Here is a 72,089-nt window from a genome sequence, read left to right on the forward strand (position 1 = left end):
CATGTTTCCCAGAAACAGACCTTCTCAACAGTCTCCGGCTGGATATGCTGAGAAATGGCAAGAGTCAATGAGAGAAGCTTATAGCATTGCTCAGGAAAACATGAGAAAGGCATGTGAGCATGGACAAAGACAATACAATCAAAAAGTGTGGGGCTCTGTGCTAGAACCAGGAGACCATGTACTGGTCAGGAACCTCACGGAAAGAGGAGGACCAGGAAAGATACGGGCTCACTGGGAGGACAAAATATATGCAGTAAAAGACAGAAGAGGAACTGAGGGTCCGGTGTATGTGGTGAGACAGCTGGACGGAGGAGGAAGAGACAGGATTCTACACAGGAATTTACTGTTACCATGCCCCTATCTTGTGGAGAAAAAGAACATCTCAGACATGAAAGACAGAAAACAGGATCATATGAGAATCAGGAAAAGTACTCAAAACTCAAGGACAAAGGCTCCGGTTGTCCTAAACCACACTGAGAGTTCCAGTGAAGAGGAGTATGAAATATGGGTGCCTCAGCAGAGGGAGGATGATCAACACACCACAGATGCTCGAGTTGCCAAACCTGCACTCTGCCCATCTCCAAAAGAAAAGAGTCAGCCACTGGATGAAGAGGATGATTCCCTCCACCATCATCAGATGGGAGAGCTCGTACCTCAAGAGGAGGGACAGGAGATGTGTCAGAGTGATGACTCAGATTCTGAGGCTCAGACGCTAAAATCCCAAGTTACAGAAGAGGATGCGGCATCATCAGAGGATGACCAGGATGTGGGACATGTTAGAAAATCTACAAGGACTTGTCAGCCAAAAAGTATCCTTACCTATGATGAACTGGGAAAGCCTAGTGTAAAATCATTAAGATGGTAGTTAAAATAGTTATTATTGTTAACAGATGTCAGCTATTGTTGATGGGCTGTTGTTTCTGAGAGGCTAGAGCAATTAAGGTAACAAGTCATTTATTAGACAATAATTTGTTGGACTTGAAACTACACACAGAAAAAACTTTATTTTAAGAGAGTGTTTTGGTAAAAAGTGATAGTGTGACTGAAGTTAATCTTTATGTGAGGAGGCTACATGTCAAGGCACGAGTGTTGTAAGACACGGAGTAAGTTGGAATGGTAGCTATAGCCATATGTGACTCAATGGACTTGGGAGGCCTACCAATGTACCGCTATATTGTTAATACAACAAAGCAGGAAAGAGAATAGTTTTCTACCAATCCTGTGGTCAAGGTATTGTAGTCATCAGCAGTGGAGTCGATGACAAGTTGTTATTTAAAGACAGAAAATTGCTCAAACGGGTCTCATATGTTCTAAGGGTCGATTTATGTTAACAGATAATACAAAAAGGAAATGTTGGATCAACATTTTATTTTTTTTAGTGGGGGAGGGTGTAGCACACTGGAATATGTTCCATATGTTGTGTTTATTTCATTAAGGGTTGAACAATTTAGGTCTCAGGATATATATATATATATATATATATATATATATATATATATATATATATATATATATAATATAATATATATATATATATATATATATTATATATATATATATTATATATATATTAGTTAATCTATAATGTTACCAGTTAGAATGTTATCCATAATGCTTACTGGTGTTAAACAGAAAAGAAAATGTTGTACTAGTCCTTTAAGAGAAGAAAAAGAAAGGTTGGACAAGGCTTTTAAAAAAAAATGGATGCTTGAGTTCTGAACCAGGGGCATTTTTCCTGTTAATAAAAGTTGCAAAAGTACGAAGAAGAACGTGTCGTCTGGCAGTTCGTTCAAAGGGGGCAACATAAGGGCTTAATTTCTCTACCCAAAGGCATGGATCTCTGGAAATGACATTTAGGTAAGAAATTCCATAACAGGTAATTTCATCTGAATTGCTTAATTTTAAAAGTATGAAGTCCTCTGATTACTGAACATTACTTAAGAGAACATGTATAGCATTAAGCATTGTCAAACAGGCTGTGCTGCAGAGAATATGATGCTGCATGGTGATGTGGTAGTTTGCACTTTTGCTTTACAGTATTTTTTTTAGTTCAAATCATATTTGGAGCCTTTTATCTGTGTGCTTTCTGTACCTGTGTGGGTCTCCTGCAAATAATCCTTCTTCTTGCACCACTAAATAAAGCATCTGATGTTACCTGGGGATTTTAAGTATGAGAAGTGACATTAAATGAATTAATAAAGAAAAGTGCCAACTTACAAAAATACAGGAAATATTAAGATACTCAGAATATAATAGAATGCCACTTTATTGTCCTTCAGTAGGGAGATTTTGGTCCCACAGCCGCTATTTCATTCAATACAGGAGCAAAAATTACAGTAAAAGAAGAAAAAGAAAGTAAAAAAAGTGTGGATTGAAAAAAAAAACATTGCCCAGTATTTACAGGGAATGTAAAACATGAATGGAAAATCTTCAAATGCAGAGTGTGTGTGCAGGTAGAATAAAGGAAAAATGTGCAAATCACAAAAGCAGCAGGGATGAAGGGATGCAAATGAGAATATTTACTGAGTTTGTTGGGAGCAGTGGAGGTTGTACATCCTAACAGCTGCTGGGAGCGAGGACCTTTTCTAATGTTCCTTTGTGCAGGATGCAGCAGTCCATAAGTGAAGGAACAGCTTCATGCATAGGGTGAGAGACTATTTCTAACAGTGAAGTTATTGTTTTTTTCTAGAGTCTTTCAGTCTCCCACCTCCTGCACTGGATCAAGGGGGCATCCTAGGACAGAGCTGGCTTTCCTAATGAGCTTATCTATCTCTGTCTCTCAGCCACGGGTAAGCTGCTGCTTCAATAAACCACACCATAAAAGATGGCTGATGCTCCTTCACTCCAAAGAGTCTTCGTATCCTGGGGAGGCTGAATCTGATTTGACTCTTCCTATCTGTACTCTGGCTCATCCTTACCTGCAATGAGCCCAACTATAGCAGAGTTATCATTGAACACCTCTCTGTAGGTGGTTGCCTGGGGAATTGATGGAGAAGTTTGCAGTGTAGAGGGTGCAGAGGAATGGTGCTGGCATAGTTCCCTGCAGTGCCTCCTTACTTCAGCAACAACCCTGTAATCTAAAAAACTTGCAGGTGTTCTGTGAGGTAGTTCAGTATCCACTGTGACATATGGTGGGCCACTCATGCCATTTTCAGCTCGTCCTTCAGGATTCCAGGTTGGATGGTGTTAAAACAGCACTTCCAGGCTTCTCCAGGGGAGTTGTAGAGCTTGGTGAAGGAGTTTGATGATGGCATCAACCACTACTGATGCCAGGCTCATAGGCAGACAGAAGCAAACCCAATAAAGTCATCTCCAGGGGACAAATATGGTTGGAAACCAATATCTTGAAGGTCTTCATCAGATGTGAGATGCCAGACCCCCTCCCACCATGAGGAAGTGCACCCATCAGAGCCATTCCTCAGTTGTAATGGAAAAACAACCCACGCCGTGTATAGTTGAGCCAAGTACAGTAAGAAAAACGACAACTGACTGTTGGATACCAACCCCATGTAGCCATGATAAAAGTTCAAACATGCATAGTAAACACCCACGCCCAGATTTTTTTCCCTCTACCATATCTTTTCTTTTTTTTTATTGAGCGTTGTCCTTCCTAAACGCTTCCTCCCACGTTAAAGATAACATAAAAGACCTTACCTTTATCATCACCCCCTCAGTCTTCATGTCCTCTTCCATCTTCCTTCCTGTTTCTTTGCCAGGCATGTCAGCAAAATGTAAGTTGTTTATTGGTGCTTTTCTGTTCTCTACTCCCACACTTCACCCATGCCCTGCACTTGTCCATCTCCCTAACATGCAGATATGTTGCTCCTAAAGTACAGAATTTATTGATCTTTAATGTCCTCTGCATCTGTTCTCTTTCTCCATTCTTCTTCTTTCGCTTTCCCTCCACCTTCCATTTATGTCTGATCAGCTCTGCTGATTCAGAAGCCATGAGGCATTATAGCCTTTTAAGATTTTCTATGTAACATTATTAGTAACTACAAAAACAGAAATGTAGATAAAAAGGTAGAGCACATTAGCGAAAAACTAAAAATGTTTTGTTGCATTTCTTCCTGCAAGAAGTGTATTAAGGGACACTGACATAAGGTGAGTGTGAGTGTGTGTGTGCGTGTGCATGCTTTAAATTAGGTGAATGACTGGTTGTTACGGAGAGGTTCTGCTAACACACAGGCCCTCTCTTTGACTTCACTTAATCAGTATGCAGCTCCTCTGTCCTTGTGCCATAAAACCATATACTTAATCATGCACGTACACACACAGGCAAATAAACATAACATTCATTACAGTGCTGTTCCTGGCTTCACCACTACCCTTGTGATGTACATTTCATAAATATAAAGACCAGAAAATCAAAACATGGACTTAATCCAGAGTCCACACAACGTAATTGTTGTGTAAATGCATGCACAAGCACACAAGCTTCTCTTTTTCACAGATCTACCGACGCACAGACACTCCTTTCAGGAAGTGTAATTCCATACTCTATAATGTGTGATCAGTCAGAGGTGACTAAGTCCTGAGCTGGTTTCACCAATAAAACATACTTCACCACTTTTAAGGGCCTTTTGTACTTTCATGAAGAGGAACAGGGTGTCCTATGGCTTCCTCCCACGTTAAAGATATAAAGTTTTTCATAAAGTTGTCCTAAAGGCTTTGGGTTTGACAACTTTTTCCTGAATGAACAAAAGTTAAAGACAGATTAATAATCTTGGAAATTTAGCACAGTAAAAATTCCTTCCAGTAAGGGTCACAAAAATCATGCTTTGTGAAAGATGAGCTAATTGTGAATTAATGATTTCTAAATGTGAACTAGTGACCTTTATTCAGAGCTGTATTGATAGGAATTACCTATCTGATTAAAATGCGATTGAGTCTTTGCCATCAGTTGTTCATTATTAACTTTTACTTCAATATTTAACCATGAGTCCATAATTAGCTAACCATTAGTCTTTCGTTAAAGGGGCAATAAGCAAGAACTCTACAGTGAAATGATCCTAAAATAGTCCAATGTCTCGATCATGATGGAAAGAAGGTTACTTTTAAACAGATTTCATTCTCAGCTTGCTGAGAAGTTGTCAGGCTTTCTCCTTTCCAAAAACCTAAAGAGGTACATAGTTACTCCTTATAATCTGTGAACCGCTAGATTGAAATGTCTGTGCCAAGCAGAAGTTGCAGCACTAGCATTTGTAATTCAACACCCACCAGCAAAAAGCTCCAGTGTTGTTGAAAGAATGGAAGCCAATAAACAGGAGCCACCCAGAGGTTATTTCTAGTACCCCAAAGAAGCCACGGCATCTTTGTTTTACTCATTTATTAGCTGAAGCAGCATCTTGACTAATGTTGATCTAACAATGCTAAAATTGAATTAAAAGCAAATAGTTGGCTCTAAAATAGATCTAGTTACTTTTCCAATCACCAACAACTTGACATTACAGTAAAATGTATGCATGAAGTGAATGAGTCAATTGTGGCATTTTGCTTCCTTCAATGAGTCGTTCAGAACTATAACAGCACGCTAAAAGCAAGCTGGCAGCAAACAACCACGCTTCCTTTAATGCTGGAGTCATACTACTGCAACAACTGTTGTAACTGTTCCTACAGCTAAACACCCATTAGTCTAACACCAGAAATGACAATATATTTATCTAATATCAACTTTCTCTGTGTGACTCCTCTACATCATCTAGAGTCTTCTGGCGCGGATCTGTAACCATGAAAATCGTTTAACAGTAGTGAGATAGGGACCTTTGGTTTAGATGAAGGAACTTTAGAACCACATTTGATCACATGTACATTTTAGGAAATCCTCAGTTCTCAGGTGTCAGACATCAGACCATGGAGAAAGAAGCAACAGGTTGTTTTTCAAAACCCATCAGACTAAATAGAGTGAAAACGGTTGGGTGAAAAAAGCCATGTGACATAAGGGACTTGGGGGAAAAAGCTTCAGGACAAAAAAATGTCAAACCAAAAACCATCAGGAAAAGAGTTGTTGAAACAAGTCTTCTGGGAAAAAGTTGTCAAACCAAAAGTCTTCAGGAAAAAAATTGTGAAACCAAAGTCATCAGGATAAAAGTTGTCAAGACAAAACTCTTCAGAAAAAAAGTTGTCAGACAAACCACTCTCAGATAGAAAGGACTTTTATTTTCATAACGTTGTCCTAAAGGCTTTGGGTTGGAAAACTTTTTCCTGAAGCCTTTGTTTCAACAGTTTGTTTCCTGATCCTGTTTTTCCTGATTCCTTTTTGTCTGGTCGCTTTTTTTCTCAGACTTTTTTGTCTGACACAAATTAGTCACCTCTTAGTGCCTTACCCCGGGTTTCCACGGGAGCCGTCAGCAGCACGTTACTGCAGCAGCACGTCTTGCTCGCGCGAGCTGCTGCTTGGCCCTTCCCACGAGACGCGAAGCAGCAGGGGAGCAGCTGTCACCGACCGAGCACGAAGTCACACGAGTGACTTCATCAGTAAACACAACAACAAGCAGGAGAAAATTGCAACATGGTTTGTGTTTTATGTTCTGTCCGTTTTATAATCGCCAATATGGACCTGAAAAACAAAGGAGACCGCTAGCTAGGTGATAACTTCTCACGGGGACGCACAGTTAGTAACCTTTTTTAAAAGTAAAGCAACCGGAAGGCAGTACGTTCTTTATTCTGAAAATCTCGGTAGCTTCTCTCCATTTCCGCGTCCAATTTCCTGTCTTTTCTTCCCCAAAAATGTCGAACTTGACCCGTTTCAGAGGCGTCGCGCGTAGAAAATAGAACCGGCGCGTAAAGGCCGCGACATGCTGCTCCTGAGACGCGGCCGACTCGCGCTGCTGACGGCTGCTGACGGCTCCAGTGGAAAAGGTTCTGTTGACCACAGCAGCTCCTATCAGCAGCTATGACGTGCTGCTGACGGCTCCCGTGGAAAGCCGGGGTTAGAGATGGGGTGAAAAGCTCAGTCATCCGGGAGGGGCTCGGAGTAGACCCCCTGCTCCTCCACATCAAGAGGAGTCAGTTAAGGTGGCTTGGACAACAGGTAAGGATGCCTCCTGGACGTCTCCCTGGTGAGGTTTTCCGGGAACATCCATCCAGCAGGGAACCAGTACAAGCTGGAAGAACTGTGTCTCGGCTGGCCATGGAACACCTTGGGATTCTCCCAGAGGAGCTGGCCAGAGTGGCTGGGCACAGGGAAGTCTGAGCCTTTCTGCATTGGCCACCCAACTCCACATAAGCACCAGAAAATGGATGGATGGATGGACTATTTAATCAAAAGTCTGATGGGTTTTTGACTGAAACCCGAGGCTTTCTTCTCTTTGGTCTGATGTCTGACACATGCGACCTGTGGATGCCCTACCATTCACTAAATGTCATTATTTATTCTTTAATATTTCACCTTTACCTACCTACAAGTCAGATTTGTTTTGGCCTTAATAAAGGGATTTTTTTCATCTTCATTAGATCATTATTAATTTGCTACTAATTACCATGAGTGCAGGATTTCGTGGTCCCTACAGAGAATTTAATCTATATCAATAGCTCATTAACTAGTTAATTTACTTGTAAACCTAATAAGTATAAACTGATGGTGAAAAAAAAACTGAAATACTTTACCATTAAACATTTCAACGTTGACTGGTTATTTTTAAAATTAATTGAGTTTTGAGTTCACTATTTAATCATTCATGTTTAGTTAACCTTTATTTAGCATTCTAATATTTATGTTTGAGTAGTTCATTAATGATAATTTTTTTATAGATCACGTTTATTAGATTAGTGAATTAATGTTTAACTAGTCCACAATTAATTATTAAATGGCTAGTTCACCTATGCTTTCAAGAGTGTTTCACCACTTGTTAGTTCACCATTAGTCCATATGAGTTTGCCAACACCAAGGCATTTTTTATGACTTGTTTCAGCATAAACATAATTGGTTTACATAATATCAGCTGATTCTTTTTGAAGTTTACTGTTTTCACACAGTGAGTTTGTTTACAACACTCCAACTTCTCCCCACGATCCAAAAACGTGGATTCGCTTAGAACTAAATGTAAAATTTGCCACACGTGGTTATCTCTCCTGTTTCATATATTTTCACTACAACAAACTGGTAACCAGTGATGAGTGGATGGATAAAGTTAAAACAAAGAAAAAAAAAGTTAATTTGACACTTCAGTGACCCAAAGTAACTATATTATCTAGAATGTGTATTTTCTGCATTCAAATGATTCTGAATTTACCCTGGGTCATTCCTTATTGTGTTTTTATCAACATAGTTATTTATATTGTATGTTTTCTGTCTTTTGTGTTTTGCATTCATTTAAAACCTATAGTGATAATAAAGTATTTCTGCTTAAAACAAAGCCGCCTATGGCCATAAATAGCATCCATCTGATGGTCTTTCCCTATTGTCAGTAGAATCACTCGTGTGCCAACCTTTGTTCATCCTCTTTGCACATGACTGAATTAAGTGGCAGCTACACAACAATACATAGCAGAGCAGGGGAAGATAGGAAATGAAAAATGCAGAGTCAAGTTTAGAATGGGGCTTTGTTGTTGTTTTTTAATGGACACACCTTAAACAGGAGCACCACAGAGAAACTAGACATTAAGTATTAATCCCATCACACTTGTATTGACTCAGAGCTGGTACCAATGCTGGTATTGAAATGATCGATATTTGGATCGATCTCCCCATCCCTACTTTAGAGTAATAGATAAAGCAGTGTGAGCTCAGCAGTAGCTATCTGCCATGTCAGGATTTACTGATGTCTACTTCAATCCATGGGAGTGTTTCAATCAAGTCTCAAAAGCAATCTAATCTCAGAACACACACACACACACACACACACACACACACACACACACACACACACACACACACACACACACACACACACACACACACACACACACACACACACCTTAAATACAGAGAAAATGTTACTTTTAAAAATCACAAAACTCGTTAAATATACAAATTTTCTACAGAACAGCAACCGAATTGTGCTTATGAGCTACTTGGTGATGATTAAACACATAACTCTCACCTATGTAACATTTCAAGATCAGAGTAGAAAAACTTTAGTTTTGTTTTTAAACAAAACTTCTTGAAGTTTGAAACAAAGTGGCAGTTTTATAGCTAATGAGTTTTTGTTTCTTAACACACAGCCCAATACCAAAGTACTGTGTGGAACTTTGGCTCATCATTTTGTTATTAGATCTTAAAGCGAGCCCTGTTTTTAGCAATCTTTCTCACAAACTACTGGATTGATTTTAATCAAACTCGCCTAAAATCTTCACTGGATGATCATCTAAATCTTAACGTTTTGAGCCAACCCCATTCAAGATGGCTACCATGGATAATTGACTTCGTGAAGTATAAAAATCAATCAATTTTACTAATAACAACAATTTGGTGACTGAGAATCATTCTCACTACTTGCACACAAACTTCCATAGTTAAAGGGATACTATGCAACTTTTTAACATCTTTAAATAATTTTATTAAGCTAGTAGGTGCTAAAATGACCCATTACATGGCTAATGAAATGTTACTCAGACCCCACCGCCCCCTGTGGCCAGAATAACACACTTGCAACTTCAGAGTTGACGGGTGGCTCTCTGCTGGTGGAGAGACCTGTGCAGTTGAGTAGAGCTGGGGTCTGCTTCCACCACATTTCCTGCATGAGGTAGAAATGTTGCAAGAGGCAACTCTTTCTGTCATTTTCTGTCTGGTTTTGTTAGAAGGGATCTCATATTCATTTTATAGGTCTAAACTGTGAACACAGCTGATATGTTCGATTTTGTGGTTACTCGCTCCTCTAGAAACTGATGAAAGCTGGGGAGACATTTTAGATTGAGGTGTTAGAAAGACAAACAGCGAGGAGATAGGTGTCATTTTTGGTTTAACCACAGATAATTCATAACAGACTCTAGGAGGTTCTAAAAGCAAGCACAACTCTCTAGTATCCCTTTAAGGGATTGTGAATTTTATATATATATATATATATATATATATATATATATATATTTTTTTTTTGGGAAGACCATGACTATAAACCCGCAACATAAATTTAGTTGATGTGCAATATGCATTCCCTCTGTCTTCAAAATATTGTGAATTAACAGTAAAACAGCACAAATAAATGAATTTCAGAATAAATTTTGAAAACCTTTTTCATTATCTGAAACGCATGACACTTAATACCTCACATCCTGACCTAACAAAAACAATTTAAATTAAAATGTAATGTAATGTGAAAAATTAGGATGTATTTAAACTATCTGGATGCTTTTTTTTTACCACCTGTGCACAACCTTGGGTAAGACTCGGTGAAGTAACGATAGAAGCTTGGGAGTATAGTTTAAGATGAATGATTCTGATAAAGTCAAAACTTGAGATGTTACTTGTACACTTTTAAACCCCCATCAGTATTTTTTGTAAAATATTCTACTTCATTTTGTCCTCCATGACATTACATGGCTTAACTGGTTAATTATCGGAAACCAGTAGCTCAAGGAAATCAATAGACTTTGAAATAATATTCTTTAAGGTAAAGCAACATAATGTGATTAGGTGAACAGCATTGAAATGAAGGCAAATTGGTATCACATGACTGTAGTGGTGGTGGTGGGGAGCATCTTCATAATATGATACATGGTGATACGTAATAATGACACTGTAGCTTCAAGCGAACTACACAATTAAACAGATTAAACTGGTCTGCTTTCAGACTCTGAGCATTCAGTGTATAGTACATATTTTTTTTTATTATTCATTATTACAGTCCATCTGTAATTACTGAGTCAGGAATGTGTTTCTCATTTAAATTCTAAATCTGTATTTCATGCACAAAGCTTTACATTTACCAGTAATGGCCGTGACAACACTTTGGTAGCCTTAAAGTGGCAGTGTGTAGTTTCCTGCCGCTACGGGGCAGTGCATACATACATTTCAGGCTAGTTTAAAAGCATTGCGGTAAAATTTGTTACCTGTGGAACAGAAAGCATGCTACCTCATCCTCAGACTTTGATGGTCATTCAGTCAATTCCATCAAGAGAATGCAATCCCAACTGTAGTTTTCTGGTGCTGTAGTTTTCGCATGTGCTCGGGGTCCTGTGCCTGCTGATAATGTCATCATACTACAGCAATACCACTTGGCCAAAATGCATTGCATCTCTTTTTCTGGTCTGTTCCTTCAAATGTGTTTTAAAAGAGTTCAGCAGTTTGTTATTAAATTAGTGTTTCTCACTGCCTAAATGTTTTTGGACATGGCAACGTACCTTCTGTAAGTCATACATCCAGTCAATCATCTAGTGTGATGTCATTGACAGGCACAGGACCCCGAGCTGGCCAGAAGAAAATATAGCATCTAATATGGCGTACCCCAAAGACACTAGACGCACACACTATGTACTATAGACTCGATTTCTATGGTTACATGTTACAAAGCCGCCAATAATTTTTGAACTGTACATCATTTTATTCATTTTCAACAATGTTTCGAAGGATATTTCCAGAGGTTAATAGTAAAAACTACACATTGTCTCTTAAACAGGGACTGCACACCATTAGAAAAACTCCACCCCTTGTCAAAATTTGAAAATTGCTATGAAAGTGGGCGTTGCCAGGAGGCATGGATGGGCATGGGGAATTTCTCTGGAGTGTCATTTGGAATCTTAGAATGTCCAAGGAAGATCCCGCTATTCTCGACTCTGATTGGCTTGAAGGACTCTACTGTGATTGGCTATTTCATGTAGCAGTAAACCGTCTTCGCTCGCTAAGTGCAGACCGTTCTCCTGCCACCAACAGAAAGCTGTTTTGGGGAGTTTTGTAAAGAAAATGTGAATTTAGTGCTACAATAACCATTCTGTCCTGTTTTGCAATGTATTTTTTAAATGTATCATTACTGTAATAAATTTTAATTATTGGAATAAAAAAAAAACATATCTGTGTGCCATCTGAGTTGGAATCTCATATTTCCCAGCCTGGATTCAAACCCAGATCCTCAGCATGGAAGGCAGATGCCTGGAGTTGAGAATCAGTTGAGCTATTTCTTTAACATGTACAGGATGTTACCTAGTAGATATAAACTTACAACTGATTCACAACATGCTATATGTTAATTTGCCATAGAAAATTTTCAAAATAATATAACCCCAGTTAACTATAGATGTGTTCAAATGTATCTGAATGGAATTTTTAAGAAATGTTCAATTGCATATTTTTTACCCATTTCAGCCACCCTACCGCGACCATTGTTGGCCATTGGCACCACGTTGCTGTCATGACAGTGTTTGACTGGGAATGGTTATTCAGAGTGATTTGTTCACATTTTCTTCAAAAAACACCTCAAGATCTGGCTGTAAACATAAATACCCTGCAGTGAGGGAAAACAGTCTCCTACATGAGCCCTTCCAGCCAATCAGAGGCATCAGAGGATCTTCCTTGGACATCCTACGATCCCAAATGACGTTTTCCGGGAGGGAAACTGTACCGATGACGTGAAATTGTACCAGCCCCAGTCAATCACAAATTTAAAATTCAATTTAGACCTGGACAAGTTTACACAAACATGTCAAAAAATGCACAAAAACAGTAAAATTGCATTTGTAAAGACCCAATTATACAGTATGTAATCACAACAATTTATTTTGAGGTTTAGTTACACTTTAAGGTCTATGCTGCTCATGAGCTTCCCAGTAAAATCACGAGGAGATGGATGATAAGGAAAACCCCAAATAAATCAAAGCATCAGCAAGTGGTTAAGGTTTAACATTTATAGGAAATTGGGTTAAAGTGAATGAATAAACCTAGAGAAAACAATTTTTCTTTTAGAAAGACACAAATACTTTCTTTCTCTCTGTTCCTTACGTCAACATGCCTGCTAACCTAGCAGACATCGCCAATCCATCAAATGCTATGACTGCTCTGTAGAGAGAGAGAGAGGGAGATACTAAATTAGATTCTGTGGCCAAAAAGGGACACCACTTTCCTCGCAGCGTTTCAGGAACAACAGCCTGGCTAAGGGTCAAAATAAGGTTTCTCCTCTCAAACAATCCTGAGGTGGAAGTTTCTGCAGCTACATTTGCAATTCTGTCTCTTATCATTACCATTCCCTCCTCTTCTATCCTCTACCCAGCTACTAATCTGCCTCCATTTCTACGTCCACATCTAGAACTGATACTAAAAAACACTAAACGTTCCAATTAAATGAAGTCATAGTCTGGCTGTCTTTTCTCTCTTCTCTATTTTAAAGCAACATAATTTTACATGTATGGACAGGATATTAGGATAAATTGCCCATGCCTTTTAACATCAGTGTCAGTTCAAACTGCCTTGAAAAAAGTTTGCAGCTCTACAGTTCTTCTTCCCCACTGCCTGTCCATCACCTTCTCCTCCTTCTCTCGTCACCACTCAGTTGTTCGTGAAACCAAATGATTGATTTTATCTTTAAAGATGTCTCATCTGAAGCAATTATGTGTGCTCATGCATCAGCCATTAAAAAGAGCTTCCTGCTCTTCAGAGTGCCTCCTTTAGCAAATGCCCCCTGCAGCCTGGTGTCCATAATTACACTTGTCTGCAATGACAACGCTGTTTATCTGCCATCCTCTCGCCTCTTCTACTTGCCTTTTTCATCTTATCACCCCCCCCCCCCCCTTCCCCTTCCGTCTCCCTCTCTCTCTTCTCCCCCTGGCTTCTTATCACACTCTGCCCTCTCTTTTCCAGGGCAAATGGAGAGGAGGAAAAAACTGACCACAGTGGAAGAGGAGATAGTGAGAGGGAGAGTGACAGCAGCTTACAGAGGGGAAGTTTATCTTTTTTAGAGGCTCTCTTTCTGTTTCACCTTCCAGCTTTCTCCATTCACCCATTAACACATGCTCACATGAGGCAACTCTTTCTGTCCTTCTGTGTCTGGTTTTGTTAGAAGGGCTCTAGTATTCATTTTACAGATCTAAACTGGGAGTACACTCACACTAGAAACAGTTGACAGTGGTGCACTTTTAATAAATTGCTACCGTGGATTTAGTAGCGTATCTCACTGGATTTAAAACAATGACTGTGGATTAAGCTGAGCATGTATCCCCTGTAGTCATATACAGCAACAGCCGTACCACAGGAGTACAACCACATGCATAAAAATGGGTCCTTGTTTCATTTAAATACATATCTCAGCTATTTGTTTTTCTATTTGTTTGTTTACATGGATGTAGTGGGAGACACAACATATACTGCAACCTGCCACCCCATGGCATTTGTTTCACTAACTTTTGAATGGTGTTCCTACGTATAGTTTTTTTTCTCTTGCAGATAGGGAAGTCACTTAACCCAAGGGGTCAAGAGTGAGCCCATACAATGTTTGCTTCATGTAGTCCAACATTTTTGCCTGCGTATTTAGAATTTGCACTAAATAGCTACAACTATTAAAATGTTTTACTGTTGTTTGTTTTGTTCTGTGCTTGTTGCATTATGCTTTAAGGCCAATTGAGGTTTATCAAAAATACTAGATTGCTTCAATTTACAATAAAACTGAGATGTTTCACCCATACTCTCTGCAGTCTTTGGTTTAAAACTAAAATACTCCAGTAACGACCTTGGATCTGCAATCCGAACTGGAGTACATAATTAGGCAAATGCACTAATGCATGCTCAATGGAATGAATATATTTAATTCATACATGTAATTACAGAACTATAAGCCTATTAGGGTGCACAAAAATTTAAAAAATAAAACAAACATGCTTTACTCCATTCTACTGGTGCAACTAAGACTGGTTTGCAGAAACACCCCCCCCCCCCCCCCCCCCACACACACACACACACACACACACATGCAAGCATTTGGTTCTTGTCCATGATCATGAATCAGCAACCTGCATGAGTTATGGAGCTGCATTATGGATTCTTTCCACAACCTGCTTACTCTCCAGGCATGGGATACACACAAAGAAGGAATGCACGTGAGCAAAAAGCAGCAGCAGTTAACAGACCAAAAGAAAAGTAGTGAACATTAAAGTGCTTACTTAAATTGTCCTTTCTGTTGGAAGGGCTGTTTTTGCAGCAGCACAGAAATGATGTTTTCACTTAGCTGTGACAAAAGAAACTAGTCTTATTTATTTACACCTTCCAACAGCTTTAGAAAATAATACATGACGCTAAACCTTTTGGGTTATAAAGAAATAAAAAAAAATTGTGTATTATAATGGTTTTCTTTCCAGCTGTGCTGTAACCCAAACATCGGGGGGTTTCTGATCTTCCTGATGTTGCGTTTCTTTCTTGTTGCTGCAGTTTGGGCCTTAAGGAACAAAAGCACAGATGAGATAATGTATGCAAGATCTCATTTTATGTTTTAGAATCATTCAGCCAAGCAACAATTCAGTTTCACATGCTAACTGCATGTCCGGTTGTGAATGTGCAGCGCTTTAGTCATTGAATAATGCAATTAAAAATAATTAACCTTCTAAGTACTAATGTTTAGCTTGAAAAGCTTTCAAGAGCTGTGAACCACACAATCAAGACACTTATGTGGAAATCTTTAATCGTGTGGGTGCATGGAAGTGTGGGAGACTGCTGAGCCCTCCAAAAGCTGTCAGGCCTTAATTAAGCTAACTCCTGTAATGCTGAGCTAAGGCTAGCAATGCAAGCGATCCCTCCTCATTAGGAACAATGTTCGGCAAATCGCTCCTTCTCTACCGGATGCTTTCAGAGACACATATCAGCTTCACATTCTCAGAGAATCAGCCGGGAAGCACGTACGCAGGCGCGCACACACAAGCACATGCATGCAATGCATTAGCGTCATTACATTCACTAACCAGGCAGAAAGGTGTGGCCAACATGAGAGCAGTGAAAAAGAAAATATAACCCATCTGTCCAAGTAGGCTCCAGGCAGAGAAACTATCTGTGTGTGTGTGTGTGTGTGTGTGGGGGGGGGAGATCCACATTTTAGCTAAAGCACCAATTTACACAAGTGTAGCCACAGCTTTTTAAAAACTTGCCTCTTCCTGTTTCTCTGTTGCATTAAAGTCAAATTCTGAAAATCTCAAAATATGAACTAGAAATGTTAACCTTCTAAAGGGCGACTAGGCATTTTTGTCTTGCTTTTAGCACCCCCTAGTGTAGTAGAACTTTCAATTCAGTTCAATTCAATTCAAAAATACGTTATTAATCCCAGAGGGTAATTGATTCTGAAAACTGAAAGCAAAATGTCCTCGCTGCATATTTATCTTTTAACACGTTAGTCTGAAAGCTGAAATGTCTCCCCAGCCTCCATTAGTGTCTACAGAAGTGGTTCTTCATTATATGAAACAAATCAGCTGTGTTCATGATATAAAACATGCTGGAAGCAGACTGCAGCACCTGGTATGTCAGCTCCATTTTTTTTCCAACAGATCAAACCGGCACTCTGAAAATGCAAATGCACCCCACTAACCTCTGGCCACAGAGGGTGGTGGGGTCTAAGTGACATTTCATTAACCCTGTAAATGGTGATTTTAGCCCATACTGGCTCAAGAAAAGGATTTAAAAAGATGAAAAAGTTGCAAAGTATCCCTTCAATTCAAAAGTGAATTGGTTAACCATGTATCAGAATAGCTTTTTGCCAAAGAATGAATTGAAAAACTTAATATGAACTAACACTTGAGCCAAAAAAAAAAAACATTATATATCTGAGCTGTAGGGGTTGCTAGTTCTACCCCTGACCTTTGGGCATGCAGTTGGCATGCTTTCCCTGCTTGAATTGCTTTTCTCTGATTCCAGATTTTGTTTATATTTTATTTCCTACCACAGTCCAAAATCAGTTGCTGGGTTTTTTGGTGATTCTAAGTTTCCTGTAGATGTGACTTTGTGGGTTTACATTTTTCTACTTTATGTGTCACCCTGCAAGGCAGATTGAACACCACCTTCACCCAGTGACTGCTGGAGATTTGACACCCGATCTCCACAACCTTGCATAAAATCAAAAAAGGTCGGCAAAAGGAATGACAGGATGTTAAAGCTGTCTTTGCTTATTCCACTTCAATATATCCTAAATATATTTTCACAAGGACATTGCATGCGTAACTTGGGCTACATGGAGGTACTGTTTTGGAGTTTGCATATTCTCCCTAGGTATACATTGGATTAATGTGTCAGCTACATGCATAAACATTTACATAAATTAAGGTTTTTTACAAAACAGGAACTGAAAGCAAGATACATTTGATTCCATGGAAACGTCACAGTTTGTTTAGTTCAGTTAGATGCAACATTTACCTAATATTCATACCGTTTGCTTCATATGATATGACATCATTCTTTACTTGACCTTATAAATTCAGCTTTGCATAATTGTGACCCTACTGAAAACATGAATAATTTATAATATATGCATATTTGATTTAGCCCCTGGTACATTTTGAAAGCTTGCACGTGGGATGTTCTATTACACCCACAGAAAGTGTCTAAACAGCCAATGTGTGCTTTACAGACCTCACGGACGATAAGCACACAAAGATCCAGTCACCTCCCTTCTTTGCAGCTTTTTCTCTTTTATTTGTAACTGTTTGTCGGTCATCAGCTCTGCTTCCCTCATACTTCCCCTATTCATTCACAATTCTGGTGTTACTGAAATTGAAGTGTGCTGGCAGGGCTATCTGTACTACATTATTCCAGGCTTGTTTTACTGGCATAAATTTCACACACGCTTTGATGCTTTTGTTTATTTAATTGAGGAACGATATCTCGCTTTCACTAAATCTCTGGCATTCCAAAATCTGCGGCGGCTATGAAATGCCTGAAGGATGTTTTTAGCAAGAGAAAGATTATGTACTCTAAACAAGCAGGCGTGTCAGCTGTACAACCAGTCAGTACGGGGGCTGGGCCATGTTAACAACTCAAATCTGAGTAGGGAAGCTGCACATTAAAATGCATGTACCCACAATGCACTGTCCAGACAAAGGAAAATGAGAAAAAAACTACACTTGTTTCTGTGAAATGAAAATCCAAAGCTATATATGTATATATATATATATATATATATATATATATATATATATAGCTAACCCTAACCCCCCCCCCCCCCCCCCCACACACACACACACACACACACACACACAGACACACACACACACATTCACTTTTCTTTCCATATTGGGGCTTTGTATTGACTTCCATTCATCCTAATAACTGCATTTATGCCTAACCCAAACCCCTACCCAAACCATAACCGGTGTATTTCTAAAGCTCAGCCTTCAGAAGATAAGTGAATATGATGGTTTTGGTCCTAAGTAGGATAGTTTAACAAGTACACACAGACACACACAGACACACACACACACACACACACACACACACACACACACACACACACACACACACACACACACACACACACACACACACACACACACACACACGTATACTGCAATATAATTCCAAGAAAACTGAAATATCTATATCACACCACAGGGTGGTAAAAGTCATCAAACTGATGGCAAAGCAAATCACAAATGAATGACATTCTTTTATAAAATTGTATTCCTTGTCTCCCAGAATTGACAAAGCTCCTAAGAAAATAAGAAGCGAAACATCTTCAAGGAACCCAAAAAGTCCAGTTGCTTGTGTTCGAATACTTTTGGATTACCATGACCTGCATGACTGAGAACTTTCACTAGCAAACCTGTCTACAGTTTTCCTCCCACTTATGTGTTTATGTGCACATTTAAGTCAAACTAGGTTGATGTAAAGTAAGAAAGTGGGATCCTTTATCCTAGTTGACATGTACTTTAGAAAGCTCTGGTAGGATAAGTGGCGACAGGCCCCGTGTCAGCATTCTACCAGTTAGCTTATAGCTACATAAATAAGGAGCCTAAGTCAAGCCCATCTACTTCTGGACCATGGGTCCCTGTTAGAATAAAAAAACGAATGCAAGTCAATGAGGCTAAAAACACTAGTTTCTAAATCTGCTTGTTTGCAGATTGCCCGTGAATTTTAAAGACGCATTTTGATGCCAAGAACACGCTTATTTTTGAACGGGGGGAAACGTTATTTTAGGTTTTGTGTGAAAATATGTCCAGGACTTCAGATGGGCATCACCATCGAACCAGACATGGAGAAAAACAGGAAAAATGGTTGTAAATTCAGCAAACTTCAAATCCTTCCTTCAGGAGGAAAAAGCCACCATAAATCTGGCCATGTGGTAAGTAGCAGCTACGCTAGGGGAGAGGAGTTTCTGTGGTGATGATATGCAACGTACTGATGTCTGATTTGTAGCTAGTTACGACCTTTTACAAGCTGATAAATCTCAAAGTACATGGCTGGCATGGTTGAAACACCCATCATTACTTTTCATTGAAATAGAGGTATAACATATCTGTGAGGGCGTAAGGCAAAGCGGATAGCTCTGTCAGCCCCGTTAACTTGGATTTTTTTTTTTTTTTTGTTGTTGTTGTTCTTCCGGACCCATGAGCCGACCGGGAGGGAGGAGACTTATGCTCCCTTTAGTAAACAAATACTGGCAGGAGTGAAGCAGACAAAGATAAAACCAGATAGGCACAACGGCCAAAGGAATGTACAACAGCAACATTTCAGCACAGCTTATTTGATTCATACTGTACTACTGGATGGTTACACTTGTTGCTTTGTGGCAATGATAACATCAGAAGACCGCTTCTGTGGTCTCATCACTTCCAGATGTTACCTGTATCAGTTGGACTGAGCTGTTTCCATGCAGATGCAGTCAGTTCCTCCCTCTTTATCTGGGAGCTTCAGTACAATTAAAACCAGATTGCCTTCAGCCAGACTAACACGTTTGCATTTAAAAAGAGCCGACATCAGTCTTTTTAGCACAATAGTTCAGTTTTATGATGTGCATATAAATGCACTGACTTATTATTATTATTATTATTATTATTATTATGTTAGAGCAAAGTCAAAGTACGACGACGTGTCAATCAAGAAACAGTGAGAATGTTATATTTGCTGCAAAAACATAACCCCAAAATTTTAAATCACAATCAGAAATAAGCAACTTGTAAGAGCATTTCTTTAAAGAGTTAAGCACATACACATTTAAAAAGAATTTGTGGACCATATCCATAGCGGATGGATAGGAACAAAGTTAGTTAGGATTTTGACTGTCTACCCAACATTCCCTACATGGTGGACTACTTCCTCTCAATTTGGCATCTGCAGATCGTATGAGAACACTTGGCCGGTTCATTTGTGCTTTATTATGAAACATCTTATACCTTAGCTAAAAGATCTGTACTTTTAAATAAAAACAACTAACCACAGTCGCCAGTTAAACTACACCTAAACAAGCTCCTGCATCTATCTATTAAATCTGGTGATTTAGTTATAGCTTTTGATCATTAAAATGTAACTTGGCTTGTTTCATTTAGGAATACATCTGTGACAGAAACTAACCTGACATGAGGAGATCAGAGCACAGGCATAATTGTGCGATCACATACATTATTCTTGACAACCACCAATTTCAACTTCACCTGATAATCCCCTATTATCCACCTGGTAATTTTGCACTATTCCCTTCATTCATCGTGATGAAGGCCATTGAATAGCAACGGCTTTCTCACTTTTTGTTGTTGTTGTTGTTTGCAGCCAGCAACAGCACTGAAATGTGTCATTGTTGGTCAATGACAGAACTATCGCATCACACAGATTTGTTACAGTTCAGTGTGTTCTGTGACAAACTGACTGGTAGGCGGCTTCATCGTGCTTTTTCCGAAACACATTCCTTCATTCCACAAAATATTATTAATAAACCTCCACTTTGGAATGTTTTTTTTTTCACCCAAAAGCTTTTGTACAACAAGAGCAAACACAGCAGAAATTCCTAAGGCTCAACAATACTTGGATCTGAAAAAGTAAAAATAAATGAATAAATAAAAACTGTTAGTCTTAAAAATATGGTTTACTTTTTTGTTTTGATTTATTTTTTACTGCAGCAATATTTTTTCCATTATATGTACCACCGCCTGATAACTGAAGGGGTTGATATCAAGAAATCCTACCAATGGCTAAAAAGAGCTGGTCTGAAGGACAGCACAGAGGCACTCATCATGGCTGCACAGGAACAGGCCCTGAACACCAGAGCAACGGAGGCCAAGATCCACCACACCAGACAAGACCCAAGGTGTAGGATATGCAGAAGCCCCTGAGACAATCCACCACATACCTGCAGGGTGTAAGATGCTGGCAGGGAAAGCTTACATGGAACGCCACAACCAAGTGGCTGGCATCATGTACAGCAGGGGTATTCAATCTCGATCCTGGAAGGGGTAATATCCAGCACGTTTTAGTGGTTCCTCTGCTTCAACAGGCTTAATTCAGTGGTTGAATCACCTGCAGCAGTTCATCAGGCTCCTCAGAAGCCTGTGAATTACCAGCTGACTGAAATCAGGTGTGCTGAAGCAGGGTTAAAACTAAAACGTACTGGATACTGGCCCTCCAGGCCTGGAATTGAATAATCCTGGTGTACAGGAACATCTGTGCAGAGTATGGACAGGAAGTCCCAAGGTCAAAGTGGGTAACACCCCCCAAGGTGGTAGATATCGAGAGAGCCAAGCTCCTATGGGACTTCCAGATCCAGACTGACAAAATGCTGATGGTGACAAGAGCACCTGGCTGCAGACCTCCACTCTCAGGACGGGACATGCACGGGATACATTACAAAATAAAACGGCAAACATACTTACGCTTGTAATTAATAGGTTTCAATATAAAATATTACGTAAAATCTATCAATTATTTCTCTATTGTTCATATGTATTTGTCATTTAACATACTTACGGTTGTAATATTTCTAAATTAATTAACGAATGGCCAGGATAGGTTTCAACATAAAACGCTGACATACGCTAACATACTTCCAGTCGTCATATTTCTAAATAAAATCCCGAATGCTGTTTCGGTTTAATCGCCCTCCTCACAAACACATTTATTTTTTAATATTACGTAAAACCTATCAATTATTTCTCTGTAGTTCATATATAGTTGTCATTTATTTAGTAAACCTTAGTGTTGTTTGTCATTTTTGTTGTGTGTTTTCCTTTACTGTTGCACAACGTGGTCATTATGATATATTCTGTCATGATCTAAGACGTAATATTAAAAAATGAATGCGTTTCTGAGGAGGGCGATTAAACCGAAACAGCATTTGGGATTTTATTTAGAAATATGATGACTGGAAGTATGTTAGCGTATGTTAATGTTTTTATGTTCAAACCTACCCCGGCCACTCGTTAATTCATTTGGAAAAATTACAACCGTAAGTATGTTAAATGACAACTACATAGGAACTATAGATGAATAATTGATAGATTTTACATAATATTTTTATATTGAAACCTATCAATTACAAAATAAGTATGTTTGCCATTTTATTTTGTAATGTATCCTGTGCATTTCCCGCCCTGACAGTGGAGGTCTGCAGCCAGGTGCCTCTCGATGGTGAACCAACCGCACATTGTGGTGGTGGTGGACAAACAACAGAGGACAGCCGTTGTGGTTGATGTGGCAATGTGAAGGCAACATCAGGAAAAAGGAACCTGAGAAACTAGAGAAGTACCAGGGCCTCAAAGAAGAACATGAGAAAGCCTGGAGAGTGAAGACATTGGTGGTGCCCATGGTCATCAGGGCACTTGGAGCAGTAAGCCCCAGAATGGAAGGCATCTGGCAGATCCCAGGAAAAACATCAGACATCTCAGGCCAGAAAAGTGCAGTTCTAGGAACAGCTAAGATACTGCTCAGAACCCTCAAGCTTCCAGAACTTTGGTGGGGAACCGAAGCTTGGATGGATGAGACCACACGCAGAAGGTGAGATGGGCATATTTTATTTTATTATATTAGAGGACCAAAAACACAGTATTTTTCAACACATTTGCAGTGATCTCTAGTAAAAAAAAGAATGTACTGTGGGTGTGCTCCTGTTTCAGGAACTAGAAGCTAGTGAGAGGAGCGGGGAGCTGAAGGCAGCAGAATTTAGAGTCTTACTTCCTGATATTTAGACACCTCATCTCTGATTGGCAGAGACCACTGACTTTGCTTTGCAACGCTGATGTTTTATCGCCATAAATAACACAAGCCTGGAGGAGTCCTGCCATGTGGTGGGGTTGCTAATGCTAACTTTCAGCATTTACTAGCCAAGATGCACTCTTTGCTCTCCTGGGCACTAAATCAATAACAGCTTTTCATGGTCATGAGCCAAGAGGGATGAGTCTGTGGATACTAACTTTCAATGTGAGGCAGATCTGACAGTCGTCTCTAATCAGAGCATTTCCCCATTCATTCTCTGTCAACGGCTAATGCAGGAAATAGGAAATGCACTGTTTCACATTCAGCCTACATGTTAAACCTAAAGCAACTAATAGTATTAAAAAAGGGGGGTAAAAGACAATTTCTCCATGAACTGGGTCTTTAAACGTCTACAACAAACTCTATGCCCAGTGCTCAGTTGGGAGGCTCATGTTTGATCGACTGGTTGACACAGATGGACTAAAGAACAATCAAACACAACAACATCCCTTGAGACTCCCTCCAAAACGAAGCAGTATCACATCAGCTACAGCTAACTAACTGAAAGTGTTACCCATTGAGTTCATACAGAGTAAAGCAGAGAGGTCAGAAGCTTCCTGTTTGAAACTGCGGTGGGAGTGGAAAGATGTGCAAGGGTCTATAGTGTAGAAGGTAAAAAAGGAAACAGGAAAAAAATAGCTAACAGGGATTAGATGAAGCAAGCATTTTTTAAACTCCATGACATCAAGAGTCATTAGGATGAGTGACTCTGTGCAAATCACACCTCATTAGAAGAAAGAGGCAAATAAGAAGAAATTTACTGCACATAAAATAATTAAAGGCAATTTAAAGTAGGTCTTACACCGCAGGACAATGAGAGGGACATTGTGCTCCATATTCTATTTTATGAAATCCTGCTTCTTGCTCTGCCCTCCCTTCCTCTGGAATGAGCGATAATGAAGTAGATTTCTTTATCTGTCTTCTGCACAAAGCCATGACTGTAGTACACACTGCTGAGCTGCCCAAATGGCTGCAACTTTTCCCAGACTTGCACTTTTTTTCAAACCTGAGAGAGGGCCACGATCTCAGGGGAACCCAAAAATTCACAAGGCAAACAATACGAATGCAGAGCTTTACAGCACACACGGCAGCAGAGGTAGCAGAGCGCTGAGAATCACCCTCTCTCCTTATTCTCACTCTGCTGCTTCCTGCAGCCATTTCTTTTCTCTCCTTCACCACTTCTCTCTCTCTCTCTCTCTCGCTCTCGCTCTCTCTCAGCATACTGGGTCAGTTGTGCTCCTGCACTGCAGCACTGTTGACTGATGTGGTAAAAAAGATTTTCATGATCTCAGGACTTAGAAAAGCTGAAGCTATTGGAGTGGTGTGTACGTTTCTTCTTTAGGGATTATAATGTTTTTAACTTCTATATTACAACAAGCAGCAGCATTTTCGTGCAATTTTATAGGAAAAAAGTAAAAACATCGTGGCTCACTAAATGGCAGGTGATTATCTGCAGATTATTAAATGCATGACACTGAATACTGACAAATCTGCGCAGAACATAGAAAAACTTTTTTTTCTTGCAAAGAAATAAAAAAAGTCCCTAGCTCTCCGAGCTTTACGACAACACACAGAACTCCTGAAATTAGCCGAGCCATCAGCACCAACAGATAAGCTTCTAGCAAATAATTTTTCCTGCCCACAGCCTCTAAACACACACACACACACACACACACACACACACACACACACACACACACACAAAGACTGGAGTGTTCCTTTCTGTTTGCAGCACCTGCAGCATACTGCAACTCAGCACAGTGGTCAGAGGCAGATTGGCTTTTTCAGCAAACTGGAGATAATTCTCCATATCCTTCAATAGAGGACCCCCCCACCCCCACCCACACACACACACACACACACACCCACACACACACACACACATATATAAATGCAAATTGCTCAGTGGAAGAAGTTGCAGAGATATCTGTCTCTTCGAAGCATTTTGTCTTTTCATTGGACTTTCTTTTTGGGTTAATTGGACAATTACTGCTTTTTCAGGGACAAGGAAAGAAGAAAAATGACTTCTACTTCCCCTAAGTAGCACGTCCTTTATGATCTGCTTCTAATGATTCCGTGTTCTCTTACACTTTCCTAAGCTGCTTGTCTTTGCACTCCCTGCTATCAATGGTTCTCTCAAAGTCCTCCTGTTTTGTTATTCCCCTCCACATTCGCTCCACACTGCCATTCCAAATCAATGTCTCAGCCAATTTTGACTCTCAAACAGCCACCAACAAATCAACAAACACCAACGGAGGACAGGAAAACAAGAAAGAAGGATGAGCGATCAATCTAACATACACGTGCATGGGCTGACTCGTGTAACCGTGGACTGAAAGCAACCTTTTCTCTAATGTGTGATGCAGGCAAATACCAAATAACCAGGGGCCAAAAATATACATTTAGAGACAAAAAAAAAAAAACTAAACGAAGGAGAAAGGAAAAAAAAAACGCAGCTAGACATCATCCTGACGTAAAACCCTACAGATGCTCCTCTAATCAGCTTTAAATGACAACACCACAACAGAATCAGACTTCAGGTTGAAATCAGACAATCCAACATTATATGTCAAGACATACCAATGACCTTGCATGTATAAATTGTATCCTAAATGTGATAAAATCAAGATAATTTCAAGAAATGTGCAGCGACTGCATAAAGATACACGTGTAACAGTTCTACTTTAGAGAAATGCATTTAATCCATTTAATGTCTCTAATCTACCCAGCAGGGAACACAAATCCAACACATTATATGCATCATAATGTAGAATATGACAAATCTGTATTAAACCGTATGAATTCAGATAGTAAACGCTGGGGAAAATGCAAAAGGCCAAAACGTTTAATTCTTACACTTTCTGTTCACAAATAAACTTAAAAAGTTAAGTAAGAGTCAATTAGCAACTTTACTGTCTGCAAGAAGTTGGATTACAGCTCAACATTTGGCATTTCTATATAAACTCAGGTCATCTGGTAGCCTGGCCAGCCATGCCCATGCTTCCTTATAGAAGCAAAGAGCCTGGTAACTCTCTCACTCAAATAACTCCACCCCCTGAGATATCTAACTGAGCCAATCAGCACTGAGCAGTGTACGTCACACACCGCAACGGCTAAGATGAAGCAGCGTTCGCTCTGTCTCTTTCCTCTGTTTTAAATGGCTAGGGCGTGTCTTTAAAACCACAAGAAGATGAAGCGCTGAAAGCCTTTCTTCTAAAGAAAGATATTTCTTTAGACGCCATCTTTGACTAAAGCTAAAAATCTACAGCGTCCCGCACTACAATTGTCATTTCTGCCTTTTCCCTGATTGGTTATTTTTGAGCAGGCTAGCCCCTCCCCTCGTGTTGCTCTCTGCTTCTGAGCATCCAGACTCGTTCTCTGTGTAGAATAGACAGAGGGCGAATCTGGCAGGCCGGGCTAGTCATTTGGACCTAGAAAAATACAAAAATTGAAGTTGAAAAGAACAAAAACAAGCAAATGCAAGTAACATGAAGGGACCAAAACTGGAAATATAGCTTAAGTTAATGTAAAGAAGTATTGGTGGAAAGGCCTCAAGAACTGATGTTGGGCACATTTTTTTACAGCAAACATGACCTCAGATTTAGGATGAATGCAGGGAAGATTAGTGCAACAACTTTGAATGTTAAACCACTTGCAGATTCCAAACCAGGATAGCAAGAAGATTAGTTGGGTTTAAAACCAATTAGGATGGAACAACAGGACTAAGCCCTATAACACTTCTTTATGAAATTCGGATGAAAAACGGTGATGGGACAATAGCAAGAAATGGACAAGTGCAAAACTATCTACAATCCTCAAACTTGAATGATGAATTTGATGCTGATTGGGTTTGGTTATTGAATGTTTACGTTAACAGAGTGATCCCTCGTTTTTAATCAGTCTGAGTGCATACTGAAATGCTGACCATGCAACCCCACCTTGTCATCAGGGACACTGAGGTTTTATGTGCAGCTGTGTACGAGCATGTTGGTCATCATGAGTTCAGTGAGATTTTATGGGCACAGTCCAATAGGCCCTCTAAAGAAAGAAGTAGTATCTTTGGTGATACACAGCTTTGCTTCTAAATGTTTTTTTTACCAAGGTGTCCATTGTCAAAAGAAATAAACAGTGAATACAAAACAAGGTAAAATGTTCCATTTAATTCAAGACTGATTCACTGATAACCAATGCTGGAGATGACTCTGCTAAGCTAGCGATTGGTGTTTTCATCTGAACAGGAAAGAAAGGTAAGTGGCTACATTTCTTTCAGTTAGTGTGACTCCTTACACACAAGAAACCATCTGATCCAGATGCAACTGAGTGACATCACTATCTGTAAATATATACTGGAATAAAATGAAAGTGCATAATGTGTCGTTTTCAAAGCAGTTTCCTTCCATTGTGTCTTCACAATTTTTCACAACACCAACATCCATTTAAATTTTCTTTCTCAAATCATATTTTTTTTACATGAAATAGGATTACTATGTGATATATATGGTTGGTTCAACCTTCATATATTTCTTTTTTTTTCGTTTTCATTTGTCTTTTCTTTCACCCAAAATGCATGAAACGAACATGGAAAATACTATAAACAGCTACATTAATCAAATGATGATTGCTTTGGAGGAAACTATTTAGGAGTAATTAACCCATGAGTGGTTTTCAGTGCAGATAGAAAGTCAGGGATCGGCAATTCAAAAGAAAATGGAAAAGCTCTCGGAAGTCTTTCAAGTAAAAAAAAAAAAAAAAAGAAAGAAATTAAGATTTTTTTCCTACTGTTTAGTTTACTTCTCATATATATATATATATATATATATATATATATATATATATATATATATATATATATATATATATGCACACACACAGTGGTGTGAAAAATTCTTTGCCCTATCCTGATTTCTTATTCTTTTGTATGTTTGTCACACAAAATGTTTCTGATCATCAAACACATTTTACCATTAGTCAAAGATAACACAAGTAAACACAAAATGCAGTTTTGAAATGATGGTTTTTATTATTTAGGGTGAGAACAAAATCCAAACCTACATTGCCCTGTGTGAAAAAGTAATTGTCCCCTTGTTAAAAAATAACCCAACTGTGGTGTTTCACACCTGAGTTCAATTTCTGTAGCCACCCCCAAGCCTGATTACTGCCACACCTGTTTCAATCAAGAAATCACTTGAATATGAGCTGCCTGACACAGAGAAGTAGACCAAAAGCACCTCAAAAGCTAGACATCATGCCAAGATCCAAAGAAATTCAAGAACAAAAGTAATTGAGATCTATCAGTCTGGTAAAGGTTATAAAGTCATTTCTAAAGCTTTGGGACTCCAGCGAACCACAGTGAGAGCCATTATCCACAAATGGCAACAACATGGAACAGTGGTGAACCTTCCCAGGAGTGGGCGGCTGACCAAAGTTACCCCAAGAGCTCAGAGACAACTCATCCGAGAGGTCACAAAAGACCCCAGGACTACTTGTAAAGAACTGCAGGCCTCACTTGCCTCAGTTAAGGTCAGTGTTCACGACTCCACCATAAGAAAGAGACTGGGCAAAAATGGCCTGCATGGCAGATTTCCAAGACGCAAACCACTGTTAAACAAAAAGAACATTAGGGCTCGTCTCAATTTTGCTATGAAACATCTCAATGATTGCCAAGACTTTTCGGAAAATACCTTGTGGACTGATGAGACAAAAGTTGATCTTTTTGGAAGGCAAATGTCCCGTTACATCTGGCGTAGAGGTAACACAGCATTTCAGACAAAGAACATCATACCAACAGTAAAATATGGTGGTGGTAGTGTGATGGTCTGGGGTTGTTTTGCTGCTTCAGGAACTGGAAGGCTTGTTGTGATAAATGGAACCATGAATTCTACCGTCTACCAAAACATCCTGAAGGAGAATGTCCGACCATCTGTTCGTCAACTAAAGCTGAAGCGATCTTCAGTGCTGCAGCAGGACAATGACCCAAAACACACCAGCAAATCCACCTCTGAATGGCTGAAGAACAACAAAATGAAGACTTTGGAGTGGCCTAGTCAAGTCCTGACCTGAATCCTATTGAGATGCTATGGCATGACCTTAAAAAGGCGGTTCATGCTAGAAAACCCTCAAATGAAGCTGAAATACAACAACTCTGCAAAGATGAGTGGACCAAAATTCCTCCAGAGCGCTGTAAAAGACTCGTAGCAAGTTATCGCAAACGCTTGATTGCAGTTATTGCTGCTAAGGGAGGCCCAACCAGTTATTAGGTTCAGGGGCAATTACTTTTTCACACAGGGCAATGTAGGTTTGGATTTTGTTCTTACCCTAAATAATAAAAACCATCATTTAAAAACGGCATTTTGTGTTTACTTGTGTTATCATTGACTAATGGTTGAATGTGTTTGATGATCAGAAACATTTTGTGTGACAAACGTGCAGAAGAAAAAAAAATCAGGAAGGGGGCTAATAGTTTTTCACACCACTGTATATGTATGTATGTATGTACAAATATATATATATATATATATATATATATATATATATATATATATATATATATATATATATATAGTGTGTGTGTGTGTGTGTGTGTGTGAGAGCTTTAAACATTTGTAATGATATAATAATGATATAGTCATTCAACAGTAACATCACTGCAATAATAAATGGAATACTCATTTTATCGCCCCCCAGTGGACTGAGCTCACAGCTGCTTCAGAAGAACAGAGAAACAAATTTTGCTGCATCCAAATGTGTCTTTCAATCATATGTTCAGTCACCCTCTTACTAATTATTTAGGGTCCAACATCAGCTGTACATTTTCAAAAGACAATACCAGCATTTCTCACTGATTTGGTATTTCCTCTTTTCTTCAAGCTTTTACTTCGCCTGATCTTTTGGGATGCCGTAGAATTAAACCCAGAAGTTGAGATTGAAACCTAAAATAAAATGCTAAACAAGCATCAGTGTTTTATGTTTTGCCTACATTATTGAAAGAATATTAAAAGTCATATCAATTCAGGTAATATTACCCTCCAGCACTTTTCTTTCTAGTTTTCTTTCATCTCCAGCAGCATTTCCAGCAAACCTCTTCAGCAGGACACCAAAGGCACAGTTTGTCAGTATAACTTCCACACACGGTCCAGTGGCAACTCTTTCATCATTTGATTGAAGAGTTTGTTTTTATTAAGAAGGCTATACCAGACGCATATTCACTATACATTGATTTAACATTACCTTTACAATTAAATTATTCACTGAAATTACAGAATAAATATATGCACATTTTTCTTCAAATCGTTGTGAAAGAGAAAACATTAAAAGTGCTTCCTACAAAGCTGTTAGTGGGTGGACATGGGAGAATTCCAGAAGCAATGAAAGAGGGTGAGGGAGGCAGAGGGAGGGGAGGGAAAGATCTTAACAAAGTGCGTGGAAAAATCCAGAAGACCCTAAGCTTTATCCTACAATAATATTCACAAATATTTTACCATCAGTGCATTGGTGCTTCCTTTTTTTAACGAGAAACACCCTGATATAGACAGAAGTCCCCATTTATAGTAATAACAATATTAATAAGATATAAAAATTAAATAGAACACTGAACTTTTAAATTTGTTGCAGTTTCTCTGTTCATTAATGTCACATAGTTCTGAGTAAATTCTCTCACCTCCTGCACTGAAGCGAGTGCATGCAGCAAACTGCAGTTCAGTTTGGATAGAAGTATTTGTTTTCCTCTTTTGATTATTTCATAAAAAATCTGTGCACAGCCTCCGTGTGTTTGTAGATCCTAGTTGGGGGTAAAATAGATTAAAAAAAAAAGACAGAAAAAAGAAGAAAGGGAGACGTCCAGCTCCCGTTTGTCCACATTGTAATTAGTAGCACGTTATTGTAACTCCATAAAATTGGGTTTTAGTGACGGATGTAACGTGGTTTGTAGTTTCTCCCAGTGCCCCTCTGCTTCATCTTTTGCTCTCTTCAGGGCATTTATATATATATATTTATATATATATATTTATGTAATATAAAAATAATGGTTGTTGACATTGCTGGCTACTCTGAAAACAAGGCACTTAATTGAAATATCTGAGAATGACCTCTCCTCCAAGGTGATTTGTGTCGGGGCATTGTGACTGTATCATATTTCATTTTGTATCATGCTGCTTTGTTTTTAGGTGACAATGTTGTTGTTTTGTTTTTCTTTTCTTGTATTTTTTTTAGTTTGTTTTGTTTCCAATGGGCTGCAGATGTTAGAACCGATAAGATTTTTCCAAGACTTCGAGGTAATCTGGCTTGGTCTGAAGTTTGGCCCTTAACTCGAGGTAATCACTTTGGGTTGGGTCAGGGTAGCAGCCTTTCCCAGCTGTGAAAAGCAATGTCTCCTTCAGTCGTGCATCTTGCTGCAAATCTGGGTACTGCATGCCTGGTGGATGGGCATGAGCAACATGCATGTCCTTTAATTTGGGTACTGTCCCATACAAACAATCGACAAAGCCCACTGTTGGTGTGGGTCTCTGACTGTCAATCACTGTAGGGCACAGCCCTCCATTCTCGTGAAATCCCGCCACATCAGCGGTGGCGTGGTTGACCGTAACAATGGTGTTGAGTTGAGAGTTTGAGACAGCAAGGGTCCACTCTCGCTCTTTTTCTAATAAGGTCCTATAGTTACTGCTGCCACTGCTGCCATTGTCTTTCTTTTCTGAAAACTGTGCCCTCTCCTCCTCTGCAATCTCCCCCTCTCTAGGCTTATAGATAGGGTTGTTACACATCTGAGTCACAGGGTGGGGGATGTAATCATAAACGTGGCCATGAGCATGTGCATGACTTGTGTGCGAGTGTGTGTGCATACTGGGTGTTGGTTTCTCTGGTGTGCCATTGTTACCGGCACTGTTTTGCCTTGGTGGGTCCTCAAAAATCCTGCATTGCATCTGGATCCCTGCTAGATCCACCTCCGAACGTTTGCGGAACGGCAGCTTCTTTCTGCGTCGAAGAACAAAGGCAAAAAGTCCAGCAGCCACAAACACAGCTGAGATGAACAGGATGAGTAGGCTGAGGATGAGGACTGAGAGTGGAACAGCCCCTCTCCTGCCAGCTTCTCCCACATCAGAGCTCCCAGTGGTGGAGTCATCCCCACCAGGCAATGCTGGGGAAGGGCCTGTAGAATATCTAAGCTCTGGACAGATGACCTCAACCTCGAGAGAGCGCAGGTCCTTTCCAAATGCAAACTCTGGCATCTTGCATGTGACATCCCCGACTACAATGACGGAGGAGAGCTTTTCCAGCCACTGTTTGAGTGGAATGATGTCGCACGAGCAGTCCCAAGGGTTCTGATGGAGATCAATCTGAACAATGGAGGTCAGGTGCTCCAGGACCCCATGCACAGGCAGGGAAACAAAGTAATTGCTGCGAAGATTGAGACGTGCAAGGCTGGTGCCAGCAAATGCATCAGTGGGGAGGGCCCGAAGCAGGTTGTCATTAAGAAAAACAAGCTGGAGATTGGGCATAAGAGAGAAAGAGTGCGGCTGGATCTCACGAATTACATTATACTCAAAGTAAAGATAACTCAACATCTGGAGGCCTCGAAACATCCCAGGCGTGAGCCTTTCAATGTCATTTCCATTTAGATATAAACTCTTTAGGTTTGGTAAGTTGATAAAGGCGCCCTCTTGGACATAGGAGATCCGATTGTTCCCTAAATGCAGTAAATCCAAACTTGAGAAGTTCCAGAAATCTGAACGATAGATTTTCTGTACAAGGTTCCCACTGAGATACAATTTCTTGGCATTGAGGGGGCGTGGCAGGAGCTCTGAGATGTTGTGAAAGCCTTTCTCTTTACAGTTCACTGTCAAGCCCAGGTCATTAATGTGAAGGTTACAGATACACCCAGCTGGACAAATAATTGGTATTGGTGGTCTGGTTTGGTAACCAGCAATCGGAGGCTGGTTGATACCTGGGTAGATGCTACGAGGGGTTGGGGGATTCTTAGTGGGCCGAGGTCGTTTGGTGGGCTTCACAGCTCTTTCCTTGTACTCCACAGAAGAGGCTGTATTGTGAAAGGAGGAGAGCATGGAGGAAGGTTTAGTAGGCCAAGTGTTCTCATTGCTGAATGGTACCCGGGGAATTCCCAGCTTGGCCTCAATCTCTACATCGGAGAGCAGAGGACAGAGCTCACCGCGTTTAATTTCCCGTAGGTCTTTTCCATGTAAGTGGAATGGGTACTCACAAGTGATCTCTCCTACCAAAGCTGTGTACGGGATTCTCTCCAGCCATGTTTTTAACTGGACAATTTCACACACACAGTTCCAAGGGTTCTCCTCCAGCTGGATTTCCATCAAGCTCCGTCCAACGTACTCCAAAGTTCCCTTGTACGGCAATGTCTTTAGTCTATTTCCTCTCAAGTCCAGATGTGTGAGGGACACAGACCGAAAAAGATTATTTGGGAGAACAGGGATAAGATTGTCATTTAATATAAGCACTCTTAGTTTGTGAAGGTGTCTGAATGTACCACTTTCAATCCTTTTAATGACATTGTAGTCTGCCTGGAGGTACTCTAGACTCTCCAATCCCAGGAATGTGTCATTCCGAAAAACTTCTAGTTTGTTTTCATGCAGGAACAGCCGTTTGAGTATTCCTAAGCCATTGAATGCTCCTGCGTGTATATCTTGCAATGCGTTGTTACCCAAGTTAATGGATATGGCATTGTTAAGATGAAGGAAGCTGTTGAAGTACAGCTTCCTCATTGAGTTCCTCTGCAGGTTGAGTTTGAAAGGCCGACTCCATATCTGGGAGATCTGGCTGACATTTGTAAATCCTTTACTGTCACAGTGGACATGGAAGATGCCCTCCTTGACCTCGCAGTAACAGGGCTCGAAGCAGGGCTCGTCGATCTCCTCGGAGTCCTCGAGCAGTGGGATCGGTGTGGTCCATCCTAAGGCTATGGTGCTCAGCAAGGTAACCCACAGCATCCTCACTGACACCAAACAGATGAAGTCTTGGCTCCAGGGACAGAGCCACTTCACAGCACTGCAAGAGAAAACAAAGAAAGACAACAGAAAGGTGGGTGTGGGAGGAAAAGATGAGGTGCACTTATCAACACACACAAACACACACACACACACACACACACACACACACACATGCATGCAAAAACACAGAGATATTAAAGTTTAGATTACAGGGGCAAGAAGGAAGCGAAAATGTGTGGAGGGATGCATTAGTTGCACTTAGATACGAATCCCAATGAATAATAGATATTCAAGAATACTTCATAATCTGTAATATTGTTGTTTATCCCAAACTAAATGTTAGCCAGACATGCTAGAATGAACAGTAGTATAACGGAGAAACACAAACAAATCTCTGTACTCAGACAGTTAGTTCACTTCACTATGCAGCCTGAAACACCATTTATTATACACTAGATGTGCTGCTACGGTCACCATAAATCACAGCAGAGATGCCTATCGTCATGAATAAACGAAGGCACCAGTAGGTGGGTGAGAGCCTCGTTCAGGATACACTGTCCCCTCACTTTATTTATTGCATAACAGGGACCTAAATTTCTCCTTTAGAATGTTTGTGAATGGCATGGAAAATGCAGTGTAGTAGGTGTGTTGAAGCTTTAATGTAGAAAACAAAATAAATACGTGAAAGTGGAACAAAATGGAATTTTTTTACACTTGTTTCTGTTGTAATATGCCAGCCTTGACACATTTTAGCGTTCTGACTAAATCTTATTAAACAAATGTATCGGCATTTACTACGAAATGCAACTATCAGTTTGGCTACAAGTAAGAGAAAGTCTTTTTTTTTACCAAATGGCAATAAAATAAGACTAAAATGGAAAGTAATCCAATGGGTCAAATGAGTTTTTGGGGAACGTGAAGCTCATTTAGGATTAGAGCTCAGTAGGTTTGAAATGAAATAAAATCATAACGATGGCTGTTGATAATAAAATGCTTTAGGGCTCTATTTGACTCCAATTTAAAAATTACAGTAAAAAAGAGGAAGAAACATGTAAATGGTGGATCAATACATACTACTCAATATATAAAGAGTGGAAAGTCACGCGCTCACACACACACACACACACACACACACACACACACACACACACACACACACACACACACATTCACTCAAATAGAACACATTTAGATGGAAAATGTACTTCTCGTCGAGTTTTTATGTCCAAACTCAAATGGAGGCCTCGATAAAATAAATAAATAGGCAAAAAATGTTTCAAAGAAAAATAAAGAAAAAAGCGCGTGGGACCGTTTGGCTGAGGGAGAGTCGCTGTCCATGGTGCTGAAGACAAAAAAGCCCCCCAAAAAAGATTCAAAGAAGAGAAAGAAAAAATGTCAAAATGCTGTAATCCTTCAAAATACCCGGGACAGGTTCAAAACGCAAAAATAAAAAATAAAAAAGGGGAAAAGGGTCCATAGGCGTGATGTCCTCGATGTCTAAACCTCCACATTTCTCGCTTCACTCCGTGTGTAATCCTCCGGATTTTTAATCCGCCTCGATGTTAGGGATCAAAAAGCCAGATCCGATGTCATTAAAAAGTAACATTTAGCCGCAACAAACAGAACAATAACTCTGGTTTGAATCGGTATACGTACTTAGTTTAGTGGGATTCCTACTTTACATATCCTCCCGCGACGCTCCCTGCAGTCGCCCGGTGCGTTCCGCTCGCCGTCCCGATGCCGGGCTGGAGGAGAAGCAGAAAAAAAGAAAGGATGACTGATCCATTAGAGAAGAACAGAGGGGAGGAGGACGTGGGGAGAGAGAGAGAGCTGTGCAGGAGAATTAAAAGTGTTGCTTACCGATGTTTGAACTTTAAAAAGACGCGGACCCTGAGTTGGTTAAGAAAGGTGATCAGATTAAACAAGTTCCGGGTTTTGGTTTTGTGCCAGCCCCCCTCTCTTCACCGACCCAGCCCCCCATGGAAAATAAAAATAGAGAGGGAGAGAGGCACCCTGCGTAGTGAGATCTATGCACATCATAATGCACCGTGGTTCCGTCGTGACATTGGCGGAAAATTGCGACTAAAAGAAGGAACAAACGATTATTGATCAGCCAATTGGATTCCCGCTATCCGCTGTCCTTCGTGCAGCTCCCCCTTCGAAGTCCGGTGCTATGCAGACACCAGCTTACACACACACACACACACACACACACACACACACACACACACACACACACACACACACACACACACACACACACACACACGATTAATACCTCCCACATGATCTATAAGGAAACAGATAGCCGCTCACCTTGGAACGCATCGGGTGTGGAGGGGAGACCACTAGTTAGGATCTTTCTCTCGCTATCTGGCTTCCTTCTCCTGCCTCTCTCCTCTTCTCTCTCTTTTTCTCCCCCCCTTTCCTCACCCTGTTTCGGTGGCAGAGGAGAGGAGAGGAGAGAAATCAAGACGTGATAAGAATGCGATTTATCCTCCTCTCACTCTCCTGTGGTTCCGACTCTCTCCCCTTTCGTCCACGTCTCCTGATTTTTTCTAAGCAGTTTGCTTAAAATGCAAGTCTCCCACCTCTGCCCATCCTCTCCCCCTTTCCGCCTCCTCCTCCTTCTTCTCTGATGCCTTTCGGGCGAACGCTCAACAGCCGGGTGAGAGCTTTCCTCTCGACTTCAGGACCGCGTCTCTGTCCAGCAGAGCAACATCATCAGCATCATTCCGGGCATGTGGATCATATCAGCACCGACTTCGTTCTGCTGCATTTTTCTTTCTTTTTCTTTTTACCCCTCCCTATCTTTCTTTTCTCGGGTCCGTTGTTTCCCTGTCGTGCGTCAGAGAAGTGAGGGACCGAGCTGGCGAGTTGGAGGCGGGCAGAGGATGTGTGTGTGTGTGTGTGTGTGTGTGCCAGCGTGTGTGTGGGTGTGCGTGTATGAAAAGGAAGGGAGATCTGGCAGTGAGAAATAAAAGAGAGAGAAGGGGGAGGAGGAGGAGGATGGAAGCACAACGACTGATGGGGCCGGCTGCGCTATAGTTCTGGATGCTGTCGAGAGGAGGAAAGGAAGCAAAGTGAGGAGAGAGCGAGATGCATTCACGGCGGGTGCGCGCCTGAAGGGGGCACGCGCCGTGCGGCGTGAGGGGAAAGTGCCAGACCTGTGGATCTGAGGCTCTCTCTTTATCATTATAGCGGTTTATCCCATGGCCATCTTTTATTGAAGGAAGGAGTTTTGGGGAGCAGAGAGAAAGTTTGACCCCCCCCCCCCTCTCTTTCTCTCTCTCTCTCTCTGTTGACGTGGTGACGAAGCGGGTGGCCAGGACCGTCTGCAGCAAGAACACGGACCGTTTCATCTTTCCGTTCCGTTTCTGTGTGCCTTCCCCTGTCTCGCCTCCAGCGGGCAACACAAGCTCACGTTGAGAGCAGAAAGTCTATTTCTTTCTCTCTTTTGTGCAACCCTGCACAGAGCAGACTTGTTGCAGAAAAAAGCTCTAATCTCCTAACACCATCTCTCGTCCAGACATAATCCCCATGGCCTCCGTGACGCATGAACAAAGTTTTTGTTTGAGGTTGCTCATAAACAGGCTGTAATGTGCAGAAGAACCAGTTTGAAAGTTTCCATATTTGAACTTTCCATAAATGGAAGCAACAAAAACTGACTAGTTGAGTACTGAGTCTTTTTTGGGGAGGTTAAATGTATTTAAACCTTTAAAATAAAATTGTCTTGTTGTGACTTAAGGGAAGTAAACCTTTATCCTGTGTGTAATCCTCTGTGAGATTTACTACTCTACATGGAATGGAGGATTACATGATTGGGCTCTGGGGACTTTCTCATCTGCCGGGTATATAATGCAGTAATACTCACTATGGCTGTAACCCTATATGTTGCTTCTCAGGGCCCATACATTTTCTGATGGTGCATATTTTCGTCGTGAAATCCTTGACAGCATAACTCCAGTGCTTGCATGTTAGAATAAAACAACCTAAATGTTAAATGACATCCATTCAGATAGGAGCACAGATTTAAGTTGTGCTAGACCTTTTCTTTTCCAGTTTTGTCAGTGAACATGCCTCCTCACAGATTGACACATGTTATTGTTGCTTTGTATCACACATGAATGTTTCAGATCAGAAACAATGTCGAAATAAACAGAGCAGATAGAAAATGCTTTCAAATTATTTAATTCTTTAACAGGTAAATATATCCAGATTAATCTAACCCTATTTTATAAAAAAAGTTATTGCCCCCTAAACTTTATAGTCTACAACAACTGCAGTCATGTTCAATTCAGTTCATTTAGATAGCTCCAAATCATGACAACTCTACTCTACTCAGCCTTTATTGGTGTAGCGCCTCAGAGACATGAAACAAGGTGCTTCACAGACAAAATAAAATTCAATAAAAACAGAAAAAAAACATAATGACTAAAAGCAGTAGCTTAATTTATATAACCATGAGAGGAAAATGCCAAATCATAAAAGTAGGTCTTCAGCCTTGTTTTAAAAACTGCCACAGAGGTAAATATCAGCCCTTGTGGACAGAGGAAGCTTGTTTCAAAGCTTTGCGTAAGCTACTTAAAAGGCTCTATCACATCTCGTCTTCAGATGTGATCTATGGACCGAAAGCAGTAAAAGATTTTCCAAACGAAGTGCCCTAGTCGGGGCATGTGGCTGTCATAGGGCTGCCAGATAAGGTGGTGACAATCAGTTCAGAGCCTTGTAGACCAGTAAAAGAAGTGTAACAAATTCTGAAATCAACGAGCAATCAGTGTAATGCAGCCCATATCAGGGTAACATGGTTAAATTTGCGCTTGCTCTCTAAAACCTTGGCAGCTGTGTTTTGCACAAGCTGTATCCTTGCTATAGTACCCAGACTTGCCCCAAATAGGACTGAATTACAATAGTCCAGGTGTGCAGTGATTAAAAGCATGAACTACCACCTCGAGATCAGGAGCAGTTTTACCTGGGGCAATCTTTGCAGATCAGCGTCTTTACGGCAATCCTCATACTAAGTAAGCATGTAGTGACAGTAGAGAGGAACATTCCCTTTTAACAGGAAGAAACCTCCAGGTTCTCTGAGACTTATTTAATGCTGTTCAGATCAGGTGATTGACTAAGCAGTTTCCTTTTCAGTCAAGTGTTAGTGATAACAAACTGCAAAGGAGGGTTTGGTTAAAGCTAGCTCTTTCCAGGTGAGGTGGCTATCAGTATGGTGTATCTGTTAGAATACAGGAAGAGGCTAGATGCATCCTTCTCTGTAGATCCAAATCTTTAATCTTGGTTGATGATAATCATTAACAGCATTGACAACAGTCTGAAACAGTAAACATAAATAAATTATTAAGATAAGAAACAATTCCGGTGACAGCAAATTCTCTTACAGAATATAAAATTATCCAATATATCAGCACTCTATGCACTGAACTAACCATCTAACCATACTGAACTAACCATATGTCTTAAAATAAACTACTAATGAACCTTCTCATTCAATACAGAAAGGGGGAATGAGGCAAAACACATTTATGTTAATTAACCAATTTACAATCTAGCAGAGAAATTCAAACAATAGCGCCCTCTTGTGGCTAATTAAGATCTCCATAACTCCCTCACGTGACACTGTCAACCTTTACTCACTGGAGCAATTATGAGGTAAAAACTAGAAATGAAATGAAAATAACTCCTCATGTCATTAACATCAAGGACAACCAACTTTAAGGAAAGAAACGTGTTGGACATAGACACTTCAGTAATTCAATACTCAACTAATATTCAATAATAAAACAAAGGAACTTAATAATGCAGTCTTAAACATGAAGTAAAGTGACTCACTTCTTGCATTAACATAATGCTGTCAACATCAGCATGACTTGCAAGAGAATGAAGGAACACTTGTCTCACATGCAGGTAAAAAAGGAAAGAAAAGGGAAAATTCTAGCGCTGGAAGTGAGCTCACTGTGAAAGGCTCTTCAAAATAAAAGCATGCCACTTCCTGAATTCCCACCAAAATAAAACCAACAAATTTTAACAAACAAAGGTAATATATGATATTCTGAACCTTTTATACACAAACGGTGAGTTTCTCACATCATACAGGAGAAACCTTTGCTCACTCTTCTCTGCATCAGTTACAGCAAGTTTTCCAGATACCAATGTGGACCATCACACTTTCACAACCATGTCCGATTCTTCGTCTTCGTCTTCGTCTTCCTCCGCTTATCCGGGTCCGGGTCGCGGGGGCAGCATCCCAATTAGGGAGGTCCAGGCCGTCCTCTCCTCGGCCTTGTCCACCAGCTCCTCCGGCAGGACCCCAAGGCGTTCCCGGACCAGATTGGAGATGTAACCTCTCCAATGTGTCCTGGGTCGACCCGGGGGCCTTCTGCCGGCAGGACATGCCCGAAACACCTCCCCGGGGAGGCGTCCAGGAGGCATCCTGACCAGATGCCCAAACCACCTCAACTGGCTCCTTTCGATCCGGAGGAGCAGCGGTTCTACTCCGAGTCCCTCCCGAATGTCCGAGCTCCTCACCCTATCTCTAAGGCTGAGCCCGGCCACTCTACGGAGGAAACTCATTTCGGCCGCTTGTATCCGTGATCTCGTTCTTTCGGTCATTACCCAAAGCTCATGACCATAGGTGAGGATTGGGACGTAGATCGACCGGTAAATCGAGAGCCTGGCTTTCTGGCTCAGCTCCCTCTTCCCCACGACAGATCGGCTCAGCGTCCGCATCACTGCAGACGCCGAACCAATCCGCCTGTCGATCTCCCGATCCCTCCTACCCTCACTCGTGAACAAGACCCCGAGATACTTAAACTCCTCCACTTGAGGTAGGACCTCTCCCCCGACCCGGAGGTGGCAAGCCACCCTTTTCCGGTCGAGAACCATGGTCTCAGATTTGGAGGTGCTGATCCTCATCCCAGCCGCTTCACATTCGGCCGCGAACCTACCCAGCAAGAGCTGAAGGTCATAGCTGGATGAAGCTAGGAGGACCACATCATCCGCAAAAAGCAGAGACGAGATTCTCCTGCCACCAAACTCGACACACTCCACACCACGGCTGCGTCTAGAAATTCTGTCCATAAAAGTGATGAACAGAACCGGTGACAAAGGGCAGCCCTGGCGGAGTCCAACCCTCACTGGGAACAGGTCCGACTTACTACCGGCTATGCGGATCAAACTCACGCTCCTCTGGTAAAGGGACTGAATGGCCCTTAACAGAAAGCCACCCACCCCATACTCCTGGGGCGTCCCCCACAGGGTGCCCCTGGGGACACGGTCATAAGCCTTCTCCAAATCCACAAAGCACATGTGGATTGGTTGGGCAAACTCCCATGCCCCCTCCATCACCCTTGCAAGGGTATAGAGCTGGTCCACAGTTCCACGGCCAGGACGAAAACCACATTGCTCCTCCTCTATCTGAGATTCAACTATCGATCGGACCCTCCTCTCCTGTACCTTGGCGTAGACCTTTCCAGGGAGGCTGAGGAGTGTGATCCCCCTATAGTTGGAACACACCCTCAGGTCACCCTTCTTAAAGATGGGGACCACCACCCCGGTCTGCCACTCCCTAAGAACTGCCCCCGATGACCACGCAATGTTGTAGAGACGTGTCAACCATGACAGCCCTACAACATCCATAGCCTTGAGATACCCAGGACGAACCTCATCCGCCCCCGGGGCTCCGCCGCTGTGTAGTTGTTTGACTACCTCAGCAACTTCTGCCCCCGAGATCGGACAGTCCATCCCCAGGCCTCCCAGCTCTGGTTCCTCCTCGGAATGCACATTGGTGGGATTGAGGAGCTCCTCAAAGTATTCCTTCCACCGTCCGACTATAGCCTCAGTTGACGTCAGCAGCTCCCCATCCCCACTGTAAACAGTGTGAGCGAGTTGCTGCCTTCCTCTCCTGAGGCGCCGGACAGTTTGCCAGAACCTCTTTGGAGCCGATCGATAGTCTTTCTCCATGGCCTCACCAAACTCCTCCCACGCCCGAGATTTTGCCTCGGCAACTGCCACTGCTGCACCCCGCTTGGCTATCCGGTACCTGTCTGCTGCCTCCGGAGACCCACAGACCAGCCACGCCCTGTAGGCCTCCTTCTTCAGCCTGACGGCTCCCCGAACCTCTGGTGTCCACCAGCGGGTACGGGGGTTGCCACCACGACTGGCACCGGCCACCTTACGACCACAGCTAGCAACAGCCGCCTCGACAATCGCAGAGTGGAACAAGGCCCACTCGGACTCAATGTCCCCCTCTGCTCTCGGGACGTGGTCAAAGCTCTGCCGGAGGTGGGAGTTGAAGACCGTCTTGACAGGTTCTTCTGCCAGGCGTTCCCAGCAGACCCTCACTATGCGTTTGGGTCTGCCAGGTCTACGCGGCATGTTCCCTTGCCATCTGATCCAACTCACCACCAGGTGGTGATCAGTTGACAGCTCCGCCCCTCTCTTCACTCGGGTGTCCAAAACATACGGCCGCAGGTCAGATGATACGACTACAAAATCTATCATCGACCTGTGACCTAGGCTGCCCTGGTACCAAGTGTACCGGTGGGCATCCTTATGTTCGAACATGGTGTTCGTTATGGCCAAACTGCGGCTTGCACAGAAGTCCAATAACAAAACACCGCTCGAGTTCAGATTAGGTGGGCCATTCCTCCCAATCACACCCCTCCAGGTCAAGCTGTCATTGCCCACGTGAGCATTGAAGTCCCCCAGCAGGACAATGGAGTCCCCTGATGGAGCACTATCTAGCACTCGTCCCAGGGACTCCAAAAAGGGTGGGTACTCTGAACTGATATTTGGCCCATAAGCACAAACAACAGTCAGGACCCGTTCCCCGACCCGAAGGCGCAAGGAAACTACCCTCTTGTCCCCCGGGGTAAACCCCAACACCCAGGCAGAGAGTCTCGGGGCTAACAAAAAGCCAACCCCAGCCCTCCGCCTCTCACCCGGAGCAACTCCAGCAAAGTAGAGTGTCCAACCCCTCTCCAGGTCTCGGGTTCCAGAGCCAATGCAATGTGTCGAGGTGAGTCCGACTATATCTAGCCGGTACCGCTCAACCTCTGCCACAAGCTCCGGCTCCTTCCCCGCCAGCGAGGTAACGTTCCATGTCCCAAAAACTAGTTTTCTTGTCCGGGGATTGGACCGCCAAGGCTCCCGCCTTGGTCTGCCACCCGATTCGCATTACACCGGACCCTTCATGTTCCTCCTGCGGGTGGTGGGTCCACAGTTGGACGAGCCCATGTATCCGGTTCGGGCTGGGCCCGGCCGGGCCCCATGGGCGAAAGCCCGGCCACCAGGCGCTCGCTCACGGGCCCCAACCCCAGGCCTGGCTCCAGGGTGGGACCCCGGTAACCCTCCGGGCCGGGTACTCCGACTCTTCGTTTTAACCGCCATGAAAGATCCTTCGAACCGTTCTTTGTCTCACCCTTCACCTAAGACCAATTTGTCATGGGAGACCCTACCAGGGGCACTAAGTGCCCCAGACAACATAGCTCCTAGGATCATTAGGGCACTCAAACTCCTCCACCACGATAAGGTGACGGTTCAAGGAGGAGTCCATGTCTGATTGTTTGTTAGATTTGTTTGTTTTTTAAACAAGATTTAACATGATTCAAAATTATGCAGACTATACGGGGTTAGGGTTAGCCAGCCTGCTGCAGGGTTGTTGCCCGTGTACTGCCTCCTCCGCATCTCTTGATGTACTGGCCTGTCTCCTGGTAGCGCCTCCGTGCTCTGAACACCACATTGAAAGACATAGCAAACCTTCCTGCCAGACATATTGATGTGCCATCCTTGAATCCTGCACATTTTAGTTTTAACCATCGGCATATATATACTGGACAAATAATGTTCATAGGCTTGAATTATACATTTTGGATATAAAATGGGAGGTTCCCACCACCACCATTTTAACTGTGTCACATATCTCATCTCGCCCAGACAATCCAGAAATGAGAAAAAGAGGTAAAGCTGAAGGTGAGGCTGTAACAGTTGGAAGATGTGAACCAATGTAACTTTTAGTGAACTTAGCTAACCCAAGAAGCTAGGAAGGGGCTCCGGGCTAACTGACCCACGTGGTTGCTTGGCTTATGTGAAAGGCTATAGTTATGGTGGTTGCATGTGGAGCTATATGGACTGTTAACCCTCCCACTGTCTTGATGGGTGTGACCCCGCGGGGAAAGTTGACCATTGAGCAGGGTTGATGTTTATCCCTTGGGTCCATGTGGCCGGGGTGAGGAGTGAACACCACCTCACCCCGGCCACATGGACCTCAAGGGATAAACCATCAATCTTGCTCAATGGTAAACTTTCCTCGTGGGGTCACCCATAAAGACAGTGGGAGGGTTAAAATACAAGCAGAGTCTCAGACCACTGTGATCGGTGCCAGGCACCCTAGCCATTTATGTGAGGTCATGCTCCGCCTAAGCTCCTAGAGCTAGCTTTGATGCTCATTAACGCATTAACTGCCAGCCGTTTCCTGATCAGAAAAGCCTCTCCAACGTTTGAGTATTTTTTGAAGAATCACTTACAGTTGTGCTCAATAATGATGTCAATGCAAAAAATATAAAAATAAAGAGTAGACTCACTTCTTACATCAGAAAGAATCCACGTGTTTCTAGTGTTATCCTTTCTTTCATAATCCATTGTCGAACAGTGCGAGATCTGAGCTTTTCCGGTTCACCCCTCACTTTTTTCACAGCAGCGGCCCAAAACGGTCTCCTAACACATAGATTTTCTGCTTCCTGTTCATGTGGCATGTGACATATGTGGATGAAGATCAACTTTAGAGCTGGGATGTTTGTTCACATGGTGCGGATGCTTGTTCCGATGCCCGCCCAGTAAAAAATGCAAATGACGACTTTAGTCGTCAATGACTGTAAATTAGTTAATTAGTCAAAATGTTATGCATTAATTTCATTTAAACAGAAGAGTTACAAAAAATTCACCCCACTGAGTGTCACGGTCTGCGTTGTTTCTGCCATCACTCTCTGGTTTTGAGTTTCCCTCTGCAGGTGGGCGTGTCCGGAGGTGGCCAAGCTGCAGACTTTCTGCTCATCAGCCGGCCAGGGAGTAAGCAGCTGAGAGACACCTTCACTTTGCTGGATGATTACTCGACCTGGGTACCTTTTAACAGACACTTGTGTATCTTATTCAAGCTCTTTGACCTTTTGAGAATTAGATGTGTTTTTGGAAGTTGGATTTAGAGAATTTGATGTCTCCTCCTTGAACCGTCACCTTATTGTGGTGGAAGAGTTTGAATGCCCTAATGATCCTAGGAGCTATGTTGTCTGGGGCACTTTGTGCCCCTGGTAGGGTCTCCCATGACAAATCGGTCTTAGGTGAAGGGTGAGACAAAGAACGGTTCAGAAGATCTTTCGTGGATGAACTATCAAGGAATCTGAGTACCCGGCCCGGAGGGTTACCGGGGTCCTACCCTGGAGCCAGGCCTGCGGTTGGGGCCCGTGAGAGAGTGCCTGGTGGCCGGGCTTTCGCCCATGGGACCGGGGTCCAGCCCGAACCAGAAACATGGGCTCATCCAACTGTGGACCCACCACCCGCAGGAGGAACATGAAGGGTCTGGTGAAGTGTGGATCGGGTGGCAGATCGAGGCGGGAGCCTTGGCGGTCTGATCCCCGGACAAGGAAACTGGTTTTTGGGACATGGAACGTCACCTCGCTGGCGGGGAAGGAGCAGAAGCTTGTGGCAGAGGTTGAGCGGTACCGGCTAGATATTGTCGGACTCACCTCGACACATAGCATTGGCTCTGGAACCCAAGTCCTTGAGAGGGGTTGAACACTCTCCTTTGCTGGAGTTGCTCTGGGTGAGAGGCGGATGGCTGGGGTTGGCTTTTGTTAGCCCCAAGACTCTCTACCTGTGTGTTGGGGTTTACCCCAGGGGATGAGAGGGTAGCTTCCCTGCGCCTTCAGGTCAGGGAACAGGTCCTGACTGTTGTTTGTGCTTATGGGCCAAATATCTGTTCAGAGTACCCACCCTTTTTGGAGTCCCTGGGACGAGTGCTAGATAGTGCTCCATCAGGGGACTCCATTGTGCTGCTGGGGGACTTCAATGCTCATGCGGGCAATGATAGTATGACCTGGAGGGGTGTGATTGGTAGGAATGGCACCCACCTGATCTGAACTCGAGTGGTGTTTCATTATTGGACTTCTGTGCAAGCCGCAGTTTGTCCATAACGAATACCATGTTCGAATATAAGGATGCCGATCGGTACTCTTGGTACCAGGGCAGCCTAGGTCGCAGGCCGATGATAGACTTTGTAGTTGTATCATCTGACCTGCGGCCATATGTTTTGGACACCCAAGTGATTAGAGGAGCAGAGCTGTCAACTGATCACCACCTGGTGGTGAGTTGGATCAGATGGCAGGGGAAGATGCTGTGTAGACCTGGCAGACCCATACGCATAGTGAGGGTCTGCTGGCAATGCCTGGCAGAAGAACCTGTCAAGGCGGTCTTCAACTCCCACCTCCGGCAGAGCTTTGACCGCATCCCGAGAGCAGTGGGGGACATTGACTCCGAGTGGGCCTTGTTCCACTCTGCGATTGTTGAGGCGGCTGTTGCTAGCTGTGGTCGCAAGGTGGCCGGTGGCAGTCGTGGTGGCAACCCCCGTAGCCGCTGGTGGACACCAGAGGTTTGGGGAGCTGTCAGGCTGAAGAAGGAGGCCTACAGGGCGTGGCTGGTCTGTGTGTCTCCGGAGGCACCAGACAGGTACCGGATAGCCACGCGGGATGCAGCAGTGGCAGTTGCCGAGGCAAAATCTCGGGAGTGGGAGGAGTTTGGTGAGGCCATGGAGAAAGACTATCGATTGGCTCCAAAGAGGTTCTGGCAAACTGTCCTGCGCTTCAGGAGAGGGAGGCAGCAACTCGCTCACACTGTTTACAGTGGGGATGGGGAGCTGCTGACGTCAACTGGGGCTATAGTCGGATGATGGAAGGAATACTTTGAGGAGCTCCTCAATCCCACCTACGCGCATTCCGAGGAGGAACCAGAGTCGGGAGACCTGGGGATGGACTGTCCAATTTTGGGGGCGGAAGTTGCTGAGCTAGTCAAACAACTACACAGCGGCGGAGCACCTGGCGGATGAGATTCGTCCTAGGTATCTCAAGAATATGGATGTTGTAGGGCTGTCATGGTTGACACGTCTCTGCAACATTGCGTGGTCATTGGGGGCAGTTCCTGTGGAGTGGCAGACCGGGGTGGTGGTCCCCATCTTTAAGAAGGGTGACCTGAGGGTGTGTTCCAACTATAGGGGGATCCCACTCCTCAGCCTCCCTGGAAAGTTCTACTCCAAGGTACTGGAAAGGAGGGTCCGATCGATAATTGAATTTCAGATTGAGGAGGAGCAATGTGGTTTTCGTCCTGGCCGTGGAACTGTGGACCAGCTCTATACCCTTGCAAGGGTGATGGAGGGGGCATGGGAGTTTGCCCAAACAATCCACATGTTTTTTGTGGATTTGGAGAAGGCTTATGACCGTGTCCCCAGGGGCACCCTGTGGGGGACGCTCCAGGAGTATGGGGTGGGTGGCTTTCTGTTGAGGGCCATTCAGTCCCTTTACCAGAGGAGCGTGAGTTTGGTCCGTCTAGCCGGTAGTAAGCCGGACCTGTTCCCGGTGAGGGTTGGACTCCGCCAGGGCCGCCCTTTGTCACCAGTTCTGTTCATAACCTTTATGGACAGAATTTCTAGGTGCAGCCGTGGTGTGGAGTGTGTAAGTTTGGTGGCAGGAGAATCTCGTCTCTGCTTTTCGCGGATGATGTGGTCCTCCTAGCTTCATCCAGCTCTAACCTTCAGCTCTTGCTGGGTAGGTTCGCGGCCAAGTGTGAAGTGGCTGGGATGAGGATCAGCACCTCCAAATCTGAGACCATGGTTCTCGACCGGAAAAGGGTGGCTTGCCAACTCCGGGTTGGGAGAGAGGTCCTACCTCAAGTGGAGGAGTTTAAGTATCTCGGGGTCTTGTTCACGAGTGAGGGTAGGAGGGATCGGGAGATCAACAGGCGGATTGGTTTGGCATCTGCAGTGATGCGGACGCTGAGCCGATCTGTCGTGGTGAAGAGGGAGCTGAGCCAGAAAGCCAGGCTCTTGATTTACCAGTTGATCTACGTCCCAATCCTCACCTATGGTCATGAGCTTTGGGTAATGACCGAAAGAACAAGATCGCGGATGCAAGCAGCCGAAATGAGTTTCCTCCGTAGGGTGGCCGGGCTCAGCCTTAGAGATAGGGTGCGGAGCTCGGACATTCGGGAGGGACTCGGAGTAGAACCGCTGCTCCTCCGGATCGAAAGGAGTCCGTTGAGGTGGTTTGGGCATCTGGTCACGATGCCTCCTGGACGCCTTCCTGGGAAGGTGTTTTGGGCATGTCCTGCCGGCAGGAGGCCCCCGGGTCGACCCAGGACATGTTGGAGAGGTTACATCTCCAATCTGGTCCGGGAACACCTTGGGGTCCTGCCGGAGGTGCTGGTGGAGGTGGCCGGGGAGAAGACGGTCTGGAGCTCCTTAGTTGGGATGCTGCCCCCGCAACCCGGATAAGCAGAGGAAGACGACAAGAATTTGATGTTTTTTGGATATTTGATTTTTGCCTTTTGACCTCCTGCTCTTGTCTCCAGACAAACCTTCACCCTCATCTTAGACTGGCAGAACTCTGGAGCCCACACCATCTGGAACTCCAACCCCGCTCGTCTCTCAGCCTCTCCCTGGCCAGAACCACCTCCGGTATCCCACCCATACTCTCTTGAATCTACAAACTCAGCTTCCTCCACAACTCTCCCTCTGGATTTCAGCATCAGGATACCCCGTCAACCCAGATCGGACCGCTCCCCCCTCGAGCCATTGTCTCTCTCTCTCTCTGGATCTCAGCATTAGGATAACCCTGTCAACCCAGATCGGACCACTCCCCTCTCGGGCCATTATCTCCCTCTCCAGACTACAAGTCCTCCATGTCATTCAGATTCCCTGTTCCTCCCCCCTCGGGTTGGTTCTAACTCCTGTCTGTCTGCAGATCTCCCACACCTTATTCCCGTTGAAGATATCAGCTACATTTTATGCTGCTCCCTTGGCTTTCCTTTTAACAAATTATTATTTAACAACCTTTACCAAAGACTCCGTACTGATTCTGTATGTCATGGGTTAGACATTTATCCCACACCATGACACAGAGTTTTCATTAATGTAAACTAGATCTGACCTAAAATGTTTTTTGAACCAGACTGTAAACAATTTCTGCTGTGAAATTGACATTTTTAATATAGGAGTCAATGAGGATTTGTTCACTTCTGCTTCCAACCCCTAGTGGATGAGAGTGGAATTATAATGTTTGCGATTTCTGTGTTCTTCATAAAATTCCCAGGATTGTGGGGGCCTAGTTTTAACCCTGCTTCAACACACCTGATTTCAATCAGAAGGTGATTAACAGGCTTCTGCAGAGCCTGATGAGCTGTTGTCCATGTGATTCAACAGCTGAATCTAGTGTGTTGGACCAGAGGAAACACTCAAACATGCTGGATACCAGCCCTCGAGGCTCATAATTGAATAGTCCTGATGTAAGGTAACCTGTATACTCCAAAGAAACTCAACTCAGCACCAAAATGGTGGTGTTGCTGGACGTTTTGCTCAGTTTTATGGCTTTTTGTCAGTCTGAACTAGGTAATGGCTGCAGACAGTGAAACAAGGCAAAAAAACTTCAGAGCAACCAGTGACTCTGCCCCCTAGTAAATCAGCGGCAAGAATAACGATGCCGGCCCGACTAGCCTTGCCAGTAATGGAGCAGGGACTAGAAATAGGGAGAAAGAGGAAAAATACCAAACCTCGGGCCGAGCTGCACCGGCTCAAGTCACTCTGAGCAGTGGTCCTGGAAAATTACCTTTTGATAACATTGTGTTGTTTAAGTGTGCCCTTTATTTTTGGGAGTATTGTAGTTCATCCTTTTTTTTTGTCTCATTTGAATGACTTTAAACCAGATCATGCTGTGTTTTTGAATAGGTTTTTCATGTTATACAGGTGCTATCTAAGTGATGACTTCATTTTACTCTATGGCATTAGGGCAGTTTGGTTAGGCAAATAGAATCCTCAATTCAAAACAGCATTTTGCATTGAACGAGATTGTCTTTATTAGTCAAACACATGGTGATTATGCATGACCTAGTGACAAAAACAAGAAAGATTACTTTTTCACTCCCCTACAAAAACGAGAAAGAAAATTACTTTTTCACTCCCCTAAATATGATCCAGCTCATATTCATCTCTGAATCAGCTCAGTAAACACACATATACATTGCATAACCACGCATATACACGCAGGCTATACGGCACAGATAGGAGGTCCGAGAGGAACATTTAAGGGCAGTTTGCTGTGTGCAAAACTGCCATTCCTCTTCATGGAAACCCATCATTCAACCTACAGCCTGTCAGATACTGCCCCACTGGCTGACATGAGGCCACTATGAACCCTTCATTCAGCGCACATGGACACTGACTAGATCAAGCATGGCACATTGAAGCCACTAAAATACAAAGTACAGATTGGGGCTAATGAGAGCAGCCGTTGCAGCTCATAATTTGAATGAAACTGAAGAAAATGGACTTTGATCAGTTTGAGTTTGACAAGTATCATCCCATTTGCCACTGATCTGAAAAAAAGAAGGAAAAACTAACAAAAGTAAGCAAAATGGACATTGAGCTTAAAGATAGTTTTTTTAATTTATTTTTTTTTATAATATTTAGGCAACAACATAATCTCCCATTACATTTTATGGAAATGGTGAAACTAACAGATTAGAGTGCTTCAATTGAATTTAAACATAACTACTGTAAATGTGTTTTTTTAGATGGAAGGAAGATGCTAACCTAATTCCATTTTTGGTTCTTTTTTAAAACAGAAAAGGTTTCTCTTTACCTTGTTGACAGTTTCATTTGCGGCTGCAAACATCCTCAGAGCTGACGCTGATGGTGGCGTCACTTTCTACTCCATTTATCCGGTAAAGAGAAACATTTTCTGTGTTTTAAAAAAGAACCAAAAATGGAATTAGAAGTCAAACACAGAAAGAACGTACCAAAGAAGATGTGAACCTATTAGGTCAAAAGATTCCTGCTTGTTAGTAATATATGGGTGTTGTCAGAGATCAGTGTCAAACAGTGTTATCTTGGATTGCCCAATTTTGAGTGTTTCATCATAGAAAACTGGATAAGAGGTTCAAATGTACAACATAAATGTTGGAACCAAAGTCAGTATGAGTGACTAAGATGTCTGGACATGGCAGGAGGCATTAAAGTCAACTTGGCCATCTCTGACATTTTAAGGTCATCACCACACAATAAAGACACATTAGTGACAACTCTGTCATTGTGGACAGCAAACAGCTCCGGAACCACGAGGGAGGAAATAGCTGACAGTACCGCTCAACCACTATGTCAACTGAAACAAGATAGAAGGATTCACTGTTTATTAGTAAACACAAAGAGATGGCATCCATTGATGAGTTAGGTTGCAAACAGAAAAAATGGATTAGTATTCATCAGAACAATTTTTTCATTATGTATTTTTTTCTAAAATAAAATACATGAAATCAACATTACACTAATAAAAAATGACAATATTATATATATAAATATTAAATATGTAAGTTAAAGGAAAAAAAATCAATAGCATAACACAAGACCGGGACAATGAGTTTCATCTTATTAATTCTTCCATGCATTCGTTCATTGATTCGTTCATTCACTATTGTTTGCATTTTACTGGTCAGTGGTAATGTTTTTACCTGTCAGTGTGTGCTAGTCTTTAACATTAAAGATGTGGATCACTGAAAACACATTTTAAAATATTATTTCTGATCATAATTGGCCACTTTGAGTTTGTCTCCTACACCTATCTCGAACACAGATCATCCCAGCCTTAGAAGTACAATGAAAAAAAATTAAACAACCAGATGCACCACTTTGTAAGTATTGTTTAGCTCGGCAAGAGCTGAGCTCCAGCAGCAATAATCTAGTCCTGACTTCCCCCACCCCTGCTCGCTGCTAACAACACCATAACACTTTAAAAACCAGGGGAAACCGCAAAAGGTTACTCACCAAGCAAATACTTTTCAGATGGTCCAACACATTCTCACACCCAAAGCGGCTAAAACTGATGAAGGGCGACTAAGCGTTTGTTTCCGACACGTTGGGAGCCCTAACGCATTGGGAGACGATGCACTGTGTCAGAGCATCTCTTTCTGATGCCCGTGGAGAAACAGAGATTTCAACGACATTTAACATCTAACCTGTAGCGATTTAACCTTCCCCTCACCCTAACCTTGACCCACTTTTGCAAGCAAAACATTGTTTCTTGTTGTGTCCCTCCTCTCAAACATGGTTAATGGGAAATTTATAGCGATAAACTGGATTAAGGTTAGGATGGAGGTGAGGGAAAGGTTAAATCACTACAGGTTAGAGGTTAAATGTCGTTGAAATGTCCGTTTCTCCACGGGCGTCGGAAAGAGACACTCTGGTGCAGGGCGTCGCCTCCCGATGTGTTAGGGCTCCCAACGCTTCGGAAACAAACACTTGGTTACCATTTCATCAATTTTAGCCACTTTGGGTGTGAGAACATGTTGGATGGTCATATTTAATGCAGCAAAAATAACTGGCCCATTCCCAATTTTCACACTGCGCCTTACGCCCTTCTGTGAAGTTCACTTAGAGAAAGTGCACAGTAAGACTTCAGTGTGTGGTACACAAGTGTGTCGAATTACGACAGGGAGCATAGGGAGCCTAAGTCATTTCCACATCATGGGTCCCCGGAAGAACGAAAAAAATGAATGCAAGTCAACGGGGCTAAACACGCTATTTTCCATTCGCGCATTTGTAGTTCTGGACTTATTTTCACACAAAATCTAAAATATTGTTCGAAAATAAGCATGTTCTTGGTATCAAAATGCATCTTTAAAATTCACGGACATCATACGTGAAATCCCTGGCACAAAACAAGCGGAATTAGAAAATAACGTTTTAAGCACCATTGACTTGCATTCATTTTTTCGTTCTTCTGGGGACCCATGGTGTGGAAGTGACTTAGGCTCCTTATTATGTCATCGACTTCAATGCATAATGGGATGCCAGTTGCTCTTTGTATTACTTAAAAAAATGTATTAACAACTTTCAAATGATTAAATTTAGTTAAATAATTGTTTAATTGCTGTCTGTTAATTTTTGTCTAAAACATTCAGAGCATGAATAAATATCAAGTTTAAGGAACTTCTTTCATTTGAAAATACACATTTTAAGAAAAGGTACATGAGCTATTGCTCCACCTTCTTCTTTCAATTCCCATGCAGCAATGGATTGTGGGTAATACCCTTGCTTGAATTCTGCATCGATGCGGACTTAGGCTAAGTGTGGATCAAGGGAGAAAAAGGGGCGCCGTCACCTTCTGCACTTGAGAATTGGGACACCCGACTACGCCCACCCCTGTTATTAGAACTGGGCCACTGCTACCAGTTTAGTTACCAGTAGCTTTTTCAAACAGCAAATGGCTCCGGACTTTTTTTTTTGCATTTCCCATCTTTCTGTTCGTTTGTGTTTGACACACTTTGCAAGAGTAGTGCATAAAAATAGAAATAGACTTTAATAATGAGTCCCCATGCATCTGAGGTTCTTCCAAAAAGAAAAACTTTGTGGCCAGTGGAAACACATCCATCCACTATAACAGTGGCTAATTACTGCATTTGCTCTATATGCTTATGCATCCAATGGAATGGCTCTGTAAGGCCAGTTAGTCATAATAAGAACACTGATATCGGAACAGGTTGTTTAACTGGAGGTTTGATTAGATCCTGTACAACCAGGATGCTCAGAAACTACATTTTTACCAAATATTTAAACATCAGTGAGGGAGAAGGTGATGTGCAGGAAACAAAATTCCAATTTGTTTCAGCTGTCAACTTTTTAAAAATTACGTTAATGTGTTTTTAACTGGGTGACATACAACATGCTGCCTGCTCAAGCCTTCAGTGGACCCCGGTAGCTTGTGAGAAGGTCTAGTAATTCCCTACCTTTCTGTCTGTCCTTCTCATCCCTCCATCAGTCAGCTTTTCTTGGTATCCACTTACATCTCCACCTGGCTGCCCACCAGTCACACCACCTACCTGCCTGCCAGTTTCTCCACCTGATAGCCTATTGCCTGTGTGGCTCACTGGCTGGCTGCCCCCAGGTCTGCTCATCTCTTTGCCAGTACCTGCCCATCAATATTTCAGTTGAACATAGCTGTTATACACTGGATACTGTCTGGTTACAATATGGCAGAATATTCGTCATAGGCACTTTACTTAAATGTAGCAAGCAGCAAGAGACTTGTAAATAATCATCATCATGGATTTTCACGTCTTAGTTCTGAAATGTTTAAATGTGAAACGACTCATATGTTGTTAAGAACAACAGCGACCTTGCAAAGAAGAAATTACCATCTCTTAAAGTTTTGGAACTTTTTTTTTATAAATTCAGAGGTTCATTATCAGCTGAACATATCAGGTGGCCTTTTGCCTGACAGTCTTTAATAAGAAGTGTTTGGTAGGTCTACAAGCAAGCCTATGGAAATTAAGATTTAACAGCTGCATTTTGGGCACTAAAATTATTATAAGTATTTTTGGAGGGGGTTAGTTTGGGGCATGACTTTGTTTGAAACTTAAAATCAGTTCCCACAGTCTCAATTTACCCCAGGCTTTAGGACGTGATTTGGTAGAAGTCTGAGTTAAAAGTAAAACAGAAATAGATTATGTGAGCAGATATACAGTGTTTATTCTATTTGGTTCATTTTCAGCACTTTATTCTCTTTTTTCCACATGGATGAATACAGATTTTAAACAAAATTCAATTTTATAAGTAAAAAGTATTTTTCGTGATAATTTTATCAGGGAATGAATAATAAACAATAACTGCCATAAAACAAAGTGAATGCTACAATACAGAATGGGTTTTGTGGCTGCTTCCAAAGTTTAAACCAAGTGCATGTGTGTGTGTGTGTGAGTGTGTGTGAGTCATCCGAGTGTCACTCTCTAATCTAGTCACGTCCAAACAATTGGTCCGACAGAGTAAATGATGTTCAGGACAAAGGGGGATTTAGAAAACACAGATGAGTGTTCTTTCCCCTTCCTTTATTCCCCCCCCCCCACCCCACCCCACCCCCCACCCCCCACCCCCAAACCGAAACATCTGGCAGACCTGGTGCTTTTGTGGATTGATAGAATGTTTGAGATGCTGGTTGATGCCCCTAAAGACAAATGAAAGGATCTTGAACTCAATACTGAATTTTACCAATAACCTGTTTAAAGACTAGTGATGTGATAGTGCTTTGGAGTGTTTGTTAGAAACCTTGTTGCTGCGTACTGCACCAACTGAAGGTGAGCAAGAGTAGATTGAGGACGACCATGATACAATACATGAAGCAATTGCAATACTCTAGCCTGGAACTAATGAATGCATGGATAGCTTTTTCTGAGTGGTTGAGAAATGGTTTTAAAATCGGTTAAAAGGCGTAATTGAAAGAAGTTTACCTTAACAATTGGATCTATCTGCTTGTTAAATTACATCCTTCTGTCAAAGATGACTCCAAGATTGTTTACCTGTTCCTGAATATTAGCAGCTCAGAAGACATACTCATATGAAGAGAGGTGGACAAAGGTGCAGAAGAAAACCTTCTGTCTTACTGTTGTTCAGATACAAAACAATGACATATTCCTGGATGTCTTTGATGTAGTTAAAAGAGTACTTGTGCAGGTTTTGCTGTCTGTCGTGAGCATAGCAAAGATAGGCGATGCTACTTCCCAAAAGTTGTAAATAGAAGGAGAAAAGTAATGGACCCAAAACTGAACCCTGAGGAATGCCAAAGGAGAATGGTGCTTTAGCTGAGCAAGCATGATCAGCCATAACAGAAAAACTCCCTCTGGAGAGATACAATTTGAACCCATGAAGTGCAGAACCCCCAATACTGCAACATGTTTCCGGCTAAGATATTAGGATTAAGTGTTTGTGTCAGATGCAGATGAAAGGTCAAGAAGCACCAGAATGTTTGGAGATTTGTTAATAACAGCCAGGTAGAATAATGTTTTGTACATTTAATAATGCTGATTTAGTACTATGTTGGGACCTGAAGCCTGATTGGACATTTTCTAATGTCAAGTCTTAGTTAACAAATGGCTGAATTTTATTTTGTAGAACCTTCAATAGGAATGGGAGCTGTGACAGCTGTCCATTATGTGTGGCTATTGAGGGATCAAAATATGATTTCTTCAGGAGAGGCCGAACCACAGCAATCTCAAATGCTGTTGGATCAGCACCCATCTTAAGACAGGCATTAATAAAAGTAACGTGTGCTTAAATCAAAAACAAACAAAATAAAAGCACAAGCAGCAATATGCAGCCCTCTGCTTTGTAAAGCTAACCATGACCTTGAGATACACTGCCTCTCGTTGGTCACATAACATTGCTGAAATTATTAAAAAGTAGCTTCTTGTTTGGTAAGAACAGTTTAGCAACATTGTTTGATTTAATATTAGCACCTTAAACATGAGCATGATCAGAAATATGTAGTTTTGTTTAGCAATGCTTTGCGTGATGCATTTTGACATGTGATTGGCCAGGATGCTGAGCAAATTAGATAAATGTAGAATGCAAAACAATGCCTCTGTGATTTAAAGCCAGTCTTTGGTACTTCCATTTGATTCAACTGAAAAAAACAACTGTGCGTGTGTGTGTGTGTGTGTGTGTGTGTGTGTGTGTGTGTGTGTGTGTGTGTGTGTGTGTGTGTGTGTTTAACAGTATGTTCAAGACATCAGAGCAAGTCGGCGTCAAGTCGGACACAAATCTAATCGGCATGCACTTGGCGCCGATCAACGGTGATCTAATCTGCGCAGAACTGGCTCATCTCGAACACGGCCAGTGTCTATGGTAAAAGCCCAGGCTGCTGCTGTCACACATTAATGACATCACGCTAAGTCTACTGTGGCACAACGTGACAATGGCGCCCTCTGCTGGATTCTCCTAGTTTTGTCATTTCTATCATTTCTATCCGAGAGTTCTGTTTCTGACACATTTTTTCCCAAAGCCTTTTGGTTTGACAACATTTTTCCTGAAACCTGATGCCTGACAGTTTTTGGGTTGACAACTTTTTTCTGACAATTTTTGGTTTGACAACTTTTTTTCTGACGACTTTTTGTCTGACAACTTTTGGTATAAAGCCTGAGGCTTTTTTCTCTGTGGTCTGATGTTTGACGCCTGAGGCCTGAGGATGTGCTAAAATGTACGCCATACCTAGGCAACCGGGGCTTGACCAAGACATCAAGTCAAGGTTCCTTAGCTTTGAGAAACACTGTTTTTGTGTTTGACGTCCTGTCTGGCGTGATCTAAACTGCAGAGTTTGATGTGTGTAGGAAGTGAAGCACATAAAGCAACACATTGAGACTTTGTCATGTTTATATGATTTTTTGGAGCTCTTATTACTGGAGAAACGGTTCATAACTACAGCCGACAAAGTTTTTCTAATTAAAAAAACTTACAAGTAGGTGTTTTCCTCCACAACTTTCACAAGTCTATACTGACCTTAATTAGATCACCGATCTCAAGAGACAATAACTACTGATTATTTTGACTCTGCATGCGAATGCATGCACGTTCGAGTCTGTGGAGACTTTTCATGCATGTTTTGTTTGTCTTCTAGCAGCTTTCCTAAGCCTGTGGCCAGATGGCGCCTTCTCCAAAACCCTGCGGTGTGGCCACATGTTCCTTCTGTGTCTCCAACACACAAACACAAAAGCACCAAGTCTTAAAGCCATCTATCTCCTCTCACAATCTTTCCCTGATTGCTGCAGCCTAAAAATGTTGCAGCAAAAAATATCCAGGTCTGCTGAGAGACCTAGTTCTCACACACGGCTCTCCCAAGAGAACCGAAGAAAGACACAGAGAAACATAAGATGCTGCCTCAACATGTTTTTTGGGGCTAAATTACAATAGCAAAAATGAAGAAGAGGAGGATGAACAAAGGTCTGGTGCTTAGAAAAAATTTAAATGCACACAAGAACACAGATACAGAGCAGGAGTGAATTTACATTTTAACCTTGTAAGCATAAATACCAACAACCTTAATCAGGAAGTATTCTAGCTCAGCTGCAGTGTTACAGAAAAAGCAGAGGAAGAAATAGAATCAGGAAGAAAACATGAAGAGTGGACAATTACGTCTAGACTCAAGAGTTTTCAAAAGCTTCTACTGAAACCTTTTTTCCCTTTGATGTATTCATTTTAAGCTTCAACTTTCCATTTTTCTTGTCTTTTCCATATATTGTCCACATATAAAAACTGTATATTTGGGGAAGCAGTAGCTCAGGTGGTAGAGCAGGTTGCCTCATGATTGGAGGGTCATGGGTTCGATTCCAGCTCCCACCTGAGGTTTTCTGCTGTTGTGTCCTTGGGCAAGACACTTTACCCAACTTGCCTGTGTTGGTGGTGGTCAGAGGGGCCGACGGCGCCAAATGGCAGTCTCGCCTCTGTCAGACCTCTCCAGGGCAGCTGTGGCTACATAGTAGCTTACCATCACTGGCAGTGTGTGAATGTAAGAGTGCACGCAAGCGTCTTTGAGTGTCCTAATAAAGCGCTATATAAGTTTGATGATGATGATGATTATTACTATTATTTATTAGTCCAGACTTACTGAGAAAATGTAGCCTTCCCTTCTATTTATTCTCGAGATTTACATGTAGGATCGCATATTAAGTAAAAAAGGCAATTTTCAAGTCCCAAATATATTACATTATGCCATTTATTTAGGGAAATATAAGTCAGAATAAAGAATCAGAGTGTTATAGACTCAATAAATCCTTTCTACTTTCATGGGAACAAAGACTAAAAGTTTAGCAGACAGGATATTGGTAGTTTGCAGTTACATTTTGAACTTTAGCAGTTTCCATATAAATATGTAATAAGAAATGTTGAAAAGGCTTTTAGAAAGAAGAAAGTTTCTTCCGTCATTGGTAGTTTTTGTTAGATGTGATATACACAGAGAGACCCCAGCTGGTGTCAGAGAGACGAGAGGTACCACGGTTCTTAGAAAGAACTTCCTTGCATTTTTAGATTGGAAGAAATTAGCTCACAAACAAGAAGAACTGGATCATTTCTCTGTGATGTCAGAGGAAATATAAAATTAGCTCAGACAATTATGGTCAGTTTGATCAAGATGGCAGATTCGACAATCAATAAATCAACTCATTGTGTGGTTGTGGTTGTAAGCACCCTCAAATACTAAATGGTGTAAACATTAGAAATTAGCACAAAAAATTGTGTGGACTCATCAAAATATTTGGAAGGTTTATTTTTCTGTCAACGATTTCTCTTCCTAAAGGTCAACTTCACTCAAATTTCTAATACATGTGCTCTTGTCTGTAGGAATGAATCCCTTGTAAGATGTTCTCTGGGGGAAAAACGCTCTGGTGCACCTGTTTGAAAACATAGAAGAAAATCAAATCAAATGTATTTGTTAAGCGCTTTTCAGAACAAGTGCAGCTCAAAGTGCTTTACAATATTATTTTTGTTGTGTAGTGTTAAAGAGTTACAATTTATTTGATGACCATGCACAATAAAGATCCATATCGAGTATGGATCCCATCTAATGGACACTGGGCTATTTAAATCAGAAGACTGGTTGTTTTTATTACAGGGAAATTAAATAAACACTTTGCATGAACTGAGAGACAAGAGAAGAGAGAGATACTTTGTTGGGTATTTTTATTTATTCAATCCAGGTGTCCCTCAAATAAAGTCCAAAACACACAAGGGGGTTAGAGATATTATTGTTATTAGTACCATTTACCAATAAACACAAATAATCAATAATCAGATTTTGCAAAACCAGAGAGAAAAAAGAAACACACCAGTTGTGGGAGGTCTGTTTAGTCTCTCAATGAACAGGAGCTCGTCAAAAGGTTTTATTCAAAGATGACATAGCACACACACATTAAAGATGACCACACCCACCCCTTCACAGACAGCAAACTTTCCCAGGTTCAGAGAAACACCCCGTCTGGACTTCACTAGGGAGCTTGTTGTGATAACAGAACTGCAGACTTACAAGGTCGACTTTCCCTGCGGCAGGAGCCGGTTAATAACACCAGATGGTTCCCAGACAAAATCATCTTCCATGCATCCAATACTGTATTTACCACGTTAAATGTGAATAAGGCTAATGAACTCTGTTTGACAAATCAATACTATTAAGAAGCGACGGTGAAAATCAGTTTTTTACCCAACAGACTTTCAAACGTTTAAGAAATTTTATTACTAAAATTAATTTTAAACAATCTAACAAGACTAACTCTAATGATGGATGTTATTGGAATGAAATGTGAGGTGGAGTGCGTGTTGATGCGATGTCAGTTCAGAACCTCCGTTCTGGAGAAGCGAGTCTGAGTGGGAGATGATGTTTTGCTCCTAACTGATCAACGTTTGAACCGTGGTCACAAAAACATGAGACGCCATTTGTGTCGCATCCACATACCCTTCAGTGAGACTTCCGTACAGATCCGGATGCCAGGTCCACGGACCCTCCTCTGGTACTGGAGCCGATGAAACAGCATCGACAATACGACAACCCAGTCTTTGGATAGTCTCCAGGTAAAAAGTGACAGGTGTTTCACAGCGTCAAAAGGGGACCCTCCTTGGGTCAGCGAGTTCAGCTTTTATTCTGAAGGAACCGTTGTTTGTTGATAACAACGGGCTTTCCCAGCTTGGCAGTTCTTAGCTTCAAAAGAGGAGTATGGATGGCCTTGCCAAACTCCACTTAGCATGCGGGTGAACTTCAGGGGATCCTGAGATCTCGTTGAATGCTGAACTTAAAATGGCGTTGGACTGTTTTATTAATCTTGATGTTTATGATTCTGAACGAATCAAAGCTGACAGATTAAATAAACACCACAGAGACTCTGCCACGCTTCAGACGTGAAGGTCATGTGATTATTTACCTTAGTGTATCAGCGTGCTTAGTGGCTAGAATAAGTCATTTACTTATTAAAAACATATTACTCATAATATTGTGATTTCACAGATCGGTCACATGGTATTATTTGACTAACAGTTGTTTTGATTAGCTTTTATTGAAAATAGAGTTATTTGGCTTTTAATAAAAGAAAAGAAAGCAGTCTTCATCTTCTGTCTTCATCGCTGGAATGTAAACAGTTTAGAAGTGAATGCATGACCTTGAGGCTGTTTCATGCACTATGGAGCTGTGTCAAAGGGACTGTGGAAAAGATTAAATAACCTTGGCTGAAATAGCTCCTTCGTCACGTTACAGTTGTAGCCATTTGTTAGCTGTCTAGCTACATTGCGTAACCCACTGCACAGGGTAAATTTCCACTTCGCAAGCTGTGCCAAATAAACTAAAATCACTTCACCTCAGATCTGTTTTATTTTGACATTTTGAGAGAGATGAGAAGTAGCCGAAGAGTTTGATGTATATTATGTGTATTGTATGTATAAGGTAGGTTATTTAAAAAACTGAAAACCAATACCAATATTTTCCAATAGGGCTATTAATAATGGTAGACCCATAATATCAAACATCCCTAAAACATAAACCTCATAAAGAACATACATCCATGAAATGAGCAACTTTAGCTGAATATGTTTTTGTGTGCTCTTTTAGTTCTATAATCAATATTGATCCGTACATCATTCAGCCATAAAAAAAGCTCATAATATGATGAGCTTAAAAAAATAAATCATTAGTGAAATAGATGGGCACTTTGAAACAGTCTGTTAAACAAACACACACACACACACACACACACACACACACACACACACACACATACACACACACACACACACACACACACACACACACACACACACACACACACACACACACACACAATGACCTGTTTTTTTTTTTTTTTTTTTTTTTTAGTTGAATCAAAGGGAAGTACCAAGCTAACAGTTTGATTCATGAAATAATATTTTAGCACCAAATGCACTGATTCTTTTCCACTTGTCCTGTATTTCAGCAAAAACTGCACAAAGCAGTTCTGTGGTGTGATACAAGGACTGGACTGAGAATGAATAAAACAGGGGCCAAAGTCTAAAGAAAAATATAACCTTCAGAAAGTCTGAAAAACTGCTGATCCTAACAATTTTATAACAGGAAAATAAAGCCCGGGTCCCTGGGAGAAAAACACAAGGGGTTATATATGTATTACATTGGATTACGGGTAAAATTAGTTTAAAGGTGAAAAGAGAATGTTGCGAAAAAATGAATGAAAAGGTCATCACTTTTTATTATGTTCATGACTTGAAAATCTCTTTAGAAGTTATTCGATTTAATTATATTTTAATTTACTCTTTCAAAAACAAAGATGGAACTGAAGGCTATAGTGTGCATCAAGAGACATCAACCTCTCAATCCCACCTGATGAAATTTAACATGATTCATGACCAGGTGAACAGCTGATGCTAGAAACCTTTGAAACTCTTTTTGGCCTTTTGCTATCAACAGTCTGCCTCACCATCTGGTCCAAGGATAGTATCAACTAAAAGGACCATCATGTGCATCATCCAGCTGGTGCCACTGATGCTTTGGTGGCTGTGTTTTCCCTTTTGTTAGAATACCCCCAGATCTTGAGCCAAAAACAGCAAGGAGACTAATCTTTCGTATCAGAAAGATTGGATTTGCTTTTCACTGAGCTGCCATGTCAAAGAACATGTTTGGTTTGAGAGCAGCAACTGACTAATTGAGATGAAATTTCATTAGATTTTGAAGATGCAGCTAAAAGTGAGAAGTGAAAGAAACAAGTTGCATGAAACAGAACTGTGTAAAATGTATTGTCTTTAGTGGTAAATTTACTAACAAAAACTTCTAAAGTTTTATTATTTATTTTTTGGGAATGAAAGTCATCTATTTTAGTTGGAGAATACATTTTTGAGTGTGTTTTTATAAGTATTATTTGATTATATGTTAAATGAAGCTGAACGTTTCAGATAATACAGTCAAAACACAATTGATACAAATCAAAAGAATTTCCCACTTTTACTTACAAAACATTCACAAAAAGACATGTCTAGTTTTGGTGCGCATAGGTGAAACCATACAAAATATTCAGATTTTTTTTTAGAAAAAAAATCTGAATATCACTAAATCTGCTGATAATGTTTACTTTGCTATGATATAAAAGAGAGTTCAATAAATGGTTGCACAGCAGTCATACAAAGCACTCGCCAAAGGTATCATCATAAATTTAAGTCAGCGAGAAAAGTCCTCAGAATTATGTGTGCCGGCTCTTTGAAAGAAATTTAGAATTTACGACTTCCTGCCTACATGTTTAAATGTATTCATTTCAGACAAGCTTAATATGAAGAAGATCAGTTTGATCTCTCTGGTCTGGTAGCAATCCAGATCTTGTGACCATTGGTGAGGGTTGGAATGTAGGTACAACTTCCTTCTTCATAATTACAGGCCATTGTAGCGCAGGACAGACCTTAAGGTCAGAGGTCACTTGACATGGAAGTGTCCAGCTAAATTCTTCTGCCGAGAATAATGTGTGGTTCTTCGTACCAAAACAATGACCTTGTTGAGCTTCTCTTTCCCTGGCCATCTGGAATCTGTGTGTATGTGTGCGTGTGCATGTCTGTCTGTGTGTGTGTGTGTGCCGGAGAAAAACTCAAGAGTGACCGATTATGATAAAAATAAATAATAATTCAAAAAAGGTTATTCGATGAACCACACTATTCGATGAACCACACCTTTAAAACCTAAAACTTTCACAATTTCTGTAATAAGAACAACAGTAAAATGTCAACAAGAGCTGTAGCATTTTATACTACAGATCCTCAATACTTGAGGTAGTGTGACAAGCTAATTTCTATATGAACATGATTCTAGAATAAAAAGAGTCTTGTTTTCAAAAATGCTGATATCCTATCAGAAAAAAAGAATATCAAACAATTCCACCAAGATTTGTAACTTTAAGGTTTGAAAAATGCTCACCTCCAGTATAAGATTTTTCCCCCTTCTCTTTTGTGGTCATTATGTATGGAATCTCATTTATTAATTTATAGAGCACCTTTCACAACCTCAGCAGAAGCTCAATGTGCTGACCACAACAATAAAAAGCAATGAAAATAATAAATGCAATAAAAGAAAAAAAAACCACTAAAAACAGCATAAAACAGATACAAGATTTAAAATCAAGGCAAAATTGCTGACCCCAATGGTGAAAAGGCCTCGACATAATAATAGGGCTTCGGAAGGCCGCCTTCCGAAGGGTTTTAAAAATCTGGAGGGAAGGTGCCTGCCTAACAGTCAAAAGGAGGCCGTTCCACAGAGTTGGAGCCAAATCTGCAAATGCACAATCTCCCCTTGATCTGCACCTGGTGCAAGGGACCATCAACAACTCCTGGTCAGCAGAACGAAGAGAGCAAGTGAGGACATGTCTATTAAGTAAAGCTGATAGATTGGCAGGAGCCATACTGTGCAGAGCCCTATAAGCAAGCATCAGCACTTTTAACTTTGATCTGTACTGCATGGGAAGCCAGTGAAGCTCAACCAACACCGGTGTAATGTGTTCATGACATCTTGTGGCTGTCAAAAATCTAGCAGCTGAGTTCTGAACCAGCTGTAGGCGAGCAAATGCCGCCTGGCTCAGACTAGCATACAAAGCATTTCAGTACTCGAGTCTGGACAAGACAAAGGCATGAATGACGTACTGTGCTCTCTAGACGACAGGGGCTTGATCATAGACAAACAACTCAGATGGAAGAAACTGGAACGTGTTAATTTATGCATCAAATTTTAGTGCTGAGTCAATTTTTGGTGACAATATTTCCCTCAAACTTGAGAGTGAGTTTGCATGCTCTCCTTATGTTTGTGTGGGTTCTCCAGGCTTGACTGAAACATGCATTGGGTCAGTTTAATTGTAGCCTCTAAATGTCCCTAGGATGACTGGGTACAAAAATAGGATCGATGGATGGAACTACAATTTCTATTTCGTCTAGTCTTAGCCCTTAAGCTAGCTGCTATTGGAAGGATGATCTCAGCATCAGCCAATCATGAAGAGCTTAAATGTACGCCCACCAATGGTGGGCAACACTGTGGGTATATAAGTGGAGCGACTCCACTGTTCGTCTTCGTTTTCTCTTCAAGCCAAGCCTAAGAGCTTCATTAAAGAGCAATTATCTACTCACAACCATGTCCAGCGACGTCAGGACCTGCCCGACCTGCCAGATGGGCTCCATCTCCAGCAGCGACCTGCACGACAAATGTGGGGTCTGTCTCGGGGCTCATCACGCTGGCCTGGCTTTGACCCCCCAGGCCTCGTGCCCGTTTTGGCCCCTCTGCCCATGGCTGAAAAGATCTGTTGGGTTGAATACTTCACCCCCGCCGCCGACGAGGAATTTCCGGTGGCTGACACATACTCGCTGGACAAGGCCTTACAGTTCTTCAACGTCGGCCAGGAGCCGGCTGGCTCCAACTGACTGGACAATGACATCCCCTGTCAGGATTACGGCGAGGCTGGCTGCATTAGCCCTTCTTCCCTCCTGGACAACACAGAGGTTGACACGCCTCTCTCAGCGGGTTCTTCTGCTCCAGTGCCTTCTCGCTGTTCCCTGCCAGCAATTAGAGCACTGCTCCAGGAGCTACCTGCCATCATCTCCGCGGCTGTGGTCCACAAGGGGCTAGCGGTGCCAGAACCAGCTCCGCCTGAAGCAGATGCTTTGGCGGGAATTTTCGGGGCAACACAAACACACTGTCCAGACCCCATCTGGCCGTGTTTCCCCGCTGCCGTGAGCTGCTGGTCCACCGCCTTCTCCGAACCTGCTAAACTCAAGGCGCCAAATTCCACATATGCGCCCATCACTAAAGTCGAGGGCTTCTCCGACCAGGGCTGGCCATCCATTCCTCCACTGGAGCCGGACTTGGCCTCGCTGTTTGGCGTCAAGAACCACCTCGCTGACCAGCAAGCAGTTCCCGCTTCTAAGCATGACCATCTGCTGGCGCGGCTCACCGATCGCGCACACCAGTGTGCCCTCCAGACCGGCGCTGCAGGAAATAATATGGCCCTACTTGCCTTAGGCGTTTCCTAAATGGTGGAAGAGCTTGACGCTCCTGACGAGTCGAAAGCCATCATTACTAAAACTGCTGATGCCATTCTCAATCTGTGTGCTGCTGTTTTCACCGGTTCTGCTCACATTGCTGCCTGGCAGACCCTTATCCAGCGGGCCTTGTGGCTCATGGCTCTGCCCTCCATTCCCGAGCACCTGCACAGAGAGATGCTGGAAGGCCCCATCACCTCTGACTCGCTGTTTGGTCCCCATCTTAGGAGCGTCATCGAGAGGGCTCAAAAGACAGCTGAACTGTCCGCCACAGTGCGAGACCTGGTCCACCCCCGGTCCGCCTCTCACTCCGGCCGTTCCTCCAGAGGATGGGACGAACAGCGCGGGAACTTCAGGCGCCCAGCTGCACCTCCCGCTCCACGGAGCCGGCCTCCCGCTTCGGTTCCACCTCAGCGGGACCAGAGAGTTGGGAGCCAACGGTTTCGAAAGAGCCAGCAGACACCGTCTTGGCAGTCACTGTCGCAAGAACCTCGCCGAAAGCAACCACAAAAATGACTCGTTGGGGGAATGTGTGTGCTTCTGACTGTAATGTTAACTATGTGAATGATTTTGGTTTTGAAATAAAACCCAAAAAATGTCACATTGAGAGCACGATCCTACAGTCCTCTGCAGAATATTCTGCCGAATCCTCACACATGTTCCTCACACCAAGCACTGCGAAACACCTGCATGTTCACACAGTCAATCATGTTACATGCCCACAGCCAGCTGTACAGGTGCGCTCCATTTGCACACCAGCCCTAGCTTCCTGCCAGGCCCAACACATCCCGCTTCCCCCACAACGTAGGGTGGGATGGGATGTCATAGCGCTATCGTGACCACGCGCGGCGGCACAGTGCGCGGCTCCATCCGCTGGCACTTTGTCGTCCCCGTGCACGGGCCCGGCTCCCACTCGTCCTTTATTTCTGGACACCACGCTCCGCGGTGCGGATCAGCCTCTTCCAGCTGTTTCTCACTCGCCCTTTTGAGCGCAGCCCTCCATGGGTCGCTCCCAGTTCTCTGGTGCGAGCGACGGCGGTAAGGGCGCGAACCCAGTCCTCAGACGTCGTTCACGTGACCTCGACCACGTGTCTGATGTCGGAACGCGCGCAAGAATGGCACCACCTTTGTCACATGAGCAAATGGATATCAGACACCATTCATTACGGTCATACACTCCATTTTCAGCCTGCTCTTCCTCCCTTCAACGAGATTGTGGAGACGACGTTCACGTCACAGGAACAATCTAAGGCCCTGGTGCTAGAGCTACGGGAACTTCTGTCCAAGGACGCCATTTCCCAAGTTCCTCGTGGGCAAGAGCTCTCGGACTTCTACTCCTGCTACTTCGTAGTACTGAAGAAGTCGAGAGGGAAGAGACCAATTATCAACCTCTCCCTGTTCAACTGCTCCATAGCAGTGATACATTTCCGCATGTTAACAATGAGGCAAGTCCTAGAATACGTGCGCTCAGGGGACTGGTTCACGTCAATAGACCTGAAAGACGCATACTTCCACATCTCAGTAATTCCCAAACACCGGAAGTTCCTGCACTTTTCTTTCAAGGGAGTTCAATACCAGTTCAACCGTCTCCCTTTCGGCTACTCGCTAGCCCCGCGCACCTTCTCCAAATGTCTGGAGACAGCTCTGCAGCTATTGCGCACGGCGGGCATGAGGGCTTTATTTTACCTGGCCGATCTGCTCCTATGCGCCCGGTCCAAGGACGAGGCGTCAGAGCAAACCAGGAAGTTAACAGAGCATCTGTCAACCCTGGGGTTTTCCATAAACTGGGAAAAGAGCCCCATCCTTCCATCCCAGTCGATTGTGTTTCTCGGGGTGGAGCTGAACGCCTCCCTAATGAGAGCACGTTTATCTCCGAAGAGAACGGCAGATCTCACCACGGTGATCTCCCACGTGCAACCCCGCAAGATCGTGAGAGCCCTGTTAGTAATGAAACTTCTGGGCATGATGGCTGCAGCCCACACTGTGGTGCCGTTAGGTTTACTGCACACGAGGCGCCTGCAGCGTTGGTTCATCCGCCTCCGGGTACACCCGATACATCAGAAGAGACATATGTTGAGGGTTCCCCCTTCAGTGGGCGGGGACCTTGCTCACTGGGGTAATCCCTGCATCCTCTCACACGGGGTCCCCTTCGGACATCCTACGTCACACATATCTGTGTTTATGGATGCGTCACTGTTGGGATGGGGGGGCACGTGCTTGTCCCATATGGTGGCAGATCGCTGGCCCTCCCACACGCACGAGCACATAAATGTGTTGGAGCTTATGACAGTGAAGAATGTGATCAAACACTTCGCTGCCATACTCGAGGTCCGTCATGTCAAAGTTCACACAGACAACCAGGTGGCGGCAGCCTACATAAATCGCCAGGGGGGAGTTCCATCCTTCCCACTATTGCGTGTAGCCACAGATCTACTGTGTTGGGCACATGTCCACCTGCTGTCCATCAAAGCCACCTACATTCCGGGGGTCCTGAATGTGGCAGCAGACATCCTGCGACTCTGACTGGCATCTACATCCCGCACTGATATCACAGATCTGGACCAAGTTCGGGGAACCATCTGTGGATCTGTTCGCGGCTCGCGAAAATGCTCAGTGTCGCCTGTGGTTTTCCCTGAGTCCCCGGGACCACCCCCCGCTCGGAGCGGATGCCTTCTCACACCAGCCCTGGCCTCAAACATTCCTATATGCGTTTCTGCTGGTCCCGCTGATCCCCTGACTCCTTGACCGAGTTCGGTCGGATCAACTCTTGGTAATTCTGGTAGCTCCCAGACGCTTTCCAGACCTGCCAGCGCTGGTGTCCGGCTCCCCATGGAGGGCGGATGCCCTTCTCCAGGCGGATGGGATAATCTAAAATTCTCCAGAAATAGGCCAGCGGCTGTGGGTCTGGCCGCTGAGCGGTCACGCTTAGAGGCTTCTGGGCTGCCGCATGATGTGGTCGCCACGATTCAGAGTGCGCAGGCGCCTTCTACCGTCGCATCTTATGCTGCTAAATGGGCAGCTTTCCAAAAACGGTGCGCAGAATGGAATGTTCAAGCGCTCTCCTGCCAGCTGGCGGATGTCCTATTGTTTCTGCAGATACTGATGGACAGAGGTCTCGTATTCAGCACTATTAATACATATGCTGCAGCTATCTCATCCTGTCACCAGGGTTTTGAAGATAGATCTGTTTTCAATCATCCCCTCACAAAACGTTTTCTAAAAGGTGTCAGAAGGAACAGACCGTGTCCCACCCGCTATTTCCCCAGTGGGACCTAACGATGGTTCTGCGCAGCTTATCTGAAGCCCCATTTGAACCCTTGGACCAGGTCTCACTCAAGTTCCTGTCACTCAAAACTGCCTTGCTGCTGGTGGTGGCATCAGTCAAGAGAGTGAACAACCTAACCGCCCTCTCAGTGGCTCCCGCATGCCTCAGGATCTGGGAAGATGGCGGGTCCACTGTTTTATGCCCCAACCCAGCCTTTGTGCCCAAAAACATTAATACTTCCTTCAAATCCAGGTCGATTTCATTGGCTGGACTTTTTCCTCCTCCCCATAATTCTGACGAGGAGGCGGCTTCCCACCTTCTCTGCCCGGTGCATGTGCTCGCACAATATGTGTCACGCACTTCAGGGATTCGCCGCTCACAAAGCATGCTTGTGCACTACAGAGACTCTTCCCTTGGGCAAGCTCTGTTGACCCAGCGTCTTTCACACTGGCTATGTGATGCCATTTCACTCGCTTACACATCTTCAGGGTGGGATCCTCCTGAGACACTCAGGGCTCACTCAGCCAGAGGGATTTCCTCTTCTATGGCGCTCCACAGTGGTGTGTCGATGGAAGACATTTGTCAGGCTGCTTCATGGGCTACCCCATGTTCCTTTACTCATTATTATTTATGAGATGTGTCTTCAGGATCCATCACTCATTCAGTGCTTGGACCTCAGCAGGCTGAGTGAAAGCATTATAGCACCACATCAGCCCTACTTGAATGAATTTCATCCTCTTGGAGAATATTTTAGTGGGAACCCCACTCTTCTCTCTGGCTGCCTCAGCCTTTTAAGCCCTGGGCTGAGGCTGAGCGACCCTCGCTAAAAGGAGACATGTTGGGTGTGTCCATTTGGTTGAGCTAACCAGTGTGGCGTAAACCCATCCAGCTGCGCATTATTCCAATAGCAGCTAGCTTAAGGGCTAAGACTAGACGAAATAGAACGTTTGTTACGTATTGTAACCCCAGATTTTATGAGTCTAGTCACAGCCCTTAAGCCAATAGTCCCACTGGTTCTGTTAGGACCAAGAGCCATCGGAGGCGAACAGTGGAGTCGCTCCACTTATATACCCACAGGGGTGCCCACCATTGGTGGGCGTACATTTAAGCTCTTCATTTAAGTAACTGTAACATTTAAGTTGTGGGGAAAATTAACACATTAGCATAAAAAGCTAAAATGCCCCACCTTCCTATTTATATTTTAAAGGACAATATTAAGAACAGGGATTGCCTACCATCTAGTTATTTCCAGCAATGTTTTTTGGCAAAGACACCAACGTTTCGGAGAACTGCTGCTGCCCACTTGGCTTCGTATGAATGTTCTTCACAATGCACTGGAACTTTTGCTGACAACAAGGAGGTGTGGACCCAAGTTTTATTCATCAAGATAGCCAGGGGAGGATATTAGAATTTACAAAAAACCCAACTACGTGTGTTCATGGCCTAAGACCTCACTTTACTGTGAGCCAGAACAAGGACTGTCTTGGCAAAAACCTGCCTCACCGTTATCAATGAAAGTGCAAGATAGATTGAATGAAGCTTGCATGAGATTGTTGTTGCTGATTGGGCCCATGAGCAGCAACATGGGTTGTAGTAAGGAATTTGATATAGGACTGGCTTCAGTTGCCTCATGCCACCCCTTTGGTCGTGAGAGGGACATATAGATCAGGGGTGTCAAACTCAAATTCACACTGGGCCGAAATGAAAATCTGGAACGAAGTTGTGGGCCAAACAATATTTTTTGAAAAAGTGACAGCCAATTTGCACATTTTCTTCATCAACATATATGCAATTTTGAACCTTTTAATTTGGAAACAAACTTATTTCTGCATTAACACTGAATGTGGAATAACCAAATTACACACGAGCAAGTCAGTTTTAAATAAAAGGCATCAGTGGTATTCATTACTTGTGGTATAATCAGCATTTTTTAAATCTATTCAGGATTTATGTTTTCTTGTTTATTCATTTTTCTTATTTTTTATTCTCCTTTTTTCTCCTGTAATACGTGTCATCGCTGCTGTGACGTCTAGCTTTCCCCACTGAGGAACCATAAAGGGATTTTCTATTCTATTCATCTATCTGCAGCTTTTCCACTTCCTTTTTTACTGTAGGTTAAATCTTTTCTCACGGGCCAACAACAAAATAAAAAAATATCATTTTATCTTAAATGAAAATGCAATATCTCACCTGTTAACTTTCATGTTTTGGAGCAGAAAAAGAGCATAAAACCGAAATATTTAAAGCTCAGTTTGCTCCACTGGTTTACTGTGATGCTCACCTGTTCCAGCCAGATACCTGCATCATGGGGTTGATCTGAGCTGAGGAGGAGACTCCTGTTGTTTTGTTTATCTTCATCATAATAATGACAACATTAGATGACAACAGGTGCTCACACAGGTTTGTGCTGCTGAACATGTCTGAGCAGCTTGACCACGTTGTTGTGTGTCGAGGAGGAAAAATAAAAACTACAGCAGAGTCAAGCTGATTTGAGCATGTCGCTGCTTGCTGGAATTTAATAAGCTCTGTCTGGAAGTTAGTTGGAAAACGTTCTCTTGCAGTCGTGAACACATTACTGTGGTTAAAATCTCAGTTTCTGGGCTTCAACTTCGGCAAATAGCTGAGTAAACTCGGCACTGAGTGAGAAGAGTGTTTAGTTTGTCAGAGACAGCAGAACTGAAG

General features: G+C 42.7%; 1 protein-coding gene across 5 annotated transcripts; it reads right to left on the reverse strand.

Annotated features, from left to right (window-relative positions):
- Positions 1–27,594: 27,594 nt before the first annotated feature.
- Positions 27,595–37,110, reverse strand: slitrk3a (SLIT and NTRK-like family, member 3a). Of its 5 annotated transcripts, XM_015951795.3 has the most exons (4): positions 36,343–36,611; positions 35,887–35,916; positions 35,683–35,771; positions 27,595–34,084 (listed from the first exon to the last, which is right to left on the reverse strand). In XM_015951795.3, the coding sequence occupies exon 4, from the start codon at positions 34,024–34,026 to the stop codon at positions 31,312–31,314; it is 2,715 nt and encodes a 904-aa protein (XP_015807281.1). In that variant the 5' UTR covers positions 34,027–34,084; positions 35,683–35,771; positions 35,887–35,916; positions 36,343–36,611; the 3' UTR covers positions 27,595–31,311. The 5 variants fall into 5 exon arrangements, with proteins under 5 accessions (XP_015807281.1, XP_015807284.1, XP_015807283.1 ...); XM_015951798.3 differs by lacking the exons at positions 35,887–35,916; positions 36,343–36,611 and adding an exon at positions 36,618–37,110; XM_015951797.3 differs by lacking the exon at positions 35,887–35,916.
- Between the last annotated feature and the right edge of the window lie 34,979 nt (positions 37,111–72,089).

The sequence above is a fragment of the Nothobranchius furzeri genome, chromosome 13, assembly GCF_043380555.1.
Source record: "Nothobranchius furzeri strain GRZ-AD chromosome 13, NfurGRZ-RIMD1, whole genome shotgun sequence".
Taxonomy (NCBI): domain Eukaryota; kingdom Metazoa; phylum Chordata; class Actinopteri; order Cyprinodontiformes; family Nothobranchiidae; genus Nothobranchius; species Nothobranchius furzeri.

Excerpts from the sequence above, each read along its gene's own strand:
- slitrk3a (XM_015951798.3), bottom strand. The coding sequence starts at position 34,026 with ATGCTGTGGGTTACCTTGCTGAGCACCATAGCCTTAGGATGGACCACA.